At 36.2% G+C, this 72089-nt stretch overlaps 1 protein-coding gene and 2 long non-coding RNA genes across 8 annotated transcripts; 1 reads left to right on the plus strand and 2 right to left on the minus strand.

Moving 5' to 3' along the window:
• The first annotated feature begins 1527 nt into the window (after window positions 1-1527).
• LOC145959067 (uncharacterized) lies at window positions 1528-5653 on the plus strand. Its single transcript, XR_014434673.1, has 7 exons — window positions 1528-1877; window positions 1957-1999; window positions 3142-3208; window positions 3357-3440; window positions 4329-4391; window positions 4532-4676; window positions 5430-5653. It is a non-coding gene; the product is annotated as an uncharacterized LOC145959067 (long non-coding RNA).
• Window positions 5654-16724: 11071 nt separating this feature from the next.
• Window positions 16725-36524, minus strand: LOC109789726 (uncharacterized). Of its 6 annotated transcripts, XM_083077105.1 has the most exons (10): window positions 35699-36520; window positions 35556-35609; window positions 34612-35433; window positions 34058-34145; window positions 33542-33634; window positions 24095-24166; window positions 23934-24009; window positions 23668-23741; window positions 23433-23540; window positions 16725-16992 (listed from the first exon to the last, which is right to left on the minus strand). In XM_083077105.1, the coding sequence occupies exons 3-10, from the start codon at window positions 34707-34709 to the stop codon at window positions 16894-16896; spliced, it is 708 nt and encodes a 235-aa protein (XP_082933231.1). In that variant the 5' UTR covers window positions 34710-35433; window positions 35556-35609; window positions 35699-36520; the 3' UTR covers window positions 16725-16893. The 6 variants fall into 6 exon arrangements, 2 of the variants coding, with proteins under 2 accessions (XP_082933231.1, XP_082933234.1); XM_083077108.1 differs by lacking the exon at window positions 24095-24166; XR_014434675.1 differs by lacking the exons at window positions 16725-16992; window positions 23433-23540; window positions 23668-23741 and adding an exon at window positions 31281-31600 and having other exon boundaries at window positions 23942-24009; window positions 24095-31201; window positions 35699-36524.
• A 22002-nt stretch (window positions 36525-58526) lies between these two features.
• Window positions 58527-60547, minus strand: LOC114915540 (uncharacterized). The gene is made up of 3 exons (XR_003803616.2): window positions 60170-60547; window positions 60001-60042; window positions 58527-58787 (listed from the first exon to the last, which is right to left on the minus strand). It is a non-coding gene; the product is annotated as an uncharacterized LOC114915540 (long non-coding RNA).
• Between the last annotated feature and the right edge of the window lie 11542 nt (window positions 60548-72089).

Below are 72089 nucleotides of genomic sequence, written 5' to 3' on the forward strand. Positions count from 1 at the left end.
GTTTTAAAATCAGTTATAAAGTAGCCATTTTAAAAGTGACGCGATGGCCTATACTGCAACAGAACGGCCCTAGAACGGCCCGTACTGCAAGCAGCACGGCCTGTACTGCTTGCAGAACGGTCCGTACTGATTGCAGAACGGGCCGTACTGCTTGCAGAACGGGTCGTACTGCTTGCAGAACGGGCCATTCTTCTTGTAGAACGGCCCGTTCTGGTGTCGTTCCAGACTAAAGTTTACATGCTTATACAGGATAAGGGGGGTGCGGGGAAGGGAAGTGTAAATTTAGGAATTTCATTTTTTTTAAAGGGTAATTTAGACATTTTATATATTTTTTTTAAAAAAGGGGGTGTGTTGATACGAGAGTGGAGGTGTGTTTAACATCTGTCAAAGAAGTTTAACTGCTATAAATACGAGCAGCCCGCAAATGTGTGGTCATAGCATTTTTTACATTGTAGCATCTTCGCACATACATGATCCACTACTATATTTTCCATCAATAGAGCATTTAAGCTTTTAGAACATTCTATATTTTTTTCTAACACAATAACTTAAGTTGATTTCATAATTTACTTTTATGCGGCTTCCTCAATTAAGTGAAAATAATGAAAAAATATTTTTATTATTTAAGAGCCAATTTTTAAAAGTTTTTATATAAGGACACTTTTTACATGTAATATCCACATAATCTTGTTTTAAATGTAAAATTTGTAAGAACGGATTTTAAAATTTAAAATTTTCATTAAGAACCATTATTGAAGATGACTTATGGAAGGATAGTAAGCCTTTGTTTACCATATCATTTGTTTATTTCATCACCTATAACCCTTCCATTTTTAATAACAGAAACAGAAAGTGTCTATTATTCCAATATACTCAGAATGTTATTCAGATATTGTATGATTCAATCACTAAACTAACTCTATGTTATAAGTCCACTGAATTGTGCTGGGCTTTTTGTTGCTTGCTATCATATGGAAATTTTATTTCTTACAACTTATGGTTTTCATCGTGAATACCAAGAGATTTTTTTAATCATCATATAGATATAAAAAATTATTTTTAAAAATAGTGATTAATTTCTACTAAAGACTGTAAATAGATATAAGGTGAGTATTTCCGTTCTTAAAATAAATTATTTCGTATCTAACGTTAGGATTCAAATTTTAGACAATTTATTTAAGAGCACTACAAAAAAAATAACCTATGCCTACAGACACTTTTACCTATAGACCTAAATTAGTGCAGGTAAAACTAAAAAAAAAATTTACCTACAAATGTTTAATGTAGGTATAACTCAAAAATCTATACCTACTTTTATTTAGTGTAGGCAAAACTCAATACAACTTAAAGTTTTTCTACCAACAAATTGTCAATGTAGCTAAAAGTCTTCAAAGACTTATCACTACAAAAAATTAGTTAATTAGTGGCGATTTTTTTCTAGCAGTTTTAATAAACCGCCAAAAAATGTTGTAATTCTAGGGGTTATCTTGACCCCCACAAAATAATTAAAGTTTTGGCGGTTTTAAACCGCCACAATATGTAAGTATCTAATTATCTCTTTGTGTGACCACGTGGACAACTTAATTAAACTATATTTATTTTTTTATTAAAAGAATTAAGAGAGTAAAAATAAAAGAATTAAAGAACTTAAATTTAAAATTAAAAAAACCTAACTTAGAATGCTTTGCGGAAACTTTACCTGCGAAAATCTATCACGCTCAAACTTCTTATTCTTCCCCCTCAATATAATTGTTCGTGAAGCAATTTACGGTGAAACCATTTCGCAAAGTGTCCAATTTAGGGTTAGTAATTTCGCAAGAGCTTCTTTAAGCTTGCTCTTCTTTACGCTGTTCTTCGATCGGTTGGTTTAATTTAAGGCAAGTTTTCGATTCATATCCATTTTGATTCCCTATTTTTGATTTGTATAATATTTCATTATGATTTTTTTTTGTTCAGAGGTTTTAGGTGGAACAAATTTTTTGGAGATTACAAATTTGAGGTGAAGGAATACAAATGTTCATTATTTGTTTTTTAACGTTTTGATTTGAAATTATAGTGTTATTTGCCTTTTGAAATTAGAGTGTTATTTGTTTTTGATGTTTTGATTTGAAATTGGCTTGTTCATGATGTTTTTCATATCATTAATCTGTTGAATTAAATCTATGGTTGTTTTAAGAGAGGGAGAACCTCAATCGAAAAGAGTTGCTGATATGTTCAGATGCTTGGGTCACATTTTCTGGCTTATCTTGTCTAGTTTCTTTCTCAGTTTTAACATTTTCTGGCCTAGCAATATTAACAGGCTCGTTATATGTGACAGGCTTACCATTTTCTTAAAATATTGGGATTTTATGTTGTTCTGAAACTTCCAACATTTATATAAAACTGTTATTGCTTTATAAATGAAGAACATGAAAGCAATTTAATACTTTTTCCTTTCTCTTTTGGTTGTACCAATTATATTGAGACTAAAAGCAAAGCTTATTATAGGCTTGGGCAATCCTCACCTTATGAGCTAGCTTTTGTGGTTGAACTAAGTGTGGCCTTAATTGAAGATGGTCTTGGAGCCTATCTAAAGCCTATCATAGAGATGATATTGGGCCACCCTGGCTGGGTTTCCAAATGCAATCAATAAATAAAATTCATTCCTACAATCTTCGTACTCCAGATGTCCAATCTTTCGCATGAGGGGGTGTTGAGATTTCACATCGACTATAAATATGACTAAAGTAGATCTAATAAATGCTTAGGCAATCATCGCCTCATGTACTTAGCTTTTGGGGTTGAGTCAGTCCCATCCCAAATTCAAGATCTTTCACCTGTGCTGTTAGAACATTACGATTCTTACATGTCATTAATCTTGTTAGGTTAGAAATCTAATTAAGCTTTGCTAGTACTTGCAGTATTACACTTGATATCTAATTATTTGTATAAAGTGGGTGTGACATTGGTATTTGGGTTTATTATGTATTATATAAACCTTATATCAATATGGGTATTGGAGTCTCCATTCTCTCATTATTTACTTCCCCACTAAACCTTATAATCATGCTCAGTTCTTTATTTTTTTTTTTGTCTATTCTTTTGTACGGAGATGGATTTTTGTTGGTCATGCTAATAAGGTATTTTTAAAACTTTTTCCAGGCTTTGCATTTCTTGCTTGGATGCTGCATAGAACCTTATCCATTTACTTGGAGGGTCAACCTTTACTGTCAGTAATCAGTTAAACTTTATTTTTTGCAATATATTATTTTCTTACATTTTTATTGTCATTATAGGGAGTTGCATGTTTGTTCCCATACCACTTAAGGTTTGTTTGGCTATCTTATATGCTGATATGCAATTTCTGTATATTTTAGGCTGAACAACAAAGGTTAACGCTTTGTGCTGCTATGTTTCTCCCTCTTAGAGATACTACTTACAGAGAAAAGAAGGCTAAGAAGGTATATACTCATTACTTTCTATATATATTAGTACTATTTTTGATTTGGCATATTAAGCTGCTATTGCGTTGACTTGGAGCTCTGTCATTTGAATTGAGTAATTGATGCATCTAGCACAATGTCCGTATTATATTTCCAACTCTAGTTATTTTATGCCATTTGTCAAGTGAGAATTGAGCCAGTTATCAAAGGTTTTGATGAAGGGTTTATTTGTATGCAGTTTGTCCCAATCTCCCAACAGTTGGTAGATTTTCTAACCAAAGGACTGTTTTGGCCTCATTTTGAATGTCTTGTTAGCAAGTTGGGCAAATTGGGTATCTATGTTTTAACTTAAAAAAAAAAAAAAAAGAAAGGGGGGGGGGGGGATTCTAACTTAAAAGTTGTTGGGATATTGTACAATAAATTAATCCTAGACCCTCAGGATAGATTAGTTTTTTACTGATCTTGTCCTTATTTTTCTGTTTTAATTTTCCTGTGTTATTTATTTTTGAATTTGAATTGGTTAGAAAACCTCTAACCAACTCTGCCTATAAATCTCAATCTCTGTAAATGAATATGAAATAAATTCTTTTTTCCTCTTAACTAAAAATAAAACAAATTGTCTTGGTACCTGCATTGCAGTTTTCTGGCTCTTCTAATTAAAAAAATTTTTTAAATGATGATTGGGTTTGAACTTAGCCAAGTCAAGCCTTGATCTAAACTTCAGGTGTTTGAGCTTATAAACTTGAAGATTCTTGGTTCAATTCCTCCACTGCAGAGTGGGAACTAATATGTATGCTATGTGTGCTCAATGGGGCATGTGTTCATTGTACCTTGTGTCTTTTCATGTGATTATTATTTCAAGTGACATCATGGTTAAATAGCCTAATATGTGATTCTGAATTATAGATTCCTATTGTCAATCATATTATCCGGGAGTCTCTCAAGAGAAAAGCTAAAGATGCTGAAATGGTCAGTTTCCTATCCTCTTAGCCTTAGTAAAATCCAAAGGATGTATTAGAACTTTATGATGTGAATTATATTCAGTATTATTGTCTCTGGTTGATATTTTGTGTTGGTTAACATGTCTTGTATTGTTCCTCAAAATCTAGGTGCTTAACTTACACCAAACATCACATAAATTCTTGTCATTGATCCCTTGCCTTGTATCTAGTGATGACGTTCAAGTTGTTGATCATGATTGGATGAGAGACTTAGTTGATGTCCCTGTCTCTTCTAGAGTCCGGGTACAAACAGGTACAGTTTTCTTGCTTTGCTACCTTAGTATCACATGGCAGCATGCTGATTTTGGATTGTGTTAGAAATCTAATATAGAATCACTTATGCATCTTCACCTAACAACTTAAGCTTTTTGGAATTGTTGGTTCTTGACATCGTATTGTAGCTTCTACGACCAAATGGTCTAAAGTTCAATCCTTGCTTTAACCATTCTTTAAGAAAGTTTAATTTCATATAAGTAGTTAGACCTGTGCATTGTTCATGCTTCAAGTCTAAATGGGTCGTGTAAGGGGGCATGTTAGAAATATACTATGAAACTATTTGAGTCTCCACCTAATAGCTTAAGCTTTTGGGATGGTTACTTGGTGACAAATAGTCATTGTTGACCTTAATATGCAGTTATAGCATTTTCATGTTGACATATAGTTCTGCAGACTCCACTTTTTCATGATTCCATATGTTGCAGTTTTTATTTTACTATTGTCTTTGTAGTAGAAAGTAGCTACAACCCGTATTTCCTTGTATTCATTTTGCAGTCACATTTTTCTTATATTCAACTTTTGCTTTAGTCAAGCCACAGGTAACACTTTTTTACTGTATTATGAGGATAGCATGGACTTCTATAATGATGCATGATTCCTTATATCTAGTTATTCTTTGTCTGTGAATCTACCATGGTCATGGAAGCAATTGTTTTTGGCCTTCAATTACTTGTAAATTATGATAATAAGTAGCTTAATAGCTTATAATAGCACAATTTTGATTATGCAGGCAAAGAATTACAAGATATGCACGAGTGCTAACTGATGTTGGTGATGTCCCTATTTGAGAAATTTGAGTGTGTGATAGATGATCACAGATTAATGAATGTAATTGGTGAATATTATTGTAGAATCTCTCTCACACACAGATCAAATTCTGTTAAAGTTAATAATAATAAAACTGCAAGATTAACACAACATATCTAATATATCAATGCAATATGTTTTCCTTTTTTATTTCTAATTAGCAACTTTAGCATCATGAATTTGTCATTTTTTTAACATAGTCTGGATACTTATATCTCTATAAGAGATATTATATATATATATATATATATATATATATATATATATATATATATATTTATAGGTACAATAATAATAATAATAATAATAATAATAATAATAATAATAATAATAATAATAATAATAAAATAAAAAATACTTTTACCTATAGTCAGAGCATGTAAGAATAAGTTAATGACTTTTACCTACAGTCATAACATGTAAGTATAACTTAATGGTGTTTACCTATAGTAGGGAGTGTAAATATAAGTCAATGACTTTTACCCACGCATATTGCAAATTGTAGGTAGCTCTTATAGTGACAGTCAAATGTAGTTGTAGGTAAAATTATGTTTGTAGGTAAAACTTATAGTGATAGACTATTAGTTGTAGCTATATGCCCCCTCAAAGTTGACAACTTCAATGTCTGTAGGTCAAAGTCCATGATACCTTTACCTATGGAATTTAGATTTTTAGTGACATATTTTGTGTGTAGGCATAAGTCATTTTTCTTGTAGTGGAGATACAAGATACTTATATTAACTAGTATTAATATAAGAATATTAAGAAATCACACAATTATATATATATATATATATATATATATATATATATATATATATATATATATATATAAAAGAATCTAGCACATGATTTTTTAAGGATTTTTGCCACTATCATTATGCTTGGTACATACATCCTTGGAGAGTTTTGAAGAGATGCAATTAAGTGAAGAAGAATTGTGCGGTTTTTAGACTTCATCACTGCTATGCATAAGAGAACGATGCGAAGAGCAAAATTGGATCACACAAAACATGGTATTTGGCCAGCACTACGTATATAAAAAAAAAAAAAAAAAAAAAAAAAAAAAAAAAAACTCATAATAGAAATTATAGGGGATTAGAGGATGATAGTTATTTTTCATTTGCTATTATCATACAGTAATTGATCCCATTTTGAACGGACATAATGAGTTTCATATTTAGAATATCTTATTCATTTAGTTCAGTACTGTCCTTTTTCACAATGGGATTGGCATCATAAACCAATCCTCAGTCATTATGATTTGTTAAAGGAAAATATTTTTGTAAACATTGGGAACAATTTGATTTATAAAAGAGAAGAAGAAAATAAATAAATTTTATAACTAAAAAAGATTACTATATTATTATTTTTACATAGTATTATTTATATATTTTTAAAATTCAATATTAATTTTATATTTTTAAGATTTTATAAGTTAAAGGGATTAATAGAGAGCATTTTTCTCCCATTTCACACCATGATCCTAATTTAGAAAAGTGATGTATGTTTTGATAGGTGCCGTCTGCATACATAATTTTTGTTATCCGGTATAATTCTATTCATACTCAATTATTTATAACTTTTGTGCTAAATTTAACATGTGCTGGGGTCGTCGATTTGATCTAATAAATCTAATCCAAATTGAAAAATTGGGTTGAATAAAATTATCATATCAGGTCAAATTTAAAACTTGAAAATTTAATCAATTTTTAAAAATCAAACCTGTACCAGAAGGACCCTATCGGCCACGTGGTTCGGCCACGTGGACCGGCACGTCATGTCCTATCAGATATTGACGCAGCTCAAATATCATTTCGGCTCGGCCACGTGGTTCGGCCACGTGGACCGGCACGTCATGTATTATCAGATGACACTGCTTGAATACCACTTCGGCTCGACAGGGGACTAAGGACTGTGCTCTTCCCCTATCGGCTCGGCCAGAAGCCGAGAGAGGACGTTTCGGCCGTTTTGTCTCGGCCCGGCCAAAAGTCAACATTGAATAACTAGAATGACAATTATGATTAAGGTATAACCCGCCAGTTAGCACCGTATTACCTAATTTGGTAAGTGCCACAGAAGGCCCACCATGCTTAGGTCCATGTCAGGTATTATAAATAGGTCACACGTAACGAGGTATGTCACTGTTCATTTTATTACCCTAGAAAATTGTGCTTGTCCTGACTTGAGCGTCGGAGTGCCTTTTGCAGGTACCTCCCCCCTGAAGAATACACCTAAAGCTCCCGTTCGGCCCTCCTACACCCCAGAAGACTACGAGTGTGCCCTCAGACAGGTACAAAACTAAATCAATCTATCCAATTTAATTAGTATTTATTATTATTATTATTATTAATTTATTAGATTTATTTTGGACCGTCAAATTTTGACAAATAAAAAAAAAGGATAAAAGATCTAATAGACTTTTTTGCTTGAGACTAGTCCATTAATTTATTTAATACCATACCACAAAAATGAATTTCATTCATTTATTCCCTCATTATAACTTGTAAGTGTTTCACTTGTGAAAATTGAACATCATTTAAGTAGATTGTGTTATTGGACATATTTAAGTTTTAATTTAATGATTACAAGTTATATGATAACTTGTGCAATGATATTTGTTTTTCAAGTTTTTAACTTTTAATGTTTTAAATAATACTTTTATATTGTATAAGCTTGACAAACAAATTTATAATATTAATTATTTTATCATTTGATAATATAAGTTATGTAACATGATTTTATTTTATTTTTTTTTATTTTATAAATAAATTTAATGCATCAATCTAATCAAAATTAAATATGATTGAATTGAATTAGTTTGGATTAAAAAAATGAAATTGTCAAATCAATTCAATCTAACTAAAGTTGATAAAAAAAGAAGAAAGAATTCATGCATGGACCCACCTACTCTCTCCACCCTGTAATCATATATTAAACCTTGTTCAAATAGTAGAACCCAAAAGAAATGGTTTATTTAGTGGTGGATATTTCACACCAATATCATAGTTAAAAAAGGTATATAATGTTAAATATTCTTCTAAATTTGAAATTAAGCTGACAAATAAATCATAAACGAAAAAAACTTCTCATTTATATAATTATACTTAAATTATAATTTTGAGAATTCCAACTGAAATCCAAAGAAAAAAAATTATTAGAAGAACTTTCTCATTCACTAAAAATGGGCATGAATTTGAAATCAAAGTTATAAATTATTATTAATTTTTTTTAGTATTTCTTTGACTATTGTAATATATGTTTTCATCTATCTTCTCATAGCTTCTCACCATGGATAAAATATGTGTACTATTGATATATTTAACAAAAATAATTAAAAATGAAATTTAGAAAGTAAAACTTGAGAGTTTACAAATTTCTTTCAAAAGAGAAGGTATAACTCTAAATACATATAAAATTTTATCCTAGAATTCTCTGCCCCGATGTCACAATATCAGAGCACACCCACAACTCAACGGTTGACATTTTAGATGCCACCCAAAACTGGATCTTACTCTCCTAAAACATCCACAAATTGTACGGTGAGAAAAAAAAACATTTATATGAAAAGCACACAAGAAAAATCCACAAAATTGTCTCATCATAACTCATTACTTATTGAAGTATTTACAAGCATTTCTATCTATCCTAATTCTATCAATCACGCAACATCTTCACATCGCAATTCACAATTACACCAACTCATCACAATCCACACAAATCTTACAATTAACCATGTGCCAAGGTCACGCCTGTAGCATCTCTGGCTCGAGGTCATGTCACCCCCGACATAAGCATTAATTGTCTCACACATCCCACCCTATGCCAAGGTCACGCCTGCAGCATCTCTTGCCCAAGGTTGTGCCACCCCGACATAAGCATGAGAAATCACACATCCTACACTGTGTCAAGGTCACGCCTGCAACATCTCTTGCTCGAGGTCGTGTCACCCCCGACATAAGCATGAGGAATCACCCATCCCATACTATGCCAAGGTCACGCCTGTAGCATTTCTTGCCTAAGGTCGTGCCACCCCTGGTCACAAGTGTGAGGAACCACAATCACATTCTCATTCACATCTACTTTCACATCCACATCCACATCCACATCTTAATTCCACAATACATACACAATCCACACAAAAAGGTGGTTCACATACCCTTCAAGTAATTCACCATGAATCCTCACCTAGATCATCAATTTTATCAAATAATATAACAATAACATTCATAAATTAATATAATAATCAATAGAATTAGCAATTTAATATAATCTTAACATAATGGTAAAATCTCCAATTATTCCAAAACCTAACTCACAGATACTTTTCTACAGTTTCGTTCTCCCTCTCAGATCATCATTCCTACAAATTAATTATATATTTCTAATCCTCAACACATACGGAATCTAATGGGATCATCAATTTTTCAAACAGAAATAATTCAATTTTTCCAAAACCTAACTAACAGACACTTTTTTATAATTTCGTTCTCTTCCAAATCATCATTCTTACAAATTAAATATATATTCATAATTCTAAATATATACAGAATCACATAAGACCAATAATTCTTCAAACAAAAATAATTATAAAATTAATCATAATCCTACGAGCTTCCTCTTCTACCCAATTCCTTCATGTAACTTTGCATACAAATAATCCCCTTTTCCCCGTACCTGGATGAGCAAAAGACTAATGGTCTTGGTGTGATCTAAGATCGTTCCTGAGTACTCTTCCTTAGAGCTCTTTGTTTCTCCTCTTTTTTTTTCCTAACCCTTCTGAACGCAAATGAGGCAGATAGGGTTAACACTACCTGACTCCTTTCTTAAAATTAATCCATTGGGCTAGGTCAACCCAACCCATTTTCCTTCTCTTCTATCCCACTTCTCTTTTTCCTCAAAATAATTAAATAAAATAAATGCATATCTATAACATTATATAAAAGGGATACAAATCTTCATAACCACCATTTGGTTTCCATTTTTATTAGGACCTTTTTACCCTTAATAACCGTCATCTGAACACAAGTAATTATGTTATTTTGTCTCTATATTTTTGGAATCTTTTATCCCTCACCAACAACCTTAATTTTAAGTAACTGCACTCATTATTCCTACTCTTACAATTTCTTCTTTTTTGCTTCCTCTGTTCAACTTCACACTATTTCTTCTTTTTTGCTTCCTCTGTTCAACTTCACACTATTATCCATTTTAGGGTATATATTCTCTCTTACTTCCTCTGTTTTATTTTCCCCTTCATTTTTGGTTTCCTTTAATTTTGATTGTTGCAGATTCTAAAGTAACATTTCACAGTCGAGACATGACCAAATCAAGAAAAAGGTTGAAATGCGATAACGAGTGATTTTGTTTTGTTTTATTTTTCTGTCTTTGCACTTATCATTATTACATTTTGTTGTTTTGTTCGTTTTGGAAAATTGGTTGATGTTGAGTTTTTGTCATAGTTTGAATTTGTTATAGGTTTATTGGAATTTTTGAATGAACTTCTGGATCAAGAATATTCAGATCACATCTTTCCCCGCAATTTGCTTCATTTTAACCATCAAAATGATATTGCATTGCGGAGTACAAAGGCTGGTTTGAGACAAACAATGAAAATAGGTATGAAGTAATCATTATGTTTGTAACCGTTTCTTATTTCACTTCTTAAATCAACTACGAGTTCATAAATTAGAAACCTTCAAATGGCTACTTCTTCTTCTTATAATAATTTCTATTGTTTTTTTTTTCTGCGTCTCCCACTTTCTACCGTGAAGAATATCTGATTCTGAACATTTTTGAACATTTCTGAACCACTGAAGAATATCTGATTCTGTGGGAAAAGCTTCTCAGTCTTTCGAGGAGATAAACAACAACGGTGAGAATTTTTTTTTAATTTTGTTTTTCACGTTTGATGATTGCGCCTTCACGATTATGGGATTTTCAATTCCATGCTTCTTAAATTTCGGATTCAATTCTGTCTTTTCTGTTTTGATTAGGGCTATTTCATTTTCATTATTGTAGTTTTCAGATCCTTTACCGCGTGTTTGAATTCGCGTCAGGAAACCACGTCTTGATGAATTTGACATGAAAGTAACATATAATAGCTTCTCATTTTTACGTTTTGGACGTACGTTTTGGACGCACGACGTGAATCCAAACACGGGCTTAGTAGCAGTAAATTCAAACCCTATATAGAAAAATCTTCGTTTTCATGGTGCCATTTTTGTAAATTTGAAAAATAATAAGTATATTCATTGTGATAAGCTATGTACGAAGTTTTAGTAGGCCATGTTTGTGAATATTATGTAAAAATTTAAATTTAAATTTTAAATTTTAAAATTTAAATTTTAAAATTTAAATTTTAAAATTTAAAATTTAAAATTTAAAATTTAAAATTTAAAATTTAAAATTTAAAATTTAAAATTTAAAATTTAAAATTTAAAATTTAAAATTTAAAATTTAAAATTTAAAATTTAAAATTTAAAATTTAAAATTTAAAATTTAAAATTTAAAATTTAAAATTTAAAATTTAAAATTTAAAACTTAAACTTTAAACTTTAAAATTTAAAATCTAAAATTTAAAATTTAAAATTTAAACTTTAAACTGTAAACTTTAAAATTTAAAATTTAAAATTTAAAATATAGTTATTTTATACATGTTTTTAACTAAATATGTAAGTTTAGTATCAAACAAATTTAGTCAAAAATTTAAAATAATAAATTAAAGTTATTAATTATAAAATTTGATTTAATAAAAAAGCTCAAAATTAAGGTTCAAAATATTTCTACAATAAATTATTAAGTTTACCATGGAAACTATGTTAATTCCTCAACTTATGTTTTTAATATCACAACAACCGTTGCTTAAATTTAAAATTTAAAATTTATAATTTATAATTTAAAATTTAAAATTTAAACTTTAAACTTTACAATTCAAATTTAAAATTTAAAATTTTAACATTCAAAATTTAAAATTTAAAATTTAAAATTTCAGAATTCCAAATGCAAAATTCAAAAATTTAAAATTTAAAATTTAAAATTTAAAATTCAAAATTTAAAATTTAAAATTCAAAATTTAAAATTTGAAATTTGAAAATTATACACTAAACTTTAAAATTTAAAATATAAAATTTCAAATATAAAATATAAAATATAAAATTTAAACTTTAAACTTTAAAATTTAAAATTTAAAATTTAAACTGTAAACTTTAAAATTTAAAATTTAAAATTTAAAATTTAAATATAAATTTAAAATTTAAAATTTAAAATCTAAAATCTAAAATTTAGATTTTAAAATTCAAAATTTAAAATTTAAAATTTAAAATTTACAATTTAAAATTTAAAATTTAAAATTTAAAATTTCCGAATTCAAAATGAAAAATTCAAAAATTTAAAGTTTACAATTTAAAATTCAAAATTTAAAATTTGAAATTTGAAAATTATACACTAAACTTTAAAATTTAAAATGTAAAATTTCAAATATAAAATATAAAATTTAAAATTTAAACTTTAAACTTTAAAATTTAAAATTTAAAATTTAAACTGTAAACTTTAAAATTTAAAATTTAAAATTTAAAATTTAAAATCTAAAATTTAAAATTTAAATATAAATTTAAAATTTAAAATTTAAAATCTAAAATCTAAAATTTAGATTTTAAAATTCAAAATTTAAAATTTAAAATTTACAATTTAAAATTTAAAATTTAAAATTTCCGAATTCAAAATGAAAAATTCAAAAATTTAAAGTTTAAAATTTAAAATTGAAAATTTAAAATTTGAAATTTGAAAATTATACACTAAACTTTAAAATTTAAAATGTAAAATTTAAAATATAAAATATAAAATTTTAGATTTTAAATTTAAACTGTAAACTTTATAATTTTAAATTTTAAATTTTAAATTTTAAATTTATACTGTAAACTTTAAAATTTTATATTTAAAATCTACAATTTAAAATTTAAAATTTAAAATTTAAAATTTCCGAATTCAAAATGAAAAATTCAAAAATTTAAAGTTTACAATTTAAAATTCAAAATTTGAAATTTGAAATTTGAAAATTATACACTAAACTTTAAAATTTAAAATGTAAAATTTCAAATATAAAATATAAAATTTAAAATTTAAACTTTAAACTTTAAAATTTAAAATTTAAAATTTAAACTGTAAACTTTAAAATTTAAAATTTAAAATTTAAAATTTAAAAACTAAAATTTAAAATTTAAATATAAATTTAAAATTTAAAATTTAAAATCTAAAATCTAAAATTTAGATTTTAAAATTCAAAATTTAAAATTTAAAATTTACAATTTAAAATTTAAAATTTAAAATTTAAAATTTCCGAATTCAAAATGAAAAATTCAAAAATTTAAAGTTTAAAATTTAAAATTCAAAATTTAAAATTTGAAATTTGAAAATTATACACTAAACTTTAAAATTTAAAATGTAAAATTTAAAATATAAAATTTAAAATTTAAAATTTAAAATTTAAACTGTAAACTTTATAATTTTAAATTTTAAATTTTAAATTTTAAATTTTAAATTTAAACTGTAAACTTTAAAATTTTATATTTAAAATCTAAAATTTAAAATTCAAAATTCAAAATTGAAAATTTAAAATTGAAAATTGAAAATTTAAAATTTAAAATTTAAACTGTAAACTTTAAAATTTAAAATTTAAAATTTAAAATTTAAACTGTAATTTTAAAAATTTAAAATTTAAACTGTAAACTGTAAACTTTAAAATTATAAATTTAAAATTTAAAATTTAAAACTTATACACTAAACTTTAAAATTTAAAATTTAAAATTTATAATTTAACATTTAAAATTTAAAATTTAAAATTTAAAATTTAAAATTTAAAATTTAAAATTTAAAATTTAAAATTTAAAATTTAAAATTTAAAATTTAAAATTTAAAATTTAAAATTTAAAATTTAAAATTTAAAATTTAAAATTTAAAATTTAAAATTTAAAATTTAAAATTTAAAATTTAAAATTTAAAATTTAAACTTTAAAATTGAAAACTTAAAATTTTAAATTATAAATTACAATTTTTAAATTTTAACTTTTAAAATTTAAAATTTATATATTAAATTTTAGATTTTAAATTTTAAATTTAATACTTCAGCAATTAAGTTTTAAATTTAAAACTTAAAACTTAAAACTTAAAACTTCAAACTTAAAATTTAAAATTTAAAACTTAAAATTTAAAACTTAAAATTTAAAACTTAAAATTTAAAATTTAAAATTTAAAATTTAAAATTTAAAATTTAAAATTTAAAATTTAAAATTTAAAATTTAAAATTTAAACTTTAAAATTGAAAACTTAAAATTTTAAATTATAAATTTAAAGTTTAAAGTTTAAAATTTAAAACTTAATTGCTGAAGTATTAAATTTAAAATTTAAAATCTAAAATTTAATATATAAATTTTAAATTTTAAAAGTTAAAATTTAAAAATTGTAATTTATAATTTAAAATTTGAATTTATCATATTATATTGTGTAAAATTATTTATAAAATTAGATGTCAACAATGAATTATTCAACTTGAGCGTTATTTGTTAGAGATAAAATTCATATAGAGCCACGAAGTGCCTCGGCCCCGCTAGTATATTATAAAATATTTTTCCTCTATAATAGTAATATATTTTTGACCCAAAATATAATAATATAATTTCAATAACAAAATATCATATAAAATCAACCTTCTCTTAAAACATATAAATATTTATTTAAAAATGCTAATAAAAATACTTATTTAATACGTACAAAATAATTGTCCAAAATAATAATCATTTAAAACGTACAAAATAATATTCCTCTATAATTATTAAAATAATTATTACCAAATACCATCTAATAATAATAATAATAACCTTTTTGAAAACTGGGGTGTTACAATACTTTCCCCCTTTTAAGAAATTCGTCCTCAAATTTCTGAAATGAAGAGGTTCGACTATGACTCCTTCATTAAACTCAAGATTCTTCCTAAACTTCCTAGGCAAACCCACAACAAAGTCTAGACGCATTATCTCACCTCCAAACAGGGACATCTAAAGGCTACAAAAGTCCTAAAAGACTTATGATGTTCTGTCTTAGACTTATATCATACTAAACATGAGTACAGAAACTTCCTCTACTCCTCTCTTCACCTTAGGTCACCACGCTTCTGCTGCGCCACTCTGATACATGTTAGTAGCTCCTAAATGGATGCTAAGAGTACTCGTTTGTCCTTCCTCTAAGATCATCTCTTAATTCGAGATTACTAGGCACCCAAATTTTGTTCTTGCAAAACAACGTCGATTCCTACTCAGAAAAGGTTACCTATACTCCTATCAATCTTGTTCACTTGGTTCACTAAGAAAGGATCTGACTCTTGGGCTTTTTCTAATCTCATCCATTAATTCACTAATCACTTTCAACATAATCAATTCAAGGCTCCTAAGGATAATCTCACACACCAAGCATAAGTCTCTAAATTCTTCAATCAAATCCAACCCTTAAATCATCGGAAATGATATATCAGAGGTCATCATAATCAAGGCATATGCCACAATATTGGTTTTACTTCTAAGATCATCTCTAAAGATCAAGCACCTAAGCATAAGTTCACTAGGTATACATATCAGATCTCTAATTTCACCCCTCCATCTACACCCAAGTCAAACTCTTATCCATCATCTTATCCTATAGCCTCATATCTTGTCACCAAAATGAATCAACTAATTATGTTTCTCCAATTTCCTTCAACAATTCATTCGTTACTCAAGTCATACTTAGTCTCACACTACTAAGGGTAACCTTATAAGCCAAACTTAAATCTTTAATTGAGCCAAAAAGATTCATCTCTCTAATCGTAAGGGAGGATAGATGTAGAGGTTTCCTACTCAAAACATTGGTCACCATAATGGCTTTACTTAGATAACAACTAAGTTTGAAATATTAGTCATCCAGAAATTTACACTAACAACACAAGGGAAACATCAACATCATCATCATTATCCTCATCATAAAGCAAAACATTGTTAGAGTACACACAATTAAATAACAACAAACATAATCAATCATCATACTAGCATATCAATAAGTTCCACAATCAATTCATTTCATCATTCATCTACCAAACAATAATAGTAGACTCATAACTCACGGCCGATTGGATCGACCTGCTCTGATACTAGTAAATGTGACACCCTTACAACCCCAACACGTATATAAATAAATCTTGTAAATAACTAAAGAATAAAATATTCAACGTTGGTAAAAAGGTTCACATAAAACCTTCATAAATAACCAAAATAATTAAAAATGAAATTTAGAAAGTAAAACTTGAGAGTTTACAAATTGCTTTCAAAAGAGAAGGTATAACTCTAAATACATATAAAAATTTATCCTAGAATTCTCTGCCCCGATGCCACAATATCATAGCACACCCACAACTCAACGGTTGACATTCTAGATGCCATCCAAAACTGGATCTTCCTCACCTAAAACATCCACAAATTGTACAGTGAGAAAAAAAAATATTTATATGAAAAACACACAAGAAAAATCCACAATATCATCTCATCATAACTCATTACTTATTGAAGTATTTACAAGCATTTCTATCTATCCTAATTCTTTCAATCACGCAACATCTTCACATCGCATTTCACAATTACACCAATTCATCACAATCCACACAAATCTTACAATTAACCTTGTGCCAAGGTCACGCCTGTAGCATCTCTGGCTCGAGGTCATGCCACCCGCGACATAAGCATTAATTGCCTCACACATCCCACCATATGCCAAGGTCACGCCTGTAGCATCTCTTGCCCAAGGTTGTGCCACCCCCGACATAAGCATGAGAAATCACACATCCTACACTGTGTCAAGGTCACGCTTGCAACATCTCTTGCTCGAGGTCGTGCCACCCCCGACATAAGCATGAGGAATCACCCATCCTATACTATGCCAAGGTCACGCCTGTAGCATTTCTTGCTTAAGGTCGTGCCACCCCTGGTCACAAGTGTGAGGAACCAGGATCAGGCAACACCAACATAGGAGAAGTAGTTAACTATTTCTTCAATTCTTCAAAACTCTGATCATATGCATCTGTCTAAATGAAAGGTTGATCGTTTCTAGTCAACTGGGTTAGGGGCATTACTATTTTGGAGAATCCTTCAATGAACCTCGTGCAATAACCCGCTAAACCCACAAAACTCCTAATATCAGTGACAATTCTTGGACGTTCCCACTATAACACCGACTCCACTTTAACCAGATCAACTGTAATTCCTTTTGCTAAAATAACATGACCTAAGAACTTCACTTCTTCCAACCAGAATTCACATTTTGACAACTTTGCATACAATTGTTTCTCCTTCAAAATTTCCAATATCAACCTCAATTGTTCTCCATGTTCCTTCGAATTTTTGGAATAAATAAGGATTCCATCAATAAATACCACTAAAAATTTATTCAAAAATGGGTAAAAGATTATGTTCATGTAATCCATGAACACTGTTGGATCTTCATAGTGACCATACCTAGTCCTAAATGCAGTCTTAGGTATGTCACTCTCCTTCACCTTAATCTAGTGATAACCTAACCTTAAGTCAATCTTGGAGAACATGATGCTCCTTTAAGCTGATCCATCAAGTCATCTATCCTAGGAAATGGATATTTATTCTTGATAGTCAACATGTTCAATTGTCTGTAATCTACACACAATCGGCTACCCCCATATTTCTTTTTCACTAACAACACAGGAGCACCCCATGGAGACGCACTTGGTCTCACCATCTGCTTTTCCAACAACTCCTCTACTTGTCTTTTCAACTCAACCAACTCTGTTAGAGCCATCATATAAGGAGTAACCAACATTGGCCCTGCACTTGGAATCAAATTAATGCTAAATCAATCTCCCTAACAGGAGGTAATATAGGCACCTCACCCGAAAACACTTCTGGGAAATCCCTCACAACTTCAATCCCATTAATTACTTTCTTAGTTTTCACACTCATAACAGCAAATAGGATAAAGCACTTTGCTTCATCCCTCAACAAAACTCCAGCTTGGCTAGTTGACACCAATAACTCATCCTCCACCTGAGGAAATACAACTTCCTTTTGGCACAATCTATAAGAATGTGATTGATAGAGAACCAATCCATCCCTAAGATTATATCAATATCAAGTAAAGGCAAACAAATTACATTCACCTTATACTTTTTATCACCCATCTACAACGGACATCCAACACAACTCAATAGCAATCACAAAAACATAAGTGGGAGTAGAAACTAGCAGTTTCAACCCCAAATCACACACAGACAAACTTAACCTCTCAGCACAAGCATAGGAAATAAAAGAATGGGAGGCTCTTGAATCAAGTAAGATCATCACATCCTTATCGGTAGCTTTACCTTTCCGCTTCACCAGATCGGATGAAGTGGAAGCTTCAACTTCAGTCAAGGTACACCCTACCAACTGTAGTAGGCTTCTGGGGCCTAGTTACGATTAGGGCCTAGTTGCGATTGGGGCCTATCATAAGGCTTCTTTTGACCTCCACTTTTCTTGGACCCAGCTAGCCCCTCAAAAGTCATCACTGCTCGGTTACCACCTTTTAACCTCTTAACGACTTTAGCCTTCTCCACCAAGGTCGAAAACTCAGTGATGGCCATAGGCACCACCACCCTCTTCAATTCATGCTTCAAACCTTCAACAAACTTCCTGCACTTCCAGGCTTCAGAGATAGCCTGTGAATAAAAACTAGTCAAGTGCTTGAATCTCATCGCATAATCAGAAATTGTCAAGCTCCCCTAGTGTAATCTCATAAACTCTACCTCCTAGGCATGCCTCACACTCTCTGGAAAATACTTCTTAAGGAACACCCTCTTGAAGCATTCCCAATCAACAACCACTGATCTAGCAACCAACATCTATTGAGTGCCCCTCCACTAGTACTCAGCTTCCCCAACCAGCATATAAATGGCATAGACCAACTTCTTCTCATGAGAACATCCTAATATAGTGAATATTTTCTCCATCTCATAGATCCAGTAATTAGCTACCTCTAGGTCTGCATCTCCTTTAAACTACGGAGGGTGACACTTCCTAAACTCAACTAAATCACGACTCTCTTGAGACCCAACTGGTCTTTTTTCCTCAATTACAGCTCTCTATGCTTCCACCTGAGCAAAGTAGGTGTTCTGCTGTTGCATAGCCATGACCATCATCTCTATGAAACGGGTTATCTGCCCATTTCATCTAGGCATATTCTACATAAATCAACAACTCATTCAGCAACACTACATAACAACTACTCATCAACCATCAAATAACTAGTTAACACTACTCCACACAATTTCAATATTTTATCAACACAACATAAAGTACTACACAACAAAAACCTAATGGGATCACCCCCACAGAGTGTCCACTAAACTCGACCTACTTTAATACCATAAAAGTGTAACAACCCGTCATAGTCGTAACACTACTGAACAACACAACTGAACAACTAGAAATGTATACTAAAATGGTATAACATGAATCTAATACATATATATATATATATATATATATATATATATACACATACACACACACACACCACTATGCATAAAAGGTGGCCTAACATGTTACAATATAAACAATGGTCTACAAAATAAAATGTACCACTAAGGGTAGTCAACAAAATATAACTCTCCAGCTCTTGCCACCAAGTGGCCTCAAGCAACTATCTCCTAGCCTATTCCTGCTCTACTCTCATACATCATATAATCATCGCAGTCCATACCACATGAAAAGATGCAAGGGTAAGCTAGTTTAAATAAACAACGGATATATATGAAATATACAACACATGCAACTTAGCATCACTGTCATCATCTTCGTCAACTTGTTCAACATACAACACATAATACTTAAACAACATATGAATATAAAAGAAACCTACAACATATCACTATCAACAATAACAACTTATTCATCATGAAACACACAACACAGACAACACACAACTTTATAACAACTTCACAACATATCAACACATACAACTCATCAAGACATATGCGTCGTCATGCATTTCAACTTGGAGATCTCCTACAACACAAGGTGAGTAGTCTAAGTGGTTAGATCCTACCGAATCGACAACACAGAACCTTTTTGGGCTTGCTACGTAAACAACAAATTTGGATAAAAATTCACAACATGATAACGATTTCTCAGACTTTATCACTTAAACAAGGAAGTATAGTACTATGTCAGGATAGGACAGTTGGGTTTAGACCTACCACAGCATTAGCTAGCTCAACTAAGCCACATATTGGATTAGCTTACTGACTATCCTCCAAATACTACAATCCTCCGATACTCGGTTACGAACTAAGTTTCTAACTTTGTACTTTACTCGAATTGGCCATTTATAATTGGTATAGCTTGACTTGGCCCCTATAATGTGGTTGCTTCATACACGTGTGCCTTAACCTTAAGTCCTAGAGGAGAGCAACACATCATCCACTCCAAGGGACAACTCCCCAAGGAGGGTTTTTTAAAAAATTGGGCTCTTAGAGTACCACAACTATCTCAATCTGCAAAATGGGATGAGCAACTTCAAAAACATCTTCGCTAGTCTTAGTGATCAACAATTGATCATCACAACACAATCAAAACAATTTTTAACTCATCATCTCAATCAACTTTCAACTTGAATGACACAATCAACTCAAAACTTTAACACAATTTATCAACACAACAACTCGTCAACACTGTTTAACAACACATTTTAACAACACAACAGCTCATTCAACTCATATAACATTTCTACACAATTACATAACTAGGGTTCAACATGCAACTCTCAACTTACAACTATGTTTTCTCATCAAACCACAACATTCATCATTATTCAACATTTTATCATATATATCAATACACAACATTTTCGTCACATAATACATCTCCTATTACATAATTAAAACTCATAAATCGTGCCAAATTACTCAATATAACAACACAAATAAATTTAACACCCAAAACAACTATCAACTTAACCAAATCACTCATTGTGAAATGGTAACCTTCACATAAAATAGCTTATCGAGAGTTATACTACTCCTATCATGCTCATCCTTATCTCATATGAAAGATAAGGAGATTTAATACAACTCCTATGAAGACATAAAGTCCTAATTCCATCATCTACTTTGTTAAAATTTATAAAAACCTCAACATCTATAACCAATGCTGACAACTTGACCCATATTCACTAAAATAGCCATATCTAGAGTTCTAGACCTCCTTTTTGGGTGATTCTGGTGCCATTGGAAAGCTAACATCAACGGATATAACTTTTATGAAGACCTTAAGACCAAATTAGATCATCTACCCTCGGCTCTGTCGCGCTCAATTCAGAGTTCTAGCTTCAAATCTTTGCCAACTTCATTTTCTCCTAGGGCTATAGTGCCCAACTTGGAGCTGCAGCTCCAAGTCTCGGCCACCTTGTTTTCTTTCACAGTTGCAGTGCCGATTCAGCACTCTAGTGCGAAATGCAGAGCTTTCTGCTCTTCCATGGCTCCCACATGTTTTTCACCCAAAATCCATCAAAAAATTACAATCTAAGGAGACCCAACACATGCAATTGCAAGAAAGAAATCCTACCATCAACATGAAACTCAGAAAACATCACAAACCCCACATGCAACAAGAATCCTACCCAAACCATCACATTTTCTTCCTTCCACTTAACACCTCACTTTTAATTGAAATGCTACACAAGTTAATCCTCATTCATCCAACCCATCAAACAACACTACTTTCATGCTACAAACAGCAATCAATGATAAATTTCTAGCTTCCTTTACCTCAGAGGGAGAAGAATTTTGGTTCCGAGCTCACGGGGAAGAGAAAAAGAAGAAGAAGAGAAATGAAATTTTTTCATCCAAGAAAGGGAATGAGAATAGAGTAATGGAAGGAAGGGAAAAAATGAGTGAGAGAGAGAGAGAGGCTCGTGGGCGCGGGTCTTACAAATGTAAAATTTCCTTACAATCCAATGGACAAGGTAATTCTTGCAAGATATTTATGTTGACCTCCTCAATAGGAGACAGGACAATACCATGAGTACTTGTAAACCTTATTGAGTTTGATTGCCAATATAGGGGAAATTTAGGTTTCCCATCAACATGAAAGATGTTGTCAACTTCAAGATGATTATTAAGAGGACAAACCTTAAAAAACTCACTCTTGAAATTCTTATATGAGGGACAAAATAAAGTAAAAAGGCCTTGAGAATGAATTTCATTTAAGAAGGCCTAACCTATAGGTTTGCTATATTTCAACTAGTAAAAGTGCATAAACTTTTGCAAAGTAAGTTGGATATTCGTAAAAGAATAAATATTTGAAAGACCTTAAGAAAAACCTTAACTATACATTAGGATGAAGCTATGTGGGAGTAACATTAATCTTAGTTAAGACTTGAGAGTTGAACCAGACATGACCAATTAAAACCAGCAAATTTGGTCAAAATCCAAACCAGATCTAGTTATTATTATGTGAAAAAATTCAACATTCCTTATTTAAAAAAAAGTCTCACAAGCCAGACAACTTAAGCAAAAATAATGCTCAAGAAAAAATGAGAATATTTTAACTTTCTTTAGAATAAAAGCATCACTTTATAAGGCCCATACATGTGCTTTCCAATTTATAATGGGTGAACAAACATCTTCATGAAATATAATAAAAAAGCATGACAAATTATTTCTAATTTCTAATTTTTAATAAATCAACCATAAAAGACCAACATTAGGAACATTGGCCAAACTTCAAACAGGGAGATACTTCAAACTTTACTATTACAATGCCACAAGGCTGGATTAAGGAACCAACAGTAATTCAAAATAGTTTTCTTATAAATTTATCAAGCTTTGAATGCAATCTACCTGCTGCATACTGTGCTTTTGAACAATACGAACTCCTGAACAAAAAATGTGAGCATCACTTCCTGTTAAGGAAATCTTATTAATTTCGTCTTTTGTATATGGCGTGATCTGACAAAATAGAAGAACAGTAAGAAATTTAATAAAATCAATTAAAATAGTAAATGAACACATGTCTAACAATTTTAACTAGTTTGACAAGTCATAACTATGTCGATAAATGAGAAAAAAAACTTACAATTGGACCGTCATCCCGACCATTAGCACCAAGCAATTGGGAACCAGGTCTGTTAGTTGCACGAACGGGAACACCTATATAAGCATAATCAAACCAATGAGAACAAATTTCAAAGACAGTCACAAAACAATCATTGCAAACATATTTGGTGTTTTAATTTAAAATGACATGCTCCTAGTTGCATAACATACCATGGAAATTAAAACTAGACAGCCAACAAGAAACCTATTTCCAAATTAGCAAGGAACACATGACTTAAAAAATACCATTGACCTGCAGGTCTGCATACAGTGGCCACTGCATCCTGAATGGAATCTTGTCGTTCAAAAGCATACACCAAGCCTAAACACAATTTTTTCAATAAATAAGCAAACCAACACATCAAAGGATACGCATTAATCTACATCCACTGAAAATCCAAACAAACCTCAACATCAAATTTTGGTTTTGAAACCAAGTCTTTGTCTGCTCTAGTAAGTTGAAATGTTCTCTCAACACTCTGAACTGGGTTGGTTTTGAACAATTCAAATGAGAATATGGTTAAGCCATTCAAGCAGAAGCCACATTTGAAATTAGGTTCTAAACATTATTTACACATTACACATGATCATTAGATCGTGTTTTTGGATAGAAAATAAATACTAGCCTAGCTCCACCGAATAAAGATTACAATCCCTACAAATAGCATAAAATAACCATATACGTAAAAGAAATGCAATAAAAAATACCACCATCCAGTAAAGGAACTTTCACGCGTGCTTAAAATGCATCCAGAAAATCCCCAACGCACCCCACCAAAAAAAATAGCTAGTGTACTATCCGTACTGCGTAACCGAGCTCAGAGCTCGGTACCACAGCGCAAGCCAACCTCAGACACGCACCGCGCGACATCAGCTCGGTATTTAAGTGAATCATAACTGATTCCCGAGGATCTCGCCCCAGACGAGATCCCTTATCTGATCACATTATATCTCATCTCAGGCCCAAGGCCCAAGACAACCCTAATTCACACTAAGGTACGTGCATTACATATACGAGACTAGTATTCACACAAACACTAACTTTAGCATCGGAGTCTCTTTTGCAGGTACCACCCCCATCTTGGAGCACCAGCGTACCAGTGAAGGAGGCTCACCGATCTTACTTGGCAGATCAGCTCTACAGCAGATTTCCGGTAAGAACATTTGGCGCCCACCTTGGGGGCGATCAAGACAACTCTTATCGGCCACCTGTATGGTCTTCACCAGAAGCCATAGTAGACGCGCAACAGACAACGCAGAAAACTCAATCACAATGGACAGCGACGCTGCGACCTTGAGGAGGCTGATCGACTAGGTCGAACAGATGCGGCAATAGCACGACGCTGACCTGCGCAATATGCGTGCCCAGCACGAAACCGACCTAGCGGCGATGAGAGCCACCAATGAAGCGGACCTAGCGGCATTACGCGCCGAAAACGAGCGCATTCGCGCCCAACTCCCTCGACGCCCCTCCGATCACTCTCCTCACAAGAGCAATATCCACGAAGACGAGGCACACTCGGCCTCTCAATCCCGGACTGCGACTAAGGCACCGACTTCACGACCCGCCACGCATCGATCTCGTGCATCGACGCACAAGCCGGGTCCAGACGCCAGCAGAGCACCCACACGTGCCACAGAAGGCCACGAAACCTTCCGCCGACATCCTTTTGTGCACGGCATAATGGAGACCCCACTCCCCCGTGGATGGAAGCCTCTCCATCTCGACCGCTATGATGGCACGACGGACCCCGATGAGCACATTGACCTGTATACAACCCAGGTAAACCTCTACACTAACAGTGATGCTATCCTGTGTAGGGTTTTTCGACATCGCTCAAAGGAGCCGCACTCCACTGGTACACCCAGTTACCCGCCGAGTCCATCGACAGCTTCAGCACCTTAATCTGGCGGTTCACGACACAATACGCCACCAGCCGACCTCACCACACAACCTCCACTGCATTGGCCAACCTCAGGCAGAATGATGACGAACCTTTGCAGACCTTCATGGAGCGCTTCTCCACCATCTCGGTGAGGATCCGGAACTTAAACCCCGAGGTCGCCCTGCACTCCATGCTCATGACCCTCAAAGCTGGCCCCTTTGTCGATAGTCTCTACCGAGATCCGCCCCGCAACATGGACGAGCTTCGCGCCTGTGCGGCCGGATACATTCAGATGGAGGAGCACTCCGCCTTCCGCAACCAGGTTTGCGGGAAAGCTCCAGCAAAGTCGGAACAAGGGCATAAGGATAAAATCAAAGTAAACAACGACAGCCAATTCAAGAAGTCGACTAGGGCAAACAGAGGGGGGAGATACGACTTCTACACTCCCTTAAACGCACCTAGGGTACACATCCTGGAGGAAGCCAGCAACAACAACTTGCTCGCCCTTCCACCACCAGGTCACACTCCCAGCAACGCCGACAAGTCCAAGCACTGTCGGTACCACAGGAACCATGGTCACACCACAGAGGAATGTCACATACTCCGGGACCGCATCAAAGAGCTCATTCAAGCGGGTCACCTCGGCCAGTATGTCCAGCGACAGCAGGGTAACAGAGGCGGCTATGGCAGTCGGGGACATGGCAGAGGTCGCGGTTCAGGAGCTCGCACTGACCAACACCCGGGCTCCCAGCAAAAACTCTAGCGGCGTAGTACAAGCCGAGATAAGCCAAGAGACAGAGTCGGCTCCCTTAAGGGGAGTAATCAACACAATTGCAGGTGGTTTTGCTGGGGGCGGCGCCAGCAACTCGGCTTGAAGGAGACACCTGCGGAGCATCAACTGCGTCCACTCCACCACCTCGGCCCTCCACCAAAGCTCACCGCCGATCTCCTTCTCTGACGAAGACTACGCCGGCGTCATCCCTAACCAAGATGCCCCATGGTCGTCATTTTGGAGATAGCCAACTGGAAAGTGCAGAAAACACTCATTGACCAGGGAAGCTCGGCCGACGTCCTGTACTGGCCTACGTTCCTCAAGCTAGACGTCCCCCACTCTCTCATTCAACCTCACACGGAGCCCCTAGTCGGCTTCGCAGGAGAGCGAGTTCACACTCGGGGGTACGTAGACTTGCTGACAACTTTCGGAGCACCACCAAATACACGGCGGATCATGGTTCAATACCTCCTCGTGGAAGCCAACACTTCCTACAACATCATCATCGGAAGGCCCACCTTAAACCAACTCGGAGCGGTAGTTTCAACCCCACACCTCACCATGAAGTTCCCGGGCAAGGACGGTAAAATTATCTCCGTCAAAGCTAATCAGAAAACGGCTCAGCAATGCTATGCCGAGAGTCTGAAGGTCTCCTCGTCCAGCAAGCAAAACAAGGGGGATCCCCCCACCGTAGCTCCTTAAGTTTCATTTCTTTTCTTAGTATGAACAAAGTGTGCACTCTTTTCCCGTCCCAGTCTTTGACTGAGAGGGTTTTTAACGAGACACACAGGCATAATAAATAAAATTACTCATTTTGCTCAACCCATACTCTTATCTTTCCGCTTATATAAAGAACGAAAACGAACCTTAAACGCACAAATGCAAGTTCCGAGGTCGAATACGAACCCCAACACTCTCGTCAAAGGTCGAGTTCGAACCGTAATTAAATAATCCATCTAAAATATAAGGTCAAATTCGAACCTTGGTTTATTAAGGTCAAGTCTGAACCTTCACGAAAATATAAGGTCGAATTCGAACCTCGGTTTATTAAGGTCAAGTCTGAACCTTCACGAAAATCTAAGGTCGAGTTCGAACCTCGGTTTATTAAGGTCAAGTTTGAACCTTCACAAAAATCTAAGGTCGAGTTCGAACCTCGGTTTATTAAGGTCAAGTCTGAACCTTCACGAAAATCTAAGGCCGAGTTCGAACCTCGGTCTATTAAGGTCAAGTTTGAACCTTCACGAAAATCTAAGGTCGAGTTCGAACCTCGGTCTATTAAGGTCAAGTCTGAACCTTCACGAAAATCTAAGGTCGAGTTCGAACCTCGGTTTATTAAGGTCAAGTCTGAACCTTCATGAAAATCTAAGGCCGAGTTCGAACCTCGGTCTATTAAGGTCAAGTTTGAACCTTCACGAAAATCTAAGGTCGAGTTCGAACCTCGGTCTATTAAGGTCAAGTCTGAACCTTCACGAAAATCTAAGGTCGAGTTCGAACCTCGGTTTATTAAGGTCAAGTCTGAACCTTCACGAAAATCTAAGGCCGAGTTCGAACCTCGATCTATTAAGGTCAAGTCTGAACCTTCACGAAAATATAAGGTCGAATTCGAACCTCGGTTTATTAGGGTCAAGTCTGAACCTTCACGAAAATCTAAGGTCGAGTTCGAACTTCGGTCTATTAAGGTCAAGTGTGAACCTTCACGAAAATCTAAGGTCGAGTTCGAACCTCGATTTATTAAGGTCAAGTCTGAACCTTCACGAAAATCTAAGGCCGAGTTCGAACCTCGGTCTATTAAGGTCAAGTCTGAACCTTCACGAAAATATAAGGTCGAATTCGAACCTCGATTTATTAAGGTCAAGTCTAAACCTTCACGAAAATCTAAGGCCGAGTTCGAACCTCGGTCTATTAAGGTCAAGTCTGAACCTTCACGAAAATCTAAGGTCGAGTTCGAACCTCGGTCTATTAAGGTCAAGTCTGAACCTTCACGAAAATCTAAGGTCGAGTTCGAACCTCGGTTTATTAAGGTCAAGTCTGAACCTTCACGAAAATCTAAGGTCGAGTTCGAACCTCGGTCTATTAAGGTCAAGTCTGAACCTTCACGAAAATCTAAGGTCGAGTTCGAACCTCGGTTTATTAAGGTCAAGTTTGAACCTTCACAAAAATCTAAGGTCGAGTTTGAACCTCGGTCTATTAAGGTCAAGTCTGAACCTTCACGAAAATCTAAGGTCGAGTTCGAACCTCGGTTTATTAAGGTCAAGTCTGAACCTTCACGAAAATCTAAAGTCGTGTTCGAACCTCGGTCTATTAAGGTCAAGTCTGAACCTTCACGAAAATCTAAGGTCGAGTTCAAACCTCGGTTTATTAAGGTCAAGTTTGAACCTTCACAAAAATCTAAGGTCGAGTTCGAACCTCGGTTTATTAAGGTCAAGTCTGAACCTTCACGAAACTCTAATGTCGAGTTCGAACCTCGGTCTATTAAGGCCAAGCTTGAATCCCCATGGAGCTCTAAGGTCGAATTCGAACCTCACACTCCGAGGTCGAATACAAACCTCGGCACTCCCGTTAACGGCCAAGTTTGAACCATAATCAAATGTTTTCCCCCAAAATTGAGGTCAAGTACGAACCTCAAATACGCTAATTCCGAGGACGAGCCTGAACCTGGATATACTCGCCTAAGGTCAAATACGAACCTTAATTAAATCATATACCTCGAGATCCGAAGTTGGGTCAACCCTCCAGAATGCAAGTTGAGGTCGAGTCTGAATCTCAATGTTCTCGCCCAAAGTCGAGTTCGAATCCTAGTACCGTTCACTCTACTTCAACTTGGGGACGACTTCGAACCCCTGTACGCTCTTTCAAGATCGAACACAAACGTTGATGAAACACACACCACTCTAAACCCAAGAACGTGTTCGAACCTCGGTGAAATGTATGAATTCGAAGACAAATACGGACCACTTATCCGAGAAAGAATTCGAACCCCTACAACATCCTACTTAACATGCGAGTTTGCCTGGTGACGCAACTCACTATACTCCGGTTTGAGGTCGACTCAAAACCTCGGCGCTAACAAATCAAGGTCATCGAACCTTCACAGAAACACTCACCCAAACAGATGTCCGAGGTCGAGCCCGAACCTCCCCAAAACTACGAGGTCGAACACGAACCCTAACATCGAACCTTAATCAAATCGTCTCACTCTAAATTTAGGTCGAGTACGAACCCCAGCTCAATCGTTTCAAATGGGAGGTCAAACTCGAACCTCCACGAAAACCTAAGGTCGAGACCAAACCCCGTGCTATCAAGGTCAAACCTGCACCCTCATGAAAGTTTAAGAAAACGGATATCAGAATGCATACACAAATCGAGCACAAGCGCAACTCAATCGTTTCCCTCAAAGTTGAGGTCGGACTCGAACCCCGACACCCTCACCTAAAGACCGGATGCAAAACCTAATTAATCTAACGACGAGTGCGAACTCTCAATGGGTCACTCAAACTTAGGCCAAATCCAAAGCACACCAGGGGCATCAAACATACGTCTCAAAACACGAAAATGTCAAAAATCAGACGAAGTCGCAGATGAAGAAAAACACATATATACATTAGACGCAAAATTTCCAAGGTTCAATACATAAAGTCAGGAAAAGGAAACATAAAACAAAAAAAAAAGACAACAAAAACGGCCTATGCTGAGGCATTCCCACTCGAACTGTCATCGACATCATCCTCCCTGACCAACCTCCCAAAGTGGACGACCTTTTCCACATGCATGGAGGAGAAGTCGAACCCGTGAGCCAGGAGACGTGCCTGACGAGCAGCCTTCTGAAAGCCCCTCTTATGCTCTATCACAACGGAGTGCTCGACCTCCGCGAGCCTCTTCTCCGTGGCCGCTTTCCCTGCCGCGAGCTCCGCCTTCAAGGTGGCAATTTCATCTTCACGGCCACCAAGAATGACCTCGCCACGGAGGCGCTCCTCAGACGCCGCCGCCAACTCTCCCTTAAGAGAGGTCACAACGTCCTCCAGAGCCCGCACTTGGCCGCGAGAGGACGTCACCTCATCCTCCTAAGAGCGAACGCGACCCCGAGAGAAGGCGACGAGCTCTTGCAACTCCCCCACCTGGGAAGCATAAGCCTCGTTGGATCGTAAAGCGATCTCAAGAGACTTTTGCACCCTCTCAAGATCGCCCCGCGCAGACCGAAGCTCCACCTCCTACCGCTTCACCTCGCCAACAGCAACACTGAGAGCCTTGTTCTCCTCCCTCAGGATCTTATTTGCATCCTTCCAGGGTTGAAGTCGACCCCTCAGCTTGGCCAGCTCCTCTTGCTGCTTGGCCAGGTCCTCTTGCTGCTTGGCCCACCTCGGCTTCCAGTGGCCCAAGATGCCCGTAGCCCTCTGCAGCAGGACCTGAGCAACATCAAAACTATCCTCGGGGCTGACCTCCTCTATCAACCCCTGGTCCTCGGAGCTCAACGAACCTTGAGGGAAGAACTTCTCAGCGGTCACCCCCGAGCTCCACAGAGAGTGCATGTCGGCTGAGGCGCTCACATGGTCCAGCCGCACCTTCGGAAGGCCCTTCCCGAAGCGATGAGCCAAGTATCGACTCCGTGAAGCCCCCTGTGACGAGCCACACGGTGGCGCCAAAGCTGCAGCGGGGGACGAGGGAACCTCCGACCTCACTTGCAAAAACCAGCCCCATGTTAAAAAAGAAATAAGATGACAAACAGGAAACCACGAAGGCCTAAGAATACTACTTACCTCAGTAGCAGGGGCAACCTGCTCGGTGGCCGGAACTGCCACCTCGGCACACTGGGTAGCCCGCCCAACAACCTGCGTCGCCGCCTCGGCGGTATCTCCCGCCTGCGAAAGACAGCCCCAGTCAGAACACAGAAAAACACAATGAATGATATTAAGAAAGTAACAATAACAGGTTTCTCACCACCTCAGCAGACTGGGCGGCCTGCTCAGTGGCCGGAATCGCCACCTCGGCGGCCCGAACCACCTCCTCAAAGGCCACCCGAGGGGCCTCCTTAGGCGACGGACTCTCAGTAAGGTCCACCGCACTCGCATCAGCGGCCGTGGAGGTCACCTCCTCGACATCCGCAAGGGCAGAGGTCCCCCCGACCTCCCTTGCTCCCCTCTTCCTCTTTCGGCTGGCCCTTAGAGGGGGAACATCCTCCTCTTGAGGTTTGGGGACCTCGAGTTCTGTGACATTGTAGCGATGTTTGAGCTCGCGCCACAAATTCTTTCCCATGATACCTACAGGCAAGAAGCAAAATACATCAACAAAAGGAAATCACACGAGCCCTAGCAAACCACCAAAACACGAAATACTCACTCTCTAGGCCCCTCTCCCTGTAGGGCGAATTTGCAAGCGATAGAACGAGCTTGCAATCCAACGGACGAGGGAACGCAGCAAGGTTTTCAATGGCGGCCGCCTCCGAGGCCGTCACCTTCAGGTCACGCAAACCGTGAAACCTAGACGGTTTGGGACACCAGTAAAAAGGAAATTTCGGCAACCCACCGAAATGAAACACCTCATCTTCCAAAGGGTCGACACCCACAAGGGCGACCCGAAAAAAACTCCTGTTTGAAATTTTTATATGACTGGGAGTAGAGAGTAAATAGACCCCCATCCCTACTCCCACTCAAGGACAAAATACCGTAAGGAGGGGCGCCCATCTTCAGCTGATAAAAATGAAGAAAGACGCGAAGAGACACCTTAATCCCCAGCACTGTACACAGGACTTGAAAAGCCCTCAAAAAACCTCAATTATTGGGGTGCAACTAGCAAGGAGCCGAGTTGATGAAGTTCAAAAAATCGCACTCAAATTGGGTGAAGGGAAGGCATACACCTAAATCCCTAAAAAAGCTTTGGTACATATAGAAATGGGGAGGGTCAGTAGACTTCCCCATGTACACGCCCTCATCGGCCTGACAAGGCTCAAGCCGAATCATATGGGAGATAGAAGGGTCGTAAACCCTACACGACCTGGAGATCCTATTGACCTCAAGAAAGGTCTGAAAGACGCTTTGGACCCCCGCCATCTCACACTTGACCCAGTCATAACCAGGAATGCCTGGCTCCGGGCCCCGGGGCGGATCCCTCTTTTCGGCGGTGGCCTTTCCGGTAGCCACCGCCTTACCACGCGCCTTACCCCGAGAAGGCGTAGAAGAACCGGCACTACTCCCCCCAGCCATGAAAAAGAAAAGAAAGACTCGAAGAAAAACCGGGAAGAAGAGAAAAGAAGACAGTAAAAAGGAAGTACCTAGTACTCCTCTTCAGAAAATAACCCTAACAACGAAAGGGTTACCGGAAACGGTGACTGAAACGGAGACGGAGAACGGATGAAAACGAGAGAAGCGGCGTACACAAGAAGTTGAAGAAAGAGTAAAGTGAAGAAGGCAAAGAGGCGCGAGTGAGAGAAAAGAAAAAACTCTCCCCCAAATTCAAAACGGCCATGCCACGTGTCAACCTAAGGGCACGCCTAACAACACAATTAATTGCAAATTCATCATTACATAACCGTCATTTCCCATAACACGCCACTTGCACGTTTCCGGGAAATGAATAGTCACGACACATGGCACCACAACATGCAAACGTACGCGAAATGTCACCTCCCCCCAGCGAGCTTGGTCTTAACTCCTCGACCTACGGTCTTCGGAGCTCGGGGAGCTAGTGTACTATCCGTACTGCGTAACCGAGCTCAGAGCTCGGTACCACAGCGCAAGCCAACCTCGGACACGCACCGCGCGACATCAGCTCGGTATTTAAGTGAATCATAACTGATTCTTGAGGATCTCACCCCAGACGAAATCCCTTATCTGATCACATTATCTCTCATCTCAGGCCCAAGGCCCAATACAACCCTAATTCACACTAAGGTACGTGCATTACATATACGAGACTAGTATTCACACAAACACTAACTTTAGCATCGGAGTCTCTTTTGCAGGTACCACCCCCATCTTGGAGCACCAGCGTACCAGTGAAGGAGGCTCACCGATCTTACCTGGCAGATCAGCTCTACAGCAGATTTCCGGTAAGAACAGCTAGCATTCAGAACTGATACATTACAATTATCATAGTAAATAATAGCATACAGGTACATATTTATCCTTGTGTGTCCATTCCATCAGCAATCCCTATTTTCATATAACCCAAAATGATAGAAGGTAGAAAAAGCAAACACATACCATCGATAGAAGGCCAGGGCCAGTGTGTTTGGCGGTGAATTTTTCATCATCAAACTTGAGTCCATAGGTGGAAACACATCCATTAACATCACCCTGCCAAGGAAGAATTTATTAGTAAAGATTTCATATAAAACCAGGATTCAACTCTATTGTTGTCACTAGCAACATTTATACAAGTCATATAAATCTTGTGAATTAAAATAGAAGGCAGAATTGCTTTAAGAGTTAATTCATAAATAGATAAATCAATGCATATACATAAACATCACAAAGATTTCATTAATAAATGAATAACTTCCCTGAGAGTAAAATAGTTTCCACAAAATATTGGGTAAGAAACACAAATTTCATAACTAAGTTAACCATCATGCTATATGTGTCCAATAAGATCAAGCCATGCAAGAGAACCATAAAAGTGGGCTCATCTTATTTTATTTTCATAAATGTTGACACTCACCACTGCTCTCGCTCAGTATATGCCAAAAAGAAAAAATCAAAGATAAACCAGAACAGTACCTTTACAAAATCACCTGCCTGAATCATAAAATCCTTAATAACTATATGAAATTGACAACCCTTGTAACCAACAGGCAATCCTGCTTTCCTGCCAATAAAATTAGATCATATAAAGTATTAGTTGACTTAAACCTACCCAGCAATGAGGCATACAATATAGAACCATTTGGGAAATAAATCAGAGGGGGGTAAACTCAAAAAATAATTCAACACCACTGCCAATCCAAAAGATTGTTAAATCAGAAGATCTTACCAAGACTTGAAATTAGACAGGGAAAGAATTAATGCAAAATGTAATTTAACCCAAATAATCATAAGACCTGTAAAATCACAAGATTAAACAAGCTACAATTCAAAAATAACACCTTTATATTGAAATCATCAAGGTTGTGATTCCTAAGTCTATTCCCTATACTAAAGAATACACACAAGTGACAACTAGAAGGAACACATTATTATCACATACTTACAAGATAAAACAGTCTATTTTTATGAAAAAGCTCAAAAGCAATAATCAATTTGGTCAACACGTATTCACAATCCATGTAAACAACCTTGTTTGACAACTTACAACTACCACCACAGGTATGCTGACAACTTTGCTTTCTCCTTTAAACATGACCAGTTGAGTTGCAGCCAGAAAGATCAACATAAGACCAATGACCAAACAATAAACGCAAACGGATAGAAAGCTAATCAGTCGCCTTCAAAATGGCGATAGAACAAAATAAAGTCTAGCAAGCCACTTGCGCTTAATGTAACCAAAGACATAAGAGTGTGTTTGGATGGAGAATTTAAATGGAGTAATTCATTTGTTTGAAGAATTTCAAATTCTTTGAAGTGAAATACTTTGTTTGAATGGAGAATTTACAAAGAATTTGAAATCCAAGCATTTGTGAAATTCCTTGAAATAGTAGAATTTCAAATTCTCCCAAAATAGTAAGAATTTGAAATTCCTCATATTTTTTCCTTATTTCACTAATATATTTTATCTTATCTTTTCATATATTTTAATTATTAAATTTTCAAAAATTCTTTAAAAATTATTAAATATTATCTAATATTAATTTTTAAAATTATTAAATATTTAAAATTTAGCTAATATTTATTTTTATAAAATTTTATTTAAAAATCTAAACATATAAATATATTTTTAAAATGTAGAATCAAATTATCATAATATCCAATTTAACAATTTAAAATTTTAAAAAAATTGAATTGACTTATCCAAACAAAATCTTTTAAGAATAATAGAAATTGAAATCAAAGTAATTCAAATACCAAGAATTTCAAATTCCTTGAATTTGTAAAATTCCCCATCCAAACACACCATAAAGTTTTCTCTCATATAACATGCCACCCTCCTCAGACACATTCTGAAAACACACCCACAAAATCACAACATCATCAGTGATTAATCAAAATAATGCAGTTTACTTCACTTAAGCAGAGACCACCAAACTAAACAAAACCTAAGCAGCCTGAATCCAATACTCACTTCTAGATTTGAGAAATCCCTCTTGAATTGATACACGAAATCCAATTGGTCCCACTGCAATTGCAACACCAAAATGTTACAAACAAAAAATACACGGCACACGTAAATAAATTTTAAAAAAAAAACAAATTAATGGAACAAACCTCAGTTCCAACGAGAAATGTTTCCTTCCACAAATCTCCCTACACAACCCAAATTGACAAACATTGTCTTCCATCTGTGCAACCTCAAGAGCCCCAAGCTGCGCACACGTGGGTAGAACAGATATAACACTGATCTCATCAGGCTCAATACCCACCACTTGCATCCCACGAAAAATCTCCAAAGCATTAACATAACATCCTGCTCTAGCATACCCATTAATCATAGTCGTTCAAGACACAATTTTCCTACAAGGCATTTCATCAAACTCTTCCCTCGCACTCTTCATTTGTCCTAATCTCGCGTGCCCCGATATTAAACTATTCCAAGAAACCGCATCTAAGTGAATCATTTCCTCAAACACTTGGTACGCACCATTCATATCGCTACACTTTGTGTACATATCAATCAGAGCGTTATCCGTTATTGCATGCGACTTGGTGCCAAATTTGCACACGTGCGTGTGAACTTGTTGCCCGAGAAGAAGGCAAAGAAGACCCGCGCACGATTTTATCCAAACGGGAACGTGAACTTGTCTGGTAACATTGATTTTGTTGCATATGTGAGCATTTGGTTGAAAATACCAATTGCTAGGGAATGTTTCTGATTATAGGTGTAGGTTATGATGATTGCATTGTAAGAGAACACGATGGGGTTTCGTAGTTGTTGGAACAACAAGGTGGCGTAAACAACGTGACCCAAGTTGTCACAGAGATCCAACATTTTGGTAGCCCAAAAGTTGTGACAGTGAAGCTCAAACGTGTCCGTCAAGAATTTTGAAAGAAGTTTGAGAGAAAGAGAAGCGTGTGTGCATAAGAATAAGTTTATGATTTTTATTCTCTTAAAAGTAAGAAAAAAGATATTTTGATTAAGTTGACAACGTGTGGCATGTATTTAAAGATTGTGACGGTTTTAAACCACCAAAAATATATTATTTTTTAATGGTTTTAATGGTTAAAATAATTGTTAGAATTATAATATTTTGTAGCGATTTTATGAAATAACCAGAAAAAACCCTTGTTAATTACTTTTTTATATAGTGCTATAAACACTTAAATTTTTCAAAATGAAAAGTTGTAATTACGAGTACACTTTCATTTCCTCACTAATATTAATGCACCTTTAATTATTATTACTACATAATTATTTATTGACAAGTCACAAAAGATGCTAGCATGCAAGAATTATTACCTCTTGTAATCCTAAATAAGTTCTCTTGCTCCAACATAAACTTGAGACTTGGGAGTTTATGTACTCACATCACTAGGAAGCTTGTCCAATCCAACCTTAGGTGATCAGTTAATTTGACCTTAAAATGTTAGCATGACTAAAACTATGTAAACTCAAACTTGATAGCACTTTCAAAGTAGTAAACATTATAGTACATGAAAAAGTAACCATTGAAGGAGATATGGATAGTTATTGAAAACTAAGATATGTGTGTTAGTAAAATAAGGAAAACAAGATAATTATGTTAAATTGATCGTCGGAGTCCTTTTTGCAAATACACTTTCTACAACTATACAATCCTCAGGTTAAGATGATTAATGTAAGCCTCAACTCCGTTTTTCCTTTACTCTTCATTTCTTCTTCCTTGGTTGAAACAAAATACTTTTCTCCTCTCCTTCTTATTTTTTGAAGATTGAGCTGAGGGAGAGTTGGGCTTTTGGTGCTAGAGAACTTAAAGTTTGGGAAAACCCGAAGTCGTGTGTGGAAGCTTGTTCTCTTCCTTCCCCGAAGCTCGAATTCTTCTTCTCTGAGGTAAAGGAAGCTAGAAATGAGGAGTAGAAGTTTATAGTGTTGCATTGTTGAGCTGATTTCAAGTAGAAACATGTAGGATTATCAATCATGGTTGAGAAATCGAGTTGGAAGTTAAGTTTTGGGGAAAAGTTGAAAATGTGATGGGTTTGTGTTGTTTAAGGTTTGCATGTGGTGTTTTTGATTATTTATGAGTTGCATGTTGTGTTTTGTGCTGGAAATTTGTGATTTTGTGTGTTGGATCTTTTGCGTTGATGTTTTTATATGAATTGAGTGCACTTGCATTCTGGTTTTGATGAAAATGGTGAAGAACCCATGTATTTCTATCATCAAAGGATGAGCCCTTTTAAAGGGTTGAACCCTTTGGGGGCCACGTGCAAGGGGAGCATTCCCAGGAGGCAAAGGGCTGAGCTGTTGGGAACGACTAAGTGCTTGGTGAAATGGCTGATCCCTTTGAAAGGGCTGAGCCCTTTAGGGGCCGCATGCCAGGGGAGAATTCCTAGTGGCAAAGCGCTGAGCGCTTTTTTTATTTCAGAATTTGACTTTATGGTCTTTGTTATAGTTGTAGCCTTGACTTTATGGTCCTCTGATAAAATGTTGAAAAATGATTAATGTTGTAGTATGATGAGAAGACGTCCTCCCAAAGAAAAGGGGAATCACATCAGCATCATCAGCAGGCAGCCTGAAGAGGCCAGGCATAATAATACTCATCATTTACTCCTTTGCCCACCATCACAAGGGCACCACCTACTAGCAATCTTCGTCTTCATCAGACGTCTTCCCATAGAAAAAGGGCAATCGCATCATCAACATCAGCAAGCATCCTAGAGAGGCTAGGCATAATAATACTCAGCATTCAGCAGGCGGCCTGGAGAGGCTAGGCATAATAATACTCAACATTCAGCAGGCGGCCTGGAGAGGCAGGCATAATAATACTCAGCATCAGCAGGCGGCTTGGAGGGGCCAGGCATAATAATACTCAACATTAGCAGGCGGCCTGGAGAGGCTAGGCATAATAATACTCAGCATTCATTCAGCGGGCGGCCTGGAGAGGCTAGGCATAATAATACTCACCGTTCAGCAGGCAGCCTGGAGAGGCTAGGCATAATAATACTCAGCATCCGTTCAGCAGGCAGCCTGGAGAGGCCAGCCATAATAATACTCATCGTTCAGCAGGCAGCCTGGAGAGGCCAGCCATAATAATACTCCCTCTTAAACAAGCTACAAATAAAGGGACACATTATCACAAGAGAAACAATGGAGCTTCTACTCGAAGACTGAATATCAGGTGTACAGTTTGTCAACCTTATTACCCAATAGAGTATGCAATCAATGTTCAATTGCTCTAAAGGGTGAGGATACGAATAAATACACTTGTCCAAGGGAAGCAACGTAGAAGCATCAACACAGAGATGAGAAGACGACCCGGACGAATGTCTACGTCTTTACTTGCCTTTAGAAAAGCAACACAGTTATTCTAAAGGACAAGTAAAGAGGGGCAGCTGTAGACACCAATTTCGTCCGGGGGCAAACGATAAGCAAAATAGGACATCAGAGGACCCAAAAGCCAAAATCAACTTTTTTAGTGGCCCAGAACGGGCCGTTCCAAAATCGGAACGGGCCGTTCTCAAGTCCGGAACGGACCGTTCTCGAATCAGAACGGGCCGTTCCGAGGCTTCTCAAAGGCCTAAAAATTGTTGGTTGGAACGGGCTGTTCTAGACCAGAACGGGCCGTTCCAAACTAAAAAAATGGCCTAAAATCTCTAACCCAGAACGGGCCGTTCTGGTTCCCCGGAACGGGCCGTTCTGGTTCCCCAGAACGGGCCGTTCTGATTTCAGAACGGGCCGTTCCAGGGTGCAAAAATAGAACTTAACGTTCGGATCCGGAACGGGCCGTTCCGAATCCAGAACGGGCCGTTCCGGCCCACATCTGATGCCTATAAATAAGAAATCTCGGGCATAGTTCAAGGGACCTCCAAAATTTCGTCCAAAGCTCCATAGAGCTCGAAATTTCTCCCTTTTTTTTCTCTCTCTCTCTCTCCTATTGTACTTCTTGAGTTTTGTGAGACTTATTGTAGTGTGAAAGGTTGCCACAAAGCACCTATAACCCCCATAGTTGAAGATCCAATAAAGCTTGTTACGAGGTATTACTCATCAATCTCTTGTTTTATCTTTCTCTTCTTTTATTTTACATTGTTATAATAAAAATAATCATGCAGATATTTTAGAGTCAATTGTTTAATTTAAATTTCAAGCATGTAAATAATCATCAATAAAAGGGGATTTAATATTTATATTATTATTATTTATAATGTTAAACTTCGTCATAGGGTACCGATTAAGGGTGTTGTAGGGGTGCTTAATACCTTCCCTACACGTAACCGACCCCCGAACCCAATTCTGGTTATCGAGGCCATTATTGGACTTTTAAAAACCTTTTTTTTTTCAATGTTTTGAGTAAAATATTGGTGGCAACTCCATGAATCTATTTTCAAAACCATTAATTAAGGATTAGTCTGGTGTCTGGGCATTCCTTAATTGATGAGATCTTTAAAAGGATGTCTAAACCATAGGTCGCAAGATCAGAAATTTTCGGGTTGCGACAGATGGCGACTCCACTGGGGACGTTTAAAGAGGGTCAGGCCCATTTAATTGATGAAGTTAATAAAATAAAAAATAATAATTTAAATATTTTTCCCCTTGACCTTGTTTGTTTTCTTTGTTTGGCTTTGATATCTGTTTGTTTATTTAAATTCCACACCTATTTGAAATAAAATTATACACAAATCTTTGCACACAACAGTTCCCCCTACACCCGGGGGCATGAGGGTATTAACCATAGGGAGTGGTTGACATACGACCGGTCCAAGTTTGGCCTTAGAGCCTGCGAGCCTTGTCGGAAATCACGCTCAAGGTGATAACCGGTTACTCTAGCCTGAAATACTGTGACAGACCTTAGAGTTTGCCAGGTGACGGCGACAGAGATACTGGGTCCCTGTAATGGGGGCACCTTGGGGGCCTTAAAGACCAGTGAGATTAGAACCGTCCTATACAACACACTTTTCTTGACAGGGACCACAGACCAAGGATTTGAACACAATCGTTCGTGGGTGTACATTGATTGAGCATGTGTGTGTGCATTTGTTTGTACTATTTCTTCTAATAAGAGTGGATTGGAATTTTAAAATGAGCAAACAGATAATAATAAAATAATAAAAAAAATAATAAAAATTTTATACCCCTTCGTACATTCTTAGGTCAGCATTCCATTAACATCATATAGATAGTTTTCTTTTTGTAAAAAAAAATCAATAAAAGAAGTCTCTTATTTACCATGCATCATTCCCTTTTAGATAATAGAAACATGATAAAGATTAGGCAAAAAAAAAAGATGACATGCATTCTAGATTAGCTCATTAATTTCATTCATTTTATTTTATTAGCTAAGGAGGATTAGGTTGCAGTATGTATAGAAAGTTAAGAGAAGTGAATGCTCTAATATATGACAGTACCTGCGCTCTAAAGAAAAGCCCAAATCGATTTTAAAAAATACTATGGTGGGCACTTGCTTTGATATGTTTTTTTAAAGTAAGTCTTCTTAGAATCTAATATAGACTCTCGCTTAATACTGTCAAAATCTATTTGAGCATTCACATATAAATAAATCAATGAGACTGATATTTATTATTCTCAACTTTTTATACATTCTGCATTACATTCATTTAGAGCATATCCCTCCTTGAAAAAGAATAAATGAGAATAAAAAGGGAAATTAACCTATGTGCGTTAGTCGGAAGTAATGGAAGCAAACCGTGCATAAAGAGTTTAGGGTAAATCGTCAAGATACCCTAAGAGGACAAAGTCGTGTCGTGCAACCGTGAAATCTAGGCGGAATAGGGATGGACGAATCCACACTCCTAACAAGTTGTAAGAACCTGAGGATGACAAATCTCTCAAACACTGAGGCAAAACGATTAGAGCTTTCTCGAAAGGTGATTTCAACAAGAGAGAAGCATTGCTTGTTAAGAAGCTGCTAGAATGAAAACCCGCAAAGGGCGTTCTAGGCAAAAAAATAAAAAAAAATAAAAAAAAATAAAAAAGCAATGTCTGTTCAAGCTGAAAATTGAGAGACAACTTGAACGTTCTTCTCGAGATTTCATAGAAAGCTCTATCATCGCTTCTACCTCTTCCTACATCTCAGGAAAGATATGGGTTGAGAAAACCTTCATGAGAGAAGAAGCCAAAGGCCCTCCCTCTACACAAAATCTTCTGAAGCGCCACATCCAAGCAAGTGGAGGACTAGCTCTACAGTTAGATGACCTGGGCCTCTCTAAGGGGCAACCTCCTTCTTTTTCTTTGTGTACGAATCACGAACTTGGGGCATGCCCGGACCCTCAAGCTACATTAAATGGGCACGTGTAAATTGACTATTATATTTTAATGCCATACACTTTTCTACTTCATTTCTCTTCTTACTTTTATCTACTATAAGCCTCGTCATCAAACCTTAAATGAACAAGTACATTTGAAATAAGGACGTCATCAGAAACAATGGCTTAATACGCAATAAAAAAAACACATAAAGATCAATCGAATTGGGCATGGCTTGTGGATAAAAGTCCAAATGAAATCAGTGCAAGGGGCATCCCCCTTTAATGAAGGAATGAAAGATGATCACAAATGCTGCAAAGACAAAAGCCTGGCAGGAAACCCACTAAGGGGGCTGCGCAAAAATTAGGGCAAGGTCCGCTAGGAGACTCACAAACAAAAAGGGTAGCCTAGGCAAAAGTAAGGATCAAAAGAAAATGTCCGCTAGGGAACACATCTCAAGTAACCTAGGCAAAAGTTAGGACAAAGCAGCATCTCGAGCTGAAAACTGAAAGGCGGCTCGAGAAGATCATTTAATCAATATGCAATCCCAAGTCATCGCTTAACTCTGAAGGAAATAATAAGCTAACGCAGAAAATGATTTCCTCACTTTGAATGTGCGTGTTTATCAGCCTAAACCACTAGCCTACCTCGGCCAACCATTCTTCTATAAACCATTTTTGAAAAAAAATCCTTTCTACCAAAACTTTTACAAAAAAATATATATATATCCTCTTTCTCTCTTTCCTCTTGACCTATATGGCATTAAGATAAATTTGAGAGATACACGGAGTATGCACAGTGAACACTCACAAGGAGAAGATGGAGGTGTCCTAGAACAGAGTCTAGGTACACCTAATCTTAAGAGCTAACATATCATATTCGGTACAGGCAAGAGGGCAGAACTACACAAACCTCAGGTTCAAGAAGCAACACTGAATTCGACAGGGCTAAAGGCTAACAGTCCATGTCATTGATCAATGCGCATAAATTAATTTCTTGAAAGTAAAAATAAATTTGCATTTTAAGCATTAGCATAGAAGCATCACTGCATAACATGCATATGGCATAAGCGTGCACAAAAGGGTATAAGTTCATTTAAAAAAAAAAGAAATTTGAAAAAAAATCCAATCCACTTCTGCTTTGCATTTTCTTTTGCATTCTTGCATTCTTTGTGTGTGTCTATCCATCACTTGCTGGAGGAATCAAGAGGCCGAAGCATTCATAAAAGCTCAACAATCAAACAAGCAAGCCTATAAGCATGAAGAGGCCATCGCGCCCTACTCCTCAACCGAATGAAGGATGATCTAAGAGAATGCCAAGACCAGGAATGACTTCCTAACCAAAGCCAGGAGTGGCTTCCAAAATAACACTCATCAATAAAGATTCAACAAATAACATCATCATGTGATCCCTCCACCAATGATGACAACAAAAGATAAAAAAAAAAAATAGAAAAAGGCAAGCTTCATACATGTTGAAAAAAGCCGAAGCATTTATAAAAATAGCAGAAAAAGGCAAGCTTCAAACATGAAAGAGCCGAAGCTAAACAAAAATGAACTTCAAAAAAAATCTATCAAAAGCAGCGCCTGGAGAGGCATCACAATACTCACGTGGTAGGGGCAACACTGGAATCCCTGCCAGTCATCCACTTCTCTGCCCCCCAACACAGGGGCACAACAAACATCTCCTGCCCATCAACTTAGGGGCAGTCTTTCATTCCACAACAATCAATCATCAATGAATCAAAAGGACTCAGCATTACGCTTGGAGAGGCATCACAATACTCACATGGCAGGGGCAATACTAGAATTCCTGTCACCCATCATTTACTCTTTTGCCCACCATCACAAGGGCACCACCTACCGACAATCATCGTCTTCATCAGACGTCCTCCCAAAGAAAAGGGGAATCACATCAGCATCATCAGCAGGCAGCCTGGAGAGGCCAGGCATAATAATACTCATCATTTACTCCTTTGCCCACCATCACAAGGGCACCACCTACTAGCAATCTTCGTCTTCATCACACGTCTTCCCATAGAAAAAGGGCAATCACATCATCAACATCAGCAGGCATCCTGGAGAGGCTAGGCATAATAATACTTAGCATTCAGCAGGCGGCCTGGAGAGGCTAGGCATAATAATACTCAACATTCAGCAGGCGGCCTGGAGAGGCAGGCATAATAATACTCAGCATCAGCAGGCGGCTTGGAGAGGCCAGGAATAATAATACTCAACATTAGCAGGCGGCCTGGAGAGGCTAGGCATAATAATACTCAGCATTCATTCAACGGGCGGCCTGGAGAGGCTAGGCATAATAATACTCACCGTTCAGCAGGCAGCCTGGAGAGGCTAGGCATAATAATACTTAGCATCTGTTCAGCAGGCAGCCTGGAGAGGCCAGCCATAATAATACTCATCGTTCAGCAGGCAGCCTGGAGAGGCCAGCCATAATAATACTCCCTCTTAAACAAGCTACAAATAAAGGGACACATTATCACAAGAGAAACAATGGAGCTTCTACTCGAAGACTGAATATCAGGTGTACAGTTTGTCAACCTTATTACCCAATAGAGTACGCAATCAATGTTCAATTGCTCTAAAGGGTGAGGATACGAGCAAATACACTTGTCCAAGGGAAGCAACGTAGAAGCATCAACATAGAGACGAGAAGACGACCCGGACGAAATGTCTACGTCTTTACTTGCCTTTAGAAAAGCAACACAGTTATTCTAAAGGACAAGTAAAGAGGGGCAGCTGTAAACACCCAATTTCGTCCGGGGGCAAACGATAAGCAAAATAGGACATCAGAGGACCCAAAAGCCAAAATCAACTTTTTTAGTGGCCCAGAACGGGCCGTTCCAAAATTGGAACGGGCCATTCTCAAGTCCGAAACGGACCGTTCTCGAATCAGAACGGGCCGTTCCAAGGCTTCTCAAAGGCCTAAAAATTGTTGGTTGGAACGGGCTGTTCTAGACCAGAACGGGCCGTTCCAAACTAAAAAAATGGCCTAAAATCTCTAACCCAGAACGGGCCGTTCTGAACTCAGAATGGGCCGTTCTGGTTCCCCGGAACGGGCCGTTCTGATTTCAGAACGGGCCGTTCCAGGGTGCAAAAATAGAACTTAACATTCGAATCCGGAACGGGCCGTTCCGAATCCAGAACGGGTCGTTCCGGCCCACATCTGATGCCTATAAATAAGAAATCTCGGGCATAGTTCAAGGGACCTCCAAAATTTCGTCCAAAGCTCCATAGAGCTCGAAACTTCTCCCTTTTTTTCTCTCTCTCTACCTCCTATTGTACTTCTTGAGTTTTGTGAGGCTTATTGTAGTGTGAAAGGTTGCCACAAAGCACCTATAACCCCCATAGTTGAAGATCCAATAAAGCTTGTTACGAGGTATTACTCATCAATCTCTTGTTTTATCTTTCTCTTCTTTTATTTTACATTGTTATAATAAAAATAATCATGTAGATATTTTAGAGTCAATTGTTTAATTTAAATTTCAAGCATGTAAATAATCATCAATAAAAGGGGATTTAATATTTATATTATTATTATTTATAATGTTAAACTTCGTCATAGGGTACTGATTAAGGGTGTTGTAGGGGTGCTTAATACCTTCCTTACACATAACCGACCCCCGAACCCAATTCTGGTTATCGAGGCCATTATTGGACTTTTAAAAACCTTTTCTTTTTCCAATGTTTTGAGTAAAATATTGGTGGCGACTCCATGAATCTATTTTCAAAACCATTAATTAAGGATTAGTCTGGTGTCTGGGCATTCCTTAATTGATGAGATCTTTAAAAGGATGTCTAAACCATAGGTCGCAAGATCAGAAATTTTCGGGTTGCGACATTGCTATGTTGATAAATGGTGTTGTTGAAGTTGTGAGTTGACTATGTTGTTCAAGTTGAAAGTTGATTGAGATGATGAGTTGAAAATTGTGTTGATTATTATGCTGTGATGATGAGTTGTTGATCACTAGGACTAGAGGAGATGTTTTCGAGGTTGCTTATCCCATTGTGTGGATTGACATAGTTGTGGTGCTCTGAGAGCCCAATTTGTTGAAAAACCCTCCTAGGAAAGTTGCCCCTTGGAGTGGATGACGTGTTGTTCTCCTCTAGGACTTAGTTGATCCTATGTGTGGGCAAGGTCAAGGCACACGTGTATGAAGCGACCACTGTATAGGGGCCAGGTCGAGCTATACCGATTACAAGTGACCAATTCGAGTAAAGTACGAAGTTGGGAGCTTAGTTCCTAATCGAGTATCGGAGGGTTGTAGTATTTGGAGGATAGTTAGTAGGTTAATCCCATAGGTGGCTTAGTTAAGCTGGCTAATGCCGTGGTAGGCCTAAACCCAACTGTCTTATCTTGACATAGTATTATACTTCCTTATTTAAGTGGCAAAGTTTGAGAAACTATTATCGTGTTGTGGATTTTTATCCAAATTTACTATTTACCTAGCAAGCCCAAAAAGGTTCTGTATTGTCGGTTCGGTAGGACCTAGCCACTTAGACTACTCACCTAAGTTGTAAAAGATCTTTGAGTTGTAATGTGTGACGACACATAAGTTGTTGATGAGTTAATTTTGTGTTGATGTAAGTTGTATATATGTTGTTGTGTTTAAAGTTGTGGTTGAGTTGTGTGTTGTTATGTGTTGTATGTTGAATCCATTGAGGATGATGAAAGTGTTGTTGTGTTGTAAGTTGCTTATATATATATATATATATATATATATATATATATATATATATATATATATATATATATATATATATAAAGTTTTTTCACTAGCTTACCCTTGTATCACTACAAAAAACACTCATTACCGACGGACTTTTTCCCATGGATAAATATTCTTCTGAAAAATGACATTATCAACAGATTTTTCCGACATATATGTGTCCCTCTGAAACATAAATGATTTTGAAGGATATTACCCACGAATTTTTTTCGTCTGAAATTTTAGATAGATATTAGCCACGAATTTTTTTCATGGGAAATTATGATGTTTTAGACAGAGATTTCCCACGGATTATCTGTCTAAAAGATTGTTCGTAGAAAATGCAAAAAGTTTGTCTGTAAATTAAAATTTTAATGATAAAAGATTAACAAATTAAATTCTTAAATACTTAACTAATTTTTTCATGCTAATTAATTTACCATACCAACTATTATATATATAAATTTATAATTAAATGCTAGTATAAAATAATAATTTATCATCAATATATTTTAATATTATATAGTTAATTTTATTAAATTGAGAAATATATAATTAGTGAAATGATATTGATGCATGATAGTCTAACATTGAAAGATAATTTCTTAACATTTATAATAATTTTACCAATTTTAAACTATATTGTTTTTAATAAAAACAAGACTGTTATTTAATACAATATTAAAATAACTTTTTTAAAAAATATTATCAAAAATACCCATGGAATTACCGACATTATTACCGACATATTTATACGTCGGTAATTATTTTTTATTCATAATTTATTTTAAAAATAATAAAATTAATTCATAAGTAATTTTGATAAACAAAAATTAAATTAGATAATTACCCACTAATATATTCGTGGGTAATTACAAATGGATTTATACGTGGGTAATTACTGACGGATAAATCCATGAGTAATTATTTTTTATTAAGAATTTATGTTAAAAATTATAAAATTAATTCATAAGTAGTTATGATAAATAAAATTAAATTAGATAATTACCCACGGATGTATCCATGGGTAATTATTTTTATTAATAATTTATGTTAAAGGAATTAATTTGTACTATCTATATCGATGAGATGCATCTACTCTTTTGTAGCTTATTCTTTAAGAACTTCACAGTTAAGCATGTTTGACATGGAGTAATTTAGGGATGGGTGACCTTCTAGGAAGTTTTCCAAAAAAATGTGCGAGTGATGACAATGCACGTTGAAAAGTCTTGTGTTGATTTGTGGGGTTTGTGGGTCAATCTTTGATCCTAAAAATGGATAAATATCTCAAAAGGGGTTACCCATGGAGGGTTCTGATCGGTGAAGGGTTTTGACTAACGAGGAGCTGCGTGAAGTGTCGTAGAGTGGAGTTGTTGAAAGGTTAGATATGAGAGATGTTGAATTAAATAAGAGTGTTATTTAATATAATTTCGAAATGATTTTTTAAACATATTATCAATAATACCTACGAATTTTATCCGTGGATAATTACCCATGAATATAATCTGTGGGTAATTCTGTCGGAAAGTTACCCAAGGATTATAATCCGTCGGAAAATGTTTCAGACGAGCAAATTATCGACAGATTATTGTCCATCTGTAATTCGTCGAAAATAATGTGTTACCCATGGATATTTTGGATTACCCACGAATTTGGTCATCTGTAATTTCAAAATTTCTTGTAGTGTATGTTTCCATGTGGTGTGGATTGCAATGATCATATTATGTATTAGAGCATAGCAGGGATAAGTTATTGTGAGCTGTTGGAAGCCACTTGGTGGTAGGAGCTGCAGTAGATGATCTTTTTTTATGTAGGCGACCTTGGAGTAACAATTTGTCAACATTGTATTATTTATTTGGCTTGTTGTGTGAGACCCCGTGGCATTCTTCTCTCTTTTATCCCTCTCATCACTCACCTTATACTTTCCCTTCTCCTTTCACTTTGAATTTTCACTCTCAAATCCCCTTCTCTTTAGCTGAAGTCGTGAGCACCTAGGAGGTTCTTCTCCTCCTTCCTCTAGAGTGAAGTCGTGCGGAGCTAGCTGAGTGTGGATTTCTTTTCTCCTTCTTCTTCCTTTCTCTTCCCGGAGCTCGGAATCGTCTCACCGAGGTAAGGGAAGCTAGTTTTCGCTTGGATTGGTTGGAAATGAGTTTAGAAACTCATTAGATGTTTGATGTTGGCTGATTCATGGGCTGTCTTGAAGAAAAATGTGTTTTTGAGTGTTTTCGGGGTTGGATAAAATTTGGGGATTTTCTGGTTGTGTTGGTTGCATGTGGGTAAAGTTGGGGTTTTTGGTTTCTTAATGGAAGGTTGAACATTGATGATTTTTCTTCTTGAGTTTTGGATGCATGCATGTGGTGATTTTTGATGTTTTTGGGTTGCATGTGGTTGGTAGTATTGCATTTGAGTTGTAGCATGGACTGTGGGTCCTTGGATTGTAGGTTCATGGTGGTTTTGAGTGAAAATGGAGGTGAAATCCATGGAGTTTTTGGAAGATCAGAAACTCACAGCTATAGTCGTGGAATCACAGTTATAGCCATGGAAGAAAAATGCATTTGCAGAAACCCACAACTATAGCCATGGATTCACAGCCATAGCTGTGGAAGGGGAAAAACATGATGGCAGAGACTTGCAGCCATGGCTGTGATTTTTCAGCCATAGCTGTGGAGAAAAAAATTAAAGTGGCAGAAACTTGCAGCTATGGCCGTGGATTTGCAGCCATAGCTGTGGAAGGGAAAATGAAATGGCAGAGAGTTACAGCTAAAGCGCTGGATTGAGCGCTGCAGAGGTGGGTCTTGATGACCGAATTTGGTCTCAAGGTCTTCATGAACGTTGTAGCCTTGGATCTTAGCTTTCCAATGGCGTTGGAATCACCCAAAAAGGAGTTCTAGAACTCCCGATATGGCTGTTTTAGTGAAGAGATGTCAAGCTGCCAGCATTGGTTATAGCTGTTGCGGTTTTTAGAATGTTTCACAAGGTAGATGAAGGAATTAGGACTTGGTGTCTTCATGAGAGTTTTAGGAAATCTTCTTATCTTTCATATGAGATAAGGATGAGTATGGTAGGAGTAGTATAACTCATGATGCGCTGTTTTCTGTGAAGGTTGCCATTTCACATTTAGTGATTTGGTTAAGTTGAGAGTTGTTTTAGGTGCTTAGGTTGATTGGTGTTGTTTGGGTGAGTAATTTGATAAGATAGATGAGTTGTAAACAAGATGGTTGGGTCGTATTATGTGTTGAACATGTTGTACGTTGTGAAGTTGTTGATCATGCTGTTTTAAGTTGTTATTGATGATTTTCATGTTGAATTAAAATATTGTTGTACTATAGATTGTTAAGCTGAGTTGAAAATGATGGATATGATGTGATGATTAGTAGATAATGTTGTTGATAATGTTGAGCTATAATTAGCTGTGTTGGAATATGTTGAGATGTGTTGTATGTTGGTAAGTTGTGTTGTGTTGTAAGTTGATATGTTGAGCTGTACAATTGTGTTGAACTGTGTGTTGATATTGGATGATGTAGGCCGAAAGGCTGAGGTGTTGTAGGCCGAAAGGTTGAGGTGTTGTAGGCCGAAAGGCTGAGGTGATGTAGGCCGAAAGGCTGATTTGTTGTAAGAGATCTCCGAGTTGATATGCGTGACAACGCATTGTATGTTTTTATGGCTGTTATGCTGTATGGCTGATGAGTTTTATGCTGATGATGTGAGATGTGTGCTATTATTGCTGGATGTTGTGGTATTTTAAGCTGATTTTGTTAAGCTGATGATTATGCTGTAAAATCGACGAAATGTATGTTGATGATGTGTTGATAGTTGTATTTGTTCATATTACTTAAATCTTCCTTTATGTTGTTTCTTTTTATGCTAGCTTACCCTTTTGTTGTTTCCATGTGGTTGGAGTGCGATGATCATACTATGTATGGGAGCAGAGCAGGGATAGGTGGTGACTAGTGGTGAGTCTGTAGCTGGCAGGCGGAGCTGACTCCTTTTGATGTTTTGTTTGTTTCAGCCGCTTGATATAGTGGTTTTGGATGTATTTTTGTATTGTACACCCTAACTCTAGTCGGATTGGGACATTGTATATATTTATATTCTAGATCCTATATTTATATACTCGTTCTATTCTGTCTAGTGTTTCCTATGCGCTGTGGTTGTGAGTGTAGTGGCCAGCCGGGTCGTTACACTTTAGTGGTATCAGAGCAGGTCGAGTCTAGTGGACACTCTTTGGGGGTGGATCCTTTAGGCTTTTGTTGTGTTAACTCTGTGTTGTGATGTCTTGTTGTGATGTTTTGTTGTGCTGTTGGTTGTTTGGTTTAGTTATTGTATACTGAAGATGCTGTTACTTTTGTAGATAATGACTAGAACCAATGAGCAGTTAGCCCGTGCCATGGAGATTATGGCTATGGCTATGCAGCGACAAAATGCTTATTTTGCTAGGATGGATGTTGATAGAGTTGCAGCTGGTGCAGCAAGGACTGTGGGGTCACAAGAGAGCCGGGATCTAGCTGAGTTTCGAAAATTCCGCCCTCCACAGTTCAGGGGAAATACAGATCCAGAGATAGTTGACCACTGGATCTGTAAGCTGGAGAGGATCTTCACTGTGTTGGGATGTTCTCAGGGGGGCTGGCATATGTTGTCTACATGCTGGTTGGGGAGGCTGAGCATTGGTGGAGAGGTACTCACCATATGCTTACTGCTAGAGGAGGAGCTGTTGATTTCAGCTGGCCAAGCTGAATCATTGTTGAGGGGTGGAGTAGAGTGTTGTCTTCTGCTTGCTACTATGAGTGTTGAGACCGAAAGGGTCATTGCAGAAATTGTTGTAGTAAGGGATTTTGCTGAGGTGTTCCCGGATGAGGTGCCTGGGTTGGCTCCTATTAGGGAGATGGAGTTTAGCATTAACTTGGTTCTAGGTGTGGGGCCAGTGTCGGTGGCTCCCTATAGGATGGCCCCAGCTGAGCTGGTTGAGCTGAAAGGTCAGTTGGAGGACCTGTTGGAGAAGCAGTTGGTGCGGCCGAGTGTATCGCCGTGGGGTGCTCCCGTGTTGTTGGTGAAGAAGAAAGATGGAGGTAGTCGACTTTGTGTGGATTACCGGCAGTTGAACAAGTTGACCATTAAGAACAAATATCCACTTCCCTAGATAGATGACTTAATGGATTAGCTGAAGGGAGCATCGGTTTTCTCGAAGATTGACTTGAAGTCAGGTTATTACCAGATTAGGGTGAAGGAGGGTGACATATCGAAGACTACTTTCAGGACTAGGTATGGTCACTATGAATATGTTGTGAAGCCATTTGGTGTGACCAACACCCCGGCTGTGTTCATGGATTTCATGAACAGGATCTTCTGGCCTTTCTTGGATAAGTTGTGGTGGTGTTTATTGATGACATCATAATTTATTCAAGGACCCCGGAGGAGAACGGTGAGCACTTGAGGTTGGTGCTGTAGATTTTGAAGGTGAAGAAGTTGTACGCTAAGCTTTCAAAATGTGAGTTTTTGGCTGGATGAGGTGAAGTTCTTGGGACATGTGATCTCAGTTGAGGGGATTGCTGTTGATCCGACTAAGGTGGAGTCGGTATTGCAGTAGGAGCGTCCAAGAACTGTCACTGAGATTCAGAGCTTTGTGGGTTTGGCGGGGTACTATAGGAGGTTCATTGAGGGATTCTCCAAGATAGTGGCGCCTTTAACCCAGTTGACGAGAAAGGAGCAGCCGTTCATTTGGACAGATGCCTGTGAACGGAGTTTTGATGAGCTGAAGAGGAGGTTGACTACTGCTCCTGTGCTGGTGTTGCCGGATTCTGGTGAGCCTTTTGATGTGTATTGTGATGCTTCTCACCAGGGTCTGGGGTGCGTGTTGATGCAAAACAGGAAAGTAGTGGCATATGCTTCAAGGCAACTGAAGAATCATGAGAGGAATTATCCCACTCATGACTTGGAGTTAACAGCTATGGTATTTGCCTTGAAGATATGGAAACATTATCTTTATGGTGCTTGGTTCAGCGTCTTCAGTGATCACAAGAGTCTGAAGTACTTGTTTGATCAGAAGAAGCTGAACATGAGGTAGAGGCGGTGGATGGAGTTTCTGAAGGATTATGACTTCCAGTTGATGTATCATCCTGGTAAGGCCAATGTTGTGGCGGATGCGCTGAGTAAGAAATCCATCCACATGTCTGGTATGATGGTGAAAAAGCTGTAGCTGGTGGATAAGTTCAGAGATTTGAATCTCTGTGTGGAGTTAGCTCAGGATCACATTAGATATGGGATGATTACCATAACTAGTGAGTTCTTGAGGCAGGTTGGATAGAAACAGTTGCAAGATGTCGAGCTAGTGAAGCTTCTTGGTTTGCTGGGAACTAAGAAGGCTATTGGTTTCGAGCTGGGAGGAGGTCCTACCGCTGGTGGAGTTTACTTACAATAATAGTTTTCATGCTAGTATTGGGATGGCGCCGTTTGAAGCCTTGTATGGCAGGAGATGTAGGACACCTTTGTGCTAGTATCGAGATGGTGAGTCAGTGGTTGTGGTACCGGAGCTAATCCTACAGACTACTGAGGAGGTGAAGCTGATTCAAGAGAGGATGAAGACTGCTTGGAGTAGGCAAAAATCATATGCTGATAAAAGGCGTAAGCCTTTGGAGTTGCGGAAGGGGAACATGTATATCATGTGTCCCTGCTGAGGAGGTATGTCCATGACCCTGGTCATGTGGTTGAACTAGATGATGTGCGGGTGAAGGAGAATCTGACATCTGAGAAGTTGCCAGTAGCTGTAGTTGAGAATAAGCTGAAGGAGCTGAGGGGCAAGTCTATTGCCTGGTGGAGGTGTTGTGGGATGCAGTTACTAGTGAGGCTACTTGGGAGGTGGAGCAGCAGTGCAGGGAGCGGTATCCGTTCCTTTTCCCAAATGAGTCTATTTTCGGGCACGAAAATTCCTGTTGTTGGGGAGGTTGTGAGACCCCGTGGCATTCTTCTCTCTTTTCTCCCTCTCATCACTCACCTTATACTTTTCCTTCTCCTTTCACTTTGAATTTTCACTCTCAAATCCCCTTCTCTTTAGCTGAAGTCGTGAGCACCTAGGAGGTTTTTCTCCTCCTTCCTCTAGAGTGAAGCCGTGCGGAGCTAACCGAGTGTGGATTTCTTTTCTCCTTCTTCTTCCTTTCTCTTCCCGGAGCTCGGAATCGTCTCACCGAGGTAAGGGAAGCTAGTTTTCGCTTGGATTGGTTGGAAATGAGTTTAGAAACTCATTAGATGTTTGATGTTGGCTGATTCATGGGCTGTCTTGAAGAAAAATGTGTTTTTGGGTGTTTTCGGGGTTGGATAAAATTTGGGGATTTTCTTGTTGTGTTGGTTGCATGTGGGTAAAGTTGGGGTTTTTGGTTTCTTAATGGAAGGTTGAACATTGATGATTTTTCTTCTTGAGTTTTGGATGCATGCATGTGGTGATTTTTGATGTTTTTGGGTTGCATGTGGTTGGTAGTATTGCATTTGAGTTGTAGCATGGACTGTGGGTCCTTGGATTGTAGGTTCATGGTGGTTTTGAGTGAAAATGGAGGTGAAATCCATGGAGTTTTTGGAAGATCAGAAACTCACAGCTATAGCCGTGGAATCACAGCTATAGCCGTGGAATAAAAATGCATTTGCAGAAACCCACAGCTATAGCCATGGATTCACAGCCATAGCTGTGGAACGGGAAAAACGTGATGGCAGAGACTTGCAGACATGGCTGTAATTTTGCAGCCATAGCTGTGGAGAAAAAAATTGAAGTGGCAGAAACTTGCAGCTATGGCCGTGGATTTGCAGCCATAGCTGTGGAAGGGAAAATGAAATGGCAGAGAGTTACAGCTAAGGCGCTGGATTGAGCGCTGCAGAGGTGGGTCTTGATGACCGAATTTGGTCTCAAGGTCTTCATGAAAGTTGTAGCCTTGGATCTTAGCTTTCCAATGGCATTGGAATCACCCACAAAGGAGTTCTATAACTCCCGATATGGCTGTTTTAGTGAAGAGATGTCAAGCTGCCAGCATTGGTTATAGTTGTTGCGGTTTTTAGAATTTTTCACAAGGTAGATGAAGGAATTAGGACTTGGTGTCTTCATGAGAGTTTTAGGAAATCTTCTTATCTTTCATATGAGATAAGGATGAGTATGGTAGGAGTAGTATAACTCATGATGCGCTGTTTTCTGTGAAGGTTGCCATTTCACATTTAGTGATTTGGTTAAGTTGAGAGTTGTTTTAGGTGCTTAGGTTGATTGGTGTTGTTTGGGTGAGTAATTTGACAAGATAGATGAGTTGTAAACAAGATGGTTGGGTCGTATTATGTGTTGAACATGTTGTACGTTGTGAAGTTGTTGATCATGCTGTTTTAAGCTGTTATTGATGATTTTCATGTTGAATTAAAATATTGTTGTACTATAGATTGTTATGCTGAGTTGAAAATGATGGATATGATGTGATGATTAGTAGATAATGTTGTTGATAATGTTGAGCTATAATTAGCTGTCTTGCAAGATGTTGAGATGTGTTGTATGTTGGTAAGTTGTGTTGTGTTGTAAGTTGATATGTTGAGCTGTACAATTGTGTTGAACTGTGTGTTGATATTGGATGATGTAGGCCGAAAGGCTGAGGTGTTGTAGGCCGAAAGGCTGAGGTGTTGTAGGCCGAAAGGCTGAGGTGATGTAGGTCGAAAGGCTGAATTATTGTAGGAGATCTCTAAGTTGATATGCGTGACGACGCATTGTATGTTTTTATTGCTGTTATGCTGTATGGCTGATGAGTTGTATGTTGATGATGTGAGATGTGTGCTATTATTGCTGGATGTTGTGGTATTTTAAGTTAATTTTGTTAAGCTGATGATTATGCTGTAAAATCGACGAAATGTATGTTGATGATGTGTTGATAGTTGTATTTGTTCATATTACTTAAATCTTCCTTTATGTTGTTCCTTTTTATGCTAGCTTACCCTTTTGTTGTTTCCATGTGGTTGGACTGCGATGATCATACTATGTATGGGAGCAGAGTAGGGATAGGTGGTGACTAGTGATGAGTCTGTAGCTGGCAAGCGGAGCTGACTCCTTTTGATGTTTTGTTTGTTTCAGCCGCTTGATATAGTGGTTTTGGATGTATTTTTGTATTGTACACCCTAACTCTAGTCGGATTCGGACATTGTATATATTTATATTCTAGATCTTATATTTATATACTCGTTCTATTTTGTCTAGTGTTTCCGGTGCGCTGTGGTTGTGAGTGTAGTGGCCAGCCGGGTCGTTACATGTTGAGCCTTTATGGTTGGATATAGATGTATATATATTTATATATATTCTCTTGATATACTATTTGGTATATGTATTTATAGTAATTTCAATTGTTGTTCCGTAATGTGACGGACAAGGCAGGACGTTACAATTAAGAAAAAGATTGGACACGAATTTAGAAAATCTACTTAGACACAAAGTTAGAATTTCTACTCAAAAAGATCAAGAGGTCTTATACCAAATCTTATCATATTCTAGTATGAACAAGTACTTTTCATTTCTTTTACATATTGTTTGTTTGATATAATTTTGATGAGAGATATAAAAAAAAAGTGTAAGAAAAAATAATTTTTATTTATTTTTTGAAAAAGAAGAGAAATGAAAAAAAAATATTGAATCCATGATAAAAAAAAATTCCCTTGATAGATAGAGATTTTATAGTAAACTTAAATATTTTGAAACTCATTTAAAAATAATATTCTTCCTTTTTTCTATTTTCTCTTGGATTTTTTAATTTAAAAACTTAAAAAAATCTTTTTATTCTGTATTTTCTCTTCTTCTTCTTCTCTCTCTCTTTTTTTTTCTTCTTTTTCTACTATATATTCCTCATCTCCCCAAACAAATTGTTAGCCTTTTTTCTTGTAACGTATCATACCATGTATCTTATATATATAAAGGTTAACTAAAGAAAAAATATGCATTTACTTAAATAAGAATATTAATAATAATTTTAAAATTAAAATAAATAATTTAAATGAAATATTTATAAATAAAATTATCACTCATACTGCCACCAATATCTTGTTCTCATTCATTGTCTTTATTTCTAAACTAGAGGGGTAGAGGCACTTCGTGCCTCTAATAGTTATTTATTAATAAAATATTAGAAAATTGTGTATAATTTTTTAAAAAAATTTTAAGATTTTTTTTTACATCTGGGGGTATAATGGTCCATTAAAAAATGGAGACCAAAAAGCAGTTACATCTCCTATATCCCCTTTATAATAGTTATAGATTTGATGGCATGCTATCCTTTGGAATTTGACGTGTACGGTTATGATGGTACAACGACAAATCAAGAGCCGCTTTTCTTTTTGTTTGGGTAAACATAAAAGAGAAATGCTACTCATTCCGAAAAAAGAATCCGACATCGTCTGAAATTTTAAAATATTTGTTTTTTAATAAATTTATTATAAAATAATTATTTAATTTAAATTAATTTTTAATCTATTCTGAATAGATTTCAGAATTTGTATAATTTTTCAACATAAAATAAAAAGTAATCATACATATTATGATATTTTAACCAAAAACTCTTTTAAATTATTTGCGATTAACATGTATAATTTTTTTAACTATCTATATAAAAGTAAATTTTTTGTTTTTACGTGCATAATTTTTAAATAATAAAAAATAATATTAAAAATTAATTATTTTTATAAAATTAAAATTTGAATCAGAAATCTTAAAATTCAAGAATTAAACATAACATAAATTGATTTAATAAATATGAGTAATTATTAAACACTTTTAAATAAATATAAAAGTGAAGTGTTTTGATCCACTAATAAAATATAAATTTAATTGAAAAGAAAAAAAGTTTTTTAAATGATGAGAAGATCATTCGAAAAAAGCATAGGGAAGATCTAGCATTTTTCTAAAATAAATCATTGCACCTTTTCCGGAGAAAGAATCAGTTGCGGCTGTATACGTACATAGATAGAAGTTGACAAAAATAGCAACGTAAGAGAATTTGGAACTGAAATAATAATAGTAGTAGGTTTTAGTATAGGTCTCAACTTTTAATTATTCAATTGTATTTTTTTGGAATTGTCTCCATACTTTTAATTTGTGTAGGCAAATTTAATGCTTTGTCTTTTATTTCTTTTAGGGTAAATTTAGTGTTTTCCTTGCTATAATAACACTAGAAAAAAAAAATAATAACACTAGAAATAAAAAAATAATTATGAGGCTTCTTCGTCCCACTTGGTTAATAGTAAATGTCGTTTATGGGATTAACAAATAGACTAAATAGAAACAATTATTTGAGATTTATGTTGTTTTTCTCTCCCTATGGTAACCAAAATATGAGAGAATAATGAAAGTGTATTACCTTTTTTTGCCTATTTATCCGTGTAAAAGTTATATTTTTAATTAATTTTAGCTTTTTATTATAGGAAATAAATATCTTTATAAAAAATATTCTTTTAATTTTTCCTTTGTTTTTGAAAATATTTTTCATATTTCAAAGGAAATAAAAATCTACTCATTTTCGCATCTATTTGTATCTAGTAACTACCATATTCTTATTTTCTTTCTTTTTCATCAATTTAACCTCAACTATTTGGATTCAGGGCTCTTCTATTTGCAGTTTTAGTTAGTATACTAAAATTTTTCAAGAAAAATAAATAAATTTAAGATACAAAAAATTTGAAAAAAATATGATTTTTTTTACAACTAGAAAAACAAATTTCACAAAACAAAAAGGAAAATATCATTGCAAGTATATTTATTTTAAAAGTCTATCTAAACATAACTTTAATCTCAAAATCATTCTATTTTGAGAATTACGACTAACAAATATTTATATAATTTTTTGAATAATTCTATTGCTAAGGTAACGTAATTTGAACTCACTTTTTGCATGCCTGTGTCTCTATCAATGAATGGAAAGGGAGAAAATAGTGTAAATAAACATGAAAAAAAATCGACGTAATATAATAATAAAACAACACCCTTAACTAATTAGGTTGCGGTCCCACAGGCCACAACCATTTTATTATGAATATCATATCAAAAGTCTTTTTCACATAACTGAAGTACCACTGTAAGAACGTAGAATCAAACACACCATAATATGAAAGTCTTGAACAAAAAAAAAAAAAAAAAGGCACACCAAAGATAGTATGATACAGCGTCATCGGTCTTTTATTCGTCACCCGTGAAGAACTTGTAATAGGAAGATGAGCCCAATGAAGCACCACTGAGCTTAAATTTCCTGATGAATATAATTAAATTAGGAATTGTCCAATAATCTAAAGTAAATATAACATAATATTAAGAAATTGCAGTGTCACTCGTCCGATATATATCTACCAGAGATGAAATAAGCAATAAATGAACAAGTTTGCATTCATCCTTCAAGGCTTCAACAACATGGCACACAATTCGAGTATTATATGAGGTGATATATATGTGTGGGGCAGAGCTAAAAACATAATTGGCTTGAGGAGATGAAGAAATTATTTTTAATTAGATTTAAAGGAAATTGAGGTGAAGAATTGCGACAAGAAGAATAATGAACGTCACAGAAGGGGATGCAACACAAGACCAAATATTTTGACAAGGCCTAATAAAACAAAGTGAGGAGAAACAAAGTCGTTGAATTGAATGTGTTTGGGACGGGTTCTAGCGTTAGGTCGTTTGTTATCGAAGTTCGAGGACGGTGAAAGGGGTCGCACGCTACGTGACGCATGTCGGCTGTGCTGGGCTTGTATGCGGCCCCAACCAGTGGGTATTTTTCCTTTTTCATCGGAGATTTTGGGAAAAAAACCAGTCTCAACTAGAGAATAAGTAATAAAAAATAGTATATAAATGAAAAATAACTCTAATTTTATAAATTAATTTTATAAGATTAAATAGGTTTAAATTTATTATTTTAAAATAATATTAGAATTATTTTAAATTTTAAAAAAAAATCACTTATCTTAATTATTAAGAAACTCATCCACTATTTATACATGTGAAAAAATCAAGTCTTACAAGGTTACTCATCATTTATCCCGGTATCAAGACTATAACAAAATAAAATTAAAAAAAAAAAAAAAAAAAAAAAAAAAAAAAAAAAACAGGTGCAAAGAGAGAAGGCGGAAAGGTGCAGAGAGCAGGGTTGAGGGAATGGCACGGTGCAAAGAGAGAGAGAGAGAGAAATGGGAGGGATGGGATGAATGATGGGTTTGTCCCTCTCTTCTACAACTATTATCCCACAGATGAGCCTCGTACCTCCCAGTCCACCTATATCTTCAATTAAAAAAAAAAAACTATTTACAAACTAAACTGAGGAACGAATCTATAGTTTGCAATTGTATCCCCTGTTTTGATAGGCGCATAATATAGGAAGGAAAAGACAGGATTTTCCTTTCAAGTTTCAACTAGGGTCGAATAACAGCAAACAGAAATCTCATAAGAAGGAAAAGGGAAAAGAAAATCACCTTGTGATGTTCTTCAGTACAGAAAGAGCCGCGGCCATGTTCCTGTGAATCAAACAAAATCCCCAAGTCAAGAACTGGATCTTAGTTTATCCGACAATTAACAGCAAAAAAAAGATGAAAAAGAATGGAAATAATAAAGAGAGAAGAGGGAAATTAAAGGTGCAGAGACCCTGTTGAGGTGCAAAGAGAGAGAGAGAGAGAAATAGGATGAATGATGGGTTTGTGGGTGAGAAGGTGAGAAGGAGGAGATGGCAAGTTCATTTTTTCTTCTTCGGAGGGTCTGATGAGTAAGAAAGATCAGATTGAATGGTGAGCGTGGAGTTCTTCTTCACTGGCTTAGGCTTATCACCACTTTGTTTGGATTTCTCTGTTGCTTTTCTGGGGGTCGAATAGCTTAAACTTGCTTGAAGGTCGTTAGGCCCAGTCATTTGGAGAAAGAGGGGGAAGTGGTGGGACTCCAAGAAAACACCAGAGCAAGTAGGTTGGGTTTGGTTCCGTAAAGGTTATGTGATTTTTGCCTCCTCAATCTTTAAATAAGCATTTAGGCATCACATCCGGCTATTACATTCATCAACCCTCATTTATTACATAACGTCTTATTAATTAAAAAAAGGATTTTCAATTCAAAGTTGAAATTCACCACCACTTCACCATCCAAAGTATCCTTTATTAAAACATTAATTAAATTATAAAACTATTATGTAAGTTTATAAATTGATCTAACCACAAAAGATGACCTCCAAACAGAGACGGATCCATATTCATGAGTGGGGCAATCGCTATCGTTAAAACTTTTCTCTCATTATTATATAGTATAGATTATATTATATTACATTTTAATTATCTTTAATATATTTAATTTATTAGTATTTTATTCACACCTTATTCTGTTAAGTAATTCTTCTCACCGATAAAATTGCCTTTAATTTTTTTATTAATATATTATGCTATAGTTTTTGGATTAAAAAATATATTTATTATATATTGATGTTATAATTTAATTTATTCAAATATCTTGTTTTTCAATTCTTTTATTTTGAACCCTTCTATCTTGTATGGTAGGTACAATATGTGTTGATAGGAAGTAACTTATTTCTAAAACAATAGGTATTATCCCTATAAAACATTATATATATACAGACAAATATATATATATATTTAAAATGAATGTAAAAAATTAGAAGAGATAAAAAAATTACTACTAATTTTATTCATTAAATTTTTTTATTATTTTGTTTCTCTAATATGAAATAAATCGCACAATCATAAATTTATACTTCAATATAATCTAAAATAAAGACATGAAAAAGGAAAATTGTCACTTTATTCACGAGATAATTATAATTTTAAAAAATGGATACTTTATATACTTTTATCACAAAAATATGTATTTAATAAAAAATATTATATTTTTTTCTGTATAAATACCATAAAATATTTTATTACAACCGTAGATATGCATTACGTGTGGAAACAGTGCTTAGATATTTAACGAAATCAACGGTTTATGATGTAGGTTGGCTCAAGCTCCATTAAATAAACGCGAACACCTACTTGTTGAAATATAAGCCAAAGTGACAATGGTATAGAAGGCAAAGAAGAAAATATAGACAGAAAACGACAAAATAAAGTTTGACCCTGCACAATGTACCCAAATTAATTGTGCTTATTTTTTAAAGAATTATTTTATTCCAAATTTTAAACCTCATTTATTTAAGTAATTACTTTTGTTTTCCTTTAGGCATATTTTAATATTTATAATTAAAACAACACATTTTTGTAATAATACGAAACCATGATAAGTGAGAATCGATGTTTGTGAAGGTTCTACCTACCATGCATGCAAAGGGACGTGACCACGATATTTAAAGCAAAGCTATTACCACATGTGATGGTAACCTATGAAGATTCAAGTACTCCTACTTTATGACTTTAATTTTTAATTTAAAAATAAAACAAAACATCATTGTCAAGTGTTGAAATTTTATGTGTGGCACTGATTTGATGACGATGTTCATGTCGATTAATGTCAACACAAACATCTCTATTATCGTTATAATAATTCAAAATTGCGTAATTACAATTTTTTAAAGACTAAAATTATCTAATTAAGATATTAGAATTTAAAATTGTACAATTATAATATTTAAAGAATAAAAATATAATTAAACTAATATTTTTTATTAATTTTATTAAAAAATATAATAATTTTAAAAAATATATTTTTTATAGTAAAATTTTTTAAATTATTTATTTTTATAAAATATAATTATCTTATAAATAGAGTAATAATTTTTTTTTCTCTTTCTATTTGAAGAAATATTTAAATATTACTTTATAATTTTTTATAATTTATTTAAAATTAGAAGAATAAAATGATAAAAATACATTTTTCTCTTTTGTATTCTTTTACCCATTTTTTTCGAGTTATTTTTCACTCGAATCTTATGAAGTCCAAAAGTATCATGTACTGCCACGCGTGTCCAGACAAGGCCAAGTAGTTGTCCAGTGACGGTTTGTTTAATTAACATATACTTTTTTCTTTAAGACAATTAACAATATATTTTATAGAAAATTTTTAAATATTATATTCATAAAAATAAAAATAAAAAACTATATCTCTTTTCATTGCGTTAGCATTTGCCATGTGTCAAATAATATCACATTAAATTTACGAACCGTAACAAACGTTGAGTAAAATTCAAAACATGCGGCATTATCCAGGTTTTTTTTATTTAATCATTGTAAAAAATTTGGTTCTCACAGAAAAATTGTTTCAACGCCAAACTTTTCCATCAACTGTCTTCAGTGGAGCCTCTTTCAAAGAATAGATTTTATTTTAAAAACTTAAATTTGTACATGATTTTAATTTTAATTTTATATTTATTTTTTTAAAACCTATGGTTTATCAAATAAATTATATAATTGTGTAAATACTTTTTATGAAAGGCACCAAGAATTAATGTTGCATTTCATAAGGATTATTATATTTAGAATTAATTTTGTAAAGGTCGTTTATATAGTACAAATACTTATTTATTGTAAAAAAAAAATTAACTTCTATAATAATATAAAATATTTATATTGACAGTCCATGCCTATTAATATTTTAGGCAAGTACTATCTATTTTATTTAATTTAATATACTCTTTTGAGTTTTCACACTTTTTTTATTGGTTGAAAATCATAAAATATGGTAAGTATTAGTTCTACACTCTATTTAAAGAATCTTTCTTGCGATATTATAACTTTTAAAGAATTTTATTTAATAAAAAAAGTGTGTTAAGATAGGTGTATTTACTTTCTCCTGTATCTCCTATCTCTCTCTCTCACACACACACACTCTTTCTCTCCCTCTCTCTTTTCTCTTTTTACCTTACTTATCGTATTTATATTTATTTTCTTTCTTTACTTTTTCTCTATCTTTCACCTTTTCACTTGGATAGTGTGACACCCTTATTACCCCAACACATATCTTATAATAATGTAAATAAAACTAATGAATAAATTTTTCAACGTTGGTAAAAAGTGTTCACATAAAAACTTCATAATTGTTCTTCAATATCCAAAATAATTGAAAATAAAACATGGAAAATAAAACTTAAGAGTTTACAAATTGTTTTCAAAATAATAAATACAACTCCAAATCCATATAAAAATCCATGTCCTAGAAATCCTTTGCCCCGATGTCATAATATCAGAGCATACCCACAATTCAATTGTTGGCATTCTAGATGTCACTCATAGTTGGATCTTCCTCACCTAAAACATCCACAATTTGTACGGTGAGAAAAGAAAACATCTATATATAAAGCACACAAGGAAAATCCATAACATAATTTCATCATAACTCATTACTTAATGAAATATTCACAAGCATTTCTATATATCATAATTTTATTAATCATGCATCATCTTCACATCACAATTCACAATCACACCAATCCATCACAAATCTTGTAATTAACACTATGTCAACGTCACGCCACCCCTGTAGCATCTCTTGTCCAAGCTCGTGCCATCCTAGCATAAGTGATACGTGTTCATTGTCTCACACATCCCACACTATTCCAAGGTCACGCCATCCCTATAGCATCACTTACCCAAGGGTCGTGCCATCCCTAGTCATAAGTGTGAGGAACCACAATCACATTTTATTCATAATCAACACAAATCTTACAATTAACACTATGACAAGGTCACGCCTGGAGCATCTCTTGCCCACGGTCGTGCCATCTTGACATAAGTGATACGTGTTAATTGCCTCACACATCCCACACTATGTCAAGGTCACGTCATTCTTGTAGCATCACTTACCCAAGGGTCGTGCCATCCTTTGTCATAAGTGTGAGGAACCACAATCACGTCACATTCACATTCAATACAACATCTCATTTCATGTCAACATACTCACATCATAATTAATTGAACAATTAAGTCATATATAATATACCATTTGCCACATCATGTTATCAATTCAATACTAAAACGGTAGATATAATGTATACATTTGTGCCAAGACATCACACCACATTCCATAACTCAATTCCATATCACATACACAAAATAGATAAGTCCACACTATAACGACCCGGCTGGCCATCACACACAGCTCACACACAGACGCAACACTACATAGAAAAGAGCAAGTATATATATAAACAATTAGAATATATACACAAGGTCCAATCTGGGGCTAAGAATCAAAGAAAATAAAATACATCCAACAATACTACACTAGGTAGCTAAAACAACAAAACATCCAAAGAATAACTCCATCTGCCAGTTGCAGACCTGCTTCTTCACACCAACCTAACCCTGCTCTGCTCGCATACAACGTATGATCATCGCAGTCCAAACCACATGGAAACAACAAAGGATAAGCTAGTGAAAAGAATCAACATACATATATGTAAATACACGAATGGTAAACAACTACAACTATCAGCACATAGTCGGCATACGACTCATCACATATACAGCATAAACAACAATAATCACACAATGCGTCATCATGCATATCAGCTAGAATTGGTCGCTTGTAATCGGTATAGCTAGACCTGGCCCCTATACCGTGGTCGCTTTGTACATGTGTGCCTCGACCTTGTCCACACACGGGACCACTAAGAACTTAGAGGAGAACAACATAGTGACCACTCCAAGGATCAGTTTCCCAAGGAGGGTTTTCAACAAATTGGGCTCTAAGAGCACCACAGCTACCTCAATCCACACAATGGGATGAGGAATTTCAAAATAATCTTCTCCTCTAGTCTTAGTGATCAACAGCTCAGCCTTACGAAGTACAAAAGCTCAGCCTTATGGCCTACAACAGCTCAGCCTTACGACCTACAACAGCTTAGCCTTACGGCCTACAACAGCTCAGTCTTACGGCCTACAATAGTTTATATCAGCATGTAGCACAGCACGAAAAATCAACATACAACAATAATAGCATACAACACAACTCAACATTTTACAGCACAGCAATATTATAATTCAACATTATCATCTAACAACATAGTAATATGCATCATTTACAGCTCAGCTCAGCATAAAACAACATCTATCAGCATTGATCAACATATATCAACATATAACAGCATATGAATCAACATCTCATTTGCGCCCGGCGCACTCATGGTCGCGCCCAGCGTGGCTAAACCAGAGAGCATCACGGCTCAAACGCGTCCAGTGCAATTCCTATTGCGCCCAGCGTACTAGGAGGCAGAGACCTCAAAAGGTCTCACACGCCCGGCGTGCCAAACCCGCACTCAGCGTAGGGTATACAGAGACCTCCCCAAGGTCTCATGCCTGGCGCAATACCAATTACGCCCGATGCCACCTCTGGCAGAGACTCCCAAGGAGTCTCCACGCTCTGCGAGACAAAGTCATGGCCGGCGCAGTATCAGAAATCCCAAAAACATGTTACATACTGATATCGCGCCCGGCGTGGGCCATCTAGAGGCTTACACCCTCAAGCTCTCCCGACGCATACACCCTTGCGCCGGGCGGGCTTTCCCAATGGAGCCCTCTGGTGGTCACGCGCCCAATGCGAAGAATTGCGCCCGGCGTGATACTCAACAACAACTCACCAAGTTCAAAAATCTTGCCCAAAACCTGTAAAAATCAACATTTCCAGCACATGCAAACCAGCCAAATTGCCACATTTTCAGCAAACAGCTCAAAAATACCATCTTTTTACACATGCATCCACAAATCGTTTAAAAACCCAAATTTTCATCAAAACCCCGAAAAACCCCAAAAATGAATTTTCATCACAACATCTCATCAATCATTAGAAAATCAGCCACATAATGAGTTTATGAACTCATTTCCAACCCAAACATCCAAAGACCTAGCTTCCCTTACCTCGGTGAGAAGAAATCCGAGCTCTGGGAAGAAGACAAGCTAGAACGGGAGAAGACGGATGAAGAACGGAGAAGAAAAGCAAGCTTGAGGCTCAGCTCATGCAACACAAGCACCTACAGCCACCAAGATTAGCGGGAAATCAACAAGGTTTCAGAGAATAAGGGGGAGAGAAGAGAGTAGAGAGTGAGTGAGAGTTGAGAGGGAGTTGGGGAAAGAAAAGGAAAAATGAAGGTCTCACACACACAAAATAGTGGTTCACATACCTCTCAAGCAGTTCACCATGAATCCACCTCTAGATCATCAATTTTTACCATATAATGTAACAATAACATTTATAAATTAATATAACACTCAATTGAATCACCAATTTAATAGAATCTTAACTCAATTAGTAAAACTCCCAATTTTTCCAAAACCTAACTCATAGAAACTTTTTTACAATTTCGTTCTCTCTCCCAGATCATCATTTTTACAAATTAATTGCATATTCCTAATCCTCAATACATGCAAAATCTAATGGAATCATCAATTCCTCAAACAAAACTAATTATAAAATTACCCATAATCCTACGGGCTTCCTCCTCTACCCAATTTCCTCATGTAACTTTGCATATAAATAATTCCCTTTTCTCTCGTACCTCGATAAGTAGTAGCTAAAACTAGAGCAGCATCTGGTTGGTCTCCTCCTCTAGGTTCCCCTCGGTCTTTAGAGAGTGTAGAAGGAAAAGAAGTCAGAAGTGAAAAGTGTGTTAGTGCCAGAGCGTGCTATTTATAGGCATTAGGAGTGGTCGAAACGGCCCCGTTCTGGACTCATTCGTCATGTGTAAAATTCACATCCAGAACGACTCGTTCTTAAACCAAAAAGACCCGTTCTGGGGTTGCATTTTAACCCATAACAACCATGTTTGGAACGACCCGTTCTTAAATCAGAACGTCATGTTCCTAACTAGGGTTACAAGCCTTTTTGGTGATGTGGAAAACCCCGTTCTAGTTGGGAATGACCCGTTTCCAACTAGGGTTTATAAGCCTTTTTAGTAGTTTGGAACAATCTATTTCAGTTTGGAAATAGCCTGTTCTTGGCTACTAAATTACCCTTATTGGGCTTTGAGCTTTCATATAATTTCTGAAAATTGGGGTGTACATGTTACAGCTAGACTCTAATGTGAAATATGCATTAACATTTTCATTATATAAAGACGCAATAAAGCCAAAAAATATTTTATAATATTTACACTTTGAGTATTTTTAACAAAATATTGAAGGAGTTTATAAACTACTTTGACTAGCATGTAAGTTTACTTAATCAATATAAACTTGTTTCACATTAGTTTAGTAACTTATGACTTATTATATTCATAAGTTACTTGAAGTAGCTTTTAAAAATAAACTAACTTATTGTAGACCCCTAAAATTGTCCGGGTCGGAAATAAGACTCAAAGACTCTCGAAGACCGAAGGAAAGTCAGCCGGAAGGACTCCTAGAAGACCCTAGGATGATTCTTTGTAGGTCTAGAAGTCTTAGAGTAGCTTAGAATAAGGGTGTGTGAGGATTGGAGCTCAATACACCCTCCTAGAGGTTCAGTACGGCCGTACTGAGCCATTTGAACTACAATACGACCGTAGTGAAATCAATACGGCCGTACTGAAGTTTTTGAACTTCAGTACGGCCGTACCAAATTCAATACGGTCGTACTGTAGTTCAAAAACTCAGTACGGGCCGTAGTGAAATCAATACGGCCGTACTGAAGTTTTTGAACTTCAGTACGGCCGTACCAAATTCAATACGGCCATACTGTAGTTCAAAAACCCAGTACGGTCCGTATTGACCTCCCAGGCCGTATTGCGCTTCAATCCTATAAATAGGACGTCATTGGCACGTCCTCCCACACTTTTTACACACTTCTGGACCCTCATGCTGAGTATTCTTGGGGTTTTGAGCTATTCTCTGCCCTAGAAGTCTCTCCGAGAGCCAATCCGACGAAGTTCTTGAGTCATGAGCCATTAGCTTGAGACTCGAACAAGTCGAAGGGAAATCTCTTTGATTTCCATAGTAAAAATTATCTTTAGGGAAAGGAGCGAGCGGACGTGTAGTGGGAAGGAGCGCCAAAAAGCCTCCTAAACTTTTTTTTGAATATATAAAAGCCCGCTTCGAAGGTTTCTTTCCAAATCCCTTCTTTTACCGCTTTTATTGCTTTTTGATTGTTGCATTGCATGTTTAGAGCTTTCATCATGTAAATATTTTACTCATAATCGTTTCTAATAAATGGGGGTAATTTAGTAACTTTACGCTATTATTTATGAAATAATCTGTCATAGGGAACCCGAAAGGGGCGTTGTGGGGTGCTAACACCTTCCTCACACGTAACCGACTCCCTTACCCAACTCTGGTTGTAATGGCCGAAGTTGATTTGTGAAAATCAATTGCCTTATATCTTTTTCCAATGTTTTGAGTAAAACATTGGTGGCGACTCCAAGAACCCCTTCTTTTTACGAAAACCACTAATCCATGGAGGGTCCCGCTTGGGATTAACATGGATTGGTGAGAGTCATTTAAACAAAATTGTTAGCTCGATGAGGTCTCAGTTTGAGAATAAGTCGTTCTAACAATCCACCATTTTTCAAAACTTAAAAAGAGTCCAACCATCGTCGCGAATGCCAGTGTCCGTTTCGGCGGGTGGCGACACTTATGAACTTCTATTTTTTTGTGTTTTTTATTTTATTTTTATTCTTGTTAATTTATTTGAAATATCTTGTTACCTAAAAAATAACTAAATATATTTTTTTTGTCATTTTATATTTATTACTCAATTGTACTAAACACTTCTAATTCATGTTAGGAGTAATAAAATAGTTTTTTTGTTTTTTTATTTTTGGTAATAGCAATAATTAGTTTTATTATTTTTCTTAATAGGAGTAATAATGTAGATAAAGGAGTTGTCATTTATCCCTATAAAAGGATATTTTTGTAACTTTCTACATCCAATAAAATACAATTTTATTTTCCCTTTTTTCTATTATGGCATTAAAGCAAGATTTTCTCGCTTCTCTTCCACACAAACTTTAAAACAGTTCTTTTTCTTCTTGATTTTTGGATCTATGCTTTTGGATATATGTTTTCTTCTTTCTTGATCAATCACAAAATCCCAGCAGTCCATATTATCTGCATCCTTCAGAAAATCCAAGATTGGTTCTTGTAACATTACATATGAATGGAAAAAATTATCATACCTAGAGTTAGACCATGAAAAGAGCCTTGTTTTCCAAGAACAAGTTGAAGTTCGTCAAGGGATCCATACCAATTCTGAGTGAGAATGATGCGAATTTTGACACCTGGGAGAGATGCAATGTTATTGTGAGTTCATGGATCACTAGAACGTTAAGTCCACAGATGGCACATATAATCATATACATAGATAATGCAAAGATCTCATGGGAAGATTTGAAAGAAATATTTTCTAATTAAAGGGATAATTTCATAATTGCATACCTTCTTGAAGAGATTCATTCAATTAAACAAGGTGTGTAACATTGTGTTGTGAGTTGTATGTTTATTTCAAATTTTAATATTTAATTAATTTATGTTGATGTGATGTTTTGGTATTTTATAACTCTAAGGATTTAGAAATTCTCAAGAATCAGTACATATTGAAAGTTGTTTTGTCTTAAGGTCAAAGTTGACCTAAAACGAGGGAAGGTATAAGGTTTTTTAAAAACTTGAAGTTCATAAGTTTGTTTCTCAAAGTTTTAGAGTGATAGACTGTAGACCTAAATAAAATCTTTCATTCTTTTAACTTCTGTCGCCACCGGCCCGAAACGGGCTTTCGGCATTCGCGAAGGATGGTTGGACTCTTTTATTTGTTTAAAAATATGGATTGCTAGAATGACTTATTCTCAAACTGAGACCTCGTCAAACGAGCAATTTTATTAAAAGGCTCACCAATCCATGTTAATCCCAAGCGGGACCCTCCATGGATTAGCGGTTTTCATAAAAGGAAGGGTTCGTGGAGTCGCCACCAATGTTTTACTCAAAACATTGGAAAAAGAAGTTTAAGGCAATCGATTCAAAAATCAACTTCGGCCATGACAACCAGAGTCGGGTAAGGGAGTCGGTTACGCGTGGGGAAGGTGTTAGCACCCCACAGCGCCCCTTTCGGGTTCCCTATGACAGATTATTTAAAAAATAATAGTGCAAAATTACTAAATTACCCCTATTTATTCTAAGCAATTATAAATTAACTATCTACATGATGACAGTTTAAATATACACACAGAAAGCGGTAAAAGGAAGGTCTTAAGAAGAAACCTTTGAAGCGTGCTTTTATATTCAAGTAAAACTGGGAAGCTTTTTGGCGTTCCCACGCTCTACAAGCCCGCTCGCTCCCTCCTAGAAAATTTTAACTATGGAAATCCGGAGGATTTCCCTTCGACTCAGTTCGAGACTCAAGCAAAAAGCTCAGAACTCGAGAACTTTGTCGGATCAACTCTCCGAGTGATTTCTAGGCAGAGCACTGCTCAAAAAAACCCAGAATACTCAAGAAGAGGGTTAAAACTCAGTGTAAAAGTGTCAAATGACGTCAAATTGACGTCATATTTATAGGAATGAGGCGCAGTACGCCCCCTGGGGTCAATACGGGCGTATTGAAGTTTTTGAACTTCAATACGGCCGTATTGAATTCAGTACGGCCGTATTGAAGTTCAAAGACTTCAATACGGGCGTACTGAGTTCGCCGCGGCCGTATTGCAGTTCAAAATACTCAATACGGCCGTAGTGAACCTCTGGGAGGCCGTATTGAGCTTCATTCCTCCCACTTTTCTTATTTTTGCTATCCTAAGACCTCTAGACCTACAGAGAACCCTCCTAGGGCCTTCCAGGAGTCCTTCTGGCTGATCTTCCTTCAGTCTTTGAGAGCCTTCTAGCTTTATTTCCGACCCGGACAATTTTAGGGGTCTACAGCTGCCCCCCCTTTACTTAGTCGGACGACCTTTTGGTGTACCGGCTGACAAGTAAAGGAGTTGACCCAATTGTCCGGGTGATGTGCCGACCTTCTGACTTGTAATGTCTTCCGGTGGAAAATTGTTGAGTAGCCTCTCCAGGTTGAGTATTAGTCGTCGCCTCTCCAGGCTCATGCATACCTCGGTGCTCTCGACAACTGGGTAGCTGAGTACCGCCTCTCCAGGCTTGTGCATACCTCGGTGCTCTCGACAACTGGGTAGCTGAGTATTGCCTCTCCAGGCTTGTGCATACCTCGGTTCTCTCGACAACTGGGTAGCTGAGTATTGCCTCTCCAGGCTTGTGCATACCTCGGTGCTCTCGACAACTGGGTAGCTGAGTACTGCCTCTCCAGGCTTGTGCATACCTCGGTGCTCTCGACAACTGGGTAGCTGAGTATTGCCTCTCCAGGCTTGTGCATACCTCGGTGCTCTCGACAACTGGGTAGCTGAGTATTGCCTCTCCAGGCTTTGCATACCTCGGTGCTCTCGACAACTGGGTAGCTGAGTACTGCCTCTCCAGGCTTGTGCATACCTCGGTGCTCTCGACAACTGGGTAGCTGAGTATTGCCTCTCCAGGCTTTGCATACCTCGGTGCTCTCGACAACTGGGTAGCTAAGTATTGCCTCTTAGGCTTTGAGATGATTTTGTCTCCACAGTCCACGATGCTGCTTCGACGGTTTGATTTTGATTTTGGTGCCACTGAGGGCTGGATAACGCAGGGATCCGTCT

This window comes from Cajanus cajan, chromosome 1 (assembly GCF_000230855.2).
Source record: "Cajanus cajan strain Asha chromosome 1, NIPB_CcT2T_4, whole genome shotgun sequence".
Classification (NCBI taxonomy): Eukaryota; Viridiplantae; Streptophyta; class Magnoliopsida; order Fabales; family Fabaceae; genus Cajanus; species Cajanus cajan.

Bases quoted from the DNA above. Each gene is read 5' to 3' on its own strand.
- LOC109789726 (XM_083077105.1), bottom strand. From the start codon at position 34,709: ATGTTGATCTTTCTGGCTGCAACTCAACTGGTCATGTTTAAAGGAGAA. The intron at 33,635-34,057 runs GTACTGTTCTGG...CTTCCTTGGCAG, and splicing joins AGGCAGGTGATTTTGTAAAG to GGTGATGTTAATGGATGTGT. The intron at 24,010-24,094 runs GTTTGTTTGGAT...AATTGTGTTTAG, and splicing joins AACCAAAATTTGATGTTGAG to GCTTGGTGTATGCTTTTGAA.